The following is a 56,017-nucleotide window of genomic DNA, read 5'->3' as shown; positions in this document are numbered from 1 at the left end:
GCCTTCCATCCTTCTGAGGTCGGTCAAATGAGTACCCAGCTTGCTGGGGGTAAAGGGAAGATGACTGGGGAAGGCACTGGCAAACCACCCCGTAAACAAAGTCTGCCTAGAAAACTTCGGGATGTGACGTCACCCCATGGGTAAGAATGACCCGGTGCTTGACAGGGGACCTTTACCTTTTTAAACCAGCTACAGAGTTGGGCCTGGATATAGGACTCTCTAGAACTGCATTTTATTGACTCAGGACTCTCGCACAAACCCTTAGCTGGAAAATCCCCAAAGTCATCATTCTTACTCCAGTTTTTAAAAAACGCAAAAGGCTACATTTCTTAATCCTTTTATATAAAACCTGCTTGCCAAATCTTTTTTTAAAAGGCAGAGTTTTTCTGTGTATGCCCAGTAAAGGCCACATCCGTAAACCATGCAAACGTTTCTTTTTAAAAAAATGCAGGATGAAGAATAATCCAACAGATGCTTTCAGTTTCTAAGTGCAGGCACTGAACCCATTCACCCACACCGGCAAGGGTGGTGGGCTGCTTCTCTCAACAAAGTCCATCTGGTAACGTTCGCCTTCACTGGATGATACCGTCCTGCTGTCCGTTTTGGGCTGCCTGGCTGGGGTCTACAGCCATGGAAGGAGCAGGGGTGTTGCTCTGCAGGAAGCGACGGAAGTCCTTAATCATGGGGCGAAGGATCTGGATGAGGGCGCTCAGAGCAGCCTGTGTCCCTTCCATGGCCTGGGCCTGGCGCTCCTGTGCGCATGCCTGCACTTCTTGAGAGCGGCGGATCATCTGCAGCAGGTCATTCTGCTGCTCCAGATGCTGGGCGATCTCCTTCACGTGCAGGTTGGTCACCCGCTGCTCCTGCAGGAGCTTTGCTGAGTTGAGGGCAATTCTGCTCTTCAGCTCCTGAGGCTTCATGGAGACCTCGGCTTGCTGGGTCATCATCTCCAAGGGCGATTCGGCAGTGACCGTGGTGGGGGTCTCTGACGTGCAGTACTCCACAACGCCGTCCTCCAGACTGTGGTAGGTTGTCTCTGCTGGAACTAGAAAGGAAGAGAGTGGGAGAAAGAAAGGGAAAGAGGTCAGAGTCTTCAACTGGGTCTGAGCTCAACTGGGTGGCTAGTTGCCTGAGCAGTCAGAAATTGGATGCTGATGGCCCTGAAGCATTTGTTCATCACTTACTTCACTGTCTTATACCTGTAATCCACTTTCTGTAGTAGTTATAGTACACCTTTGCCTTAGTTTGTGGTTCACGTCATTCTCTAATTCTGTTATGCTAGTCCTGTGGCATTTTATTTTTTATTTCTTGGATTTCTGCCTCACCCTCCCTAGTAAAACCGGGCACAGGGCGAGTTACAACATCAAAACAATAAACAGTCAATAAATCTAAACGTCATTAAAACTATACATCTTCAACCTAAAAAGCACAACAACATTCAATGGCATTAAAAATACAAGCTCGCCACTAAGCAGATATAGGCCAGCCCATGTATTTTTCACTGACTGTCTTATGCTGTCCAGCTACATTGCTTCATATTCTGTAATCCACCTCAAGTCTTAGCATGAAAGGTAGACTATAAAAAAAGTAAAATAAAATATACCCTCTAAAGAGTACAGGGCAGTAGGAGAAATGACAGAAAAATAGGGAGTCTTCAAATTGCAGTTCTGGCATTCACGGACACTCCCCCTCTCCAATTTTATACTGACAGTGACACCGTAAGGTAGCTTAGGCTGCAAGAGAGTGCGTATATGTGACTGGCCCAAAGTCATTCAGTGAGCTTCATGGCTGAGAGGGGATTTGAACCTGGGTCTCCCTGATCCTAGCCTGATACCACCACTATACTTTGCAACTTACAACATTACAGCTGTCCTTTTGCCCAAATCTGTGTGTCTTAGGACAGTTTTCTGTCAAGCTACTCGCCTAAAATAAATTTGCCCTGAGCAAGTAGATTTATTCTGAAACAGCTATTTTTAACAGGGTAGGTGACACACACCTTCTGCAAACTAAACATTAAATCAATTCTGCTGTAAGACAAATGGGGGTACTTGTAAGCACAAAAATACTTAATAGTTGCATAAACAGTAAAGAACCAATTTTTCTTGAGTTGGACCATTGCATGGGACCTACTTTCATAACTGGTGAAAATAACTGAAAAGTTTTGAAGCTGTTGAACACATGAATCTGCCTTATACTGAATCAGACCCTCAGTCCATCAAAGTCAGTATTGTCTACTCAGACCGGCAGCAGTTCTCCAGGGTTTCAGGTCTTTCACATCACCTACTTGCCAAGTCCCTTTAACTGGAGATGCCAGGGATTGAACCTGGGACCTTCTGCATGTCAAGCAGATGCTCTACGAACTGAGCCACAGCCCCTCCCTCTGTGTTGGGGGGCTGGGAGGGGAGGACAAAGCATTGTACAATAGTGTTTTTATATGCAAAATGTACCAATACATTGAGAAATGCACATTTTTGTTACTTTAAATAATTTTTTTAAAAAAATGTTAGGCACGGCACAAGTGTTAGCATCGCTTTCCTTATGTTCCTTCCAGAGGAAATGGTAGTTAGAGCACTCTAAAAGACAGAAGTGAGGAAGGGGGCATAATGTTGAAGCAGGCAACCCTTATAACAAGATCTGCAGAGCTGATGCTACATAGTTTTGCGTGGTTCAAACAATACTGTATGTTTGCTGCACTGGGTCAGCAAAGTAATGTGTGATACAGAACTCTATCAGTAAACTCTGTACTGGACAAGCACATTTTCATCAGTAATCTTTATCAGTTCACTCCTCCCAGATGCTTCTAAATCCTCAGAACCTGAAATGCATTTCCAGGAATAAAAACAAGACAGAGAAAAATGGAAACAGTTTTCTGGAGGGTGACAGGATGATTGGGTTAGGCTGCAACAACTTAGGAGAGCTCAGAGGGAGACACAGAAACCTGCGTGGTCCACAAGTGTTCTGATGCATCCTGACCTTCTATATATTTATTCTTTTGTTTTTATCATAGGACAGGAACACAACATCTCCTGCCTGTAGACAATCAATCAACCAAAGATAATAGAAGGCAGTTGTAAAACCATGGAGTAAATATACACAATGGTTAGTCAGCTCTTCAAAATCAGTTTACAAGTTCAGGCCAAAGGAACAGCTGCAATACAGTGCAATCTTATTTGGACTTATTCCAGTTTAAACTAATTTATTCTGATGCACTGAGATTTGGAGCAGCTCATAGTTAGTCTGTGACAGCAAATGTAGGAAGTAATGTTACTGTCGGGATAATTTTGAACCTTATGTAAAATTTGATACTATCCAATTAGAACTCAGTTGCTATGACAGTTTCCTCTTACAGTATACTGTAGGTATTAACTTGATAAATCTAGTACCGTTATGTTCTCTATTATTGCTTTTGGTGATGGTTACTGTGCTTATTTTGTATAGATCAGACCTTTGCAACGACAAAGCAGAGTGGACGTCTTGCATTTCATGGTCTTTTCATCCCATTATTCGCCAGCTTTCCCCCTTAAGAAACATAAGAAAGGCCGTGCTGGATCAGACCAAGGTCCATCAAGTCCAGTAGTCTATTCACACAGCGTCCGACCAGGTGCCTCTCGGAAGCCCACAAGCAAGGCGACTGCAGCATTATCCTGCCTATGTTCCACAGCAACTAATGTAATAGGCAGGTTCCTCTGATCCTGGAGGGAACAGGTATGCATCGTGACTAGTATTCATTTTGTCTAGTAGCCATGGATAGCTCTGTCCTCCATAAACATGCCCATTCCCCTCTTCAAGCCTTCCAAGTTGGCAGCCATCACCACATCCTGGGGCTGGGAGTTCAACAATTTAACTATGCATTGATTGTGTGAACAATATTTCTGTTTTGAATCTCTCCCGCTCCAGCAGATTACCCCGCATTCTAGTATTATGAGAGAGGGAGAAAAGCTTCTCCCGGTCCACTCTCTCCATACCATGCATAATTTTATAGACCTCTATCATGTCTCCTCTTAAACGCCTTCTTTCCAAGTTAAACAGCCTGAAGCGTTTTAACTGCTCCTCATAGGGCAGTTGCTCTAGCCCCTTCATCATTTTGGTTGCTCTTTTCTGAACCTTCTCAAGCTCTACAATATCCTTTTTTCAGTGTGGTGACCAGAACTGTACACAGTATTCCAATTGTGGGCTCACCCCTTTGTGTCTATGTATCTGTGGTCTACTGAGGATCTTCAGGCACCACGAAAACTCATGCTGGAATAAACTCATCCTTAAGGCGCCACAAATCTTTTGTTTATTTTTGCTGCAACAGACCAAAAATAGTTTCCCTCCTCTAAAGTAAATAAGAGAATGACCTTCTCTGGATGGACAAGAAAGGGAGAAACAAACCTATCAAGAACAATTCTGCAGTTTCCTTCCTTGTCAGATTTTGAACACAGTGCTTCAAGTAGTCAGTTAGCAGACAAACAGCATAATCCTATGTAGTTGCTCCATTCTAAGCCTACTGAAATCAGTGGGTTTAAACTAGAATAGTGGTACTCTGATGAGCCCTGTGGTGCAGTACTGCAGTCAAAAGCTCTGCGAACAACCTGAGTTCGATCCCGATGGAATTCGGTTTCAGGTAGTCAGCTCAAGGTTGATTCCGCCTTCCATCCTTCTGAGGTCGGTAAAATGAGTACCCAGCTTGCAGGGGTAACGTGTAGACAACTGGGGAAGGCAATGGCAAACCACCCTGTAAACATAGTCTGCCTAGTAAAAACGTTGGGATGTGACATCACCCCATAGTACTCACTCCATGGCTCGTGGACAGCCACATTTGCACTTACTGTCAACCTGAAGAGCCACAACTATAACCTTTAAAATTACCAGACTACTTCTAAGCATTTAGGGTGGTCTCTCCCTACCACAGTTGAGCCTTAGCCAGCCCATGTGTATCTGGAGTGAGGGAAAGGGTTTGCAAGTCAGAATTATGACACAAAACACTGTGCAAGCTTTCAAGCTCTCCGAAACGCTTTATTAGGATGGATGTTTTAAAAAATTCACATGAACACACATGAAGCTGCCTCATACAGAATAGGACCATCGGACCATCGAAAACAGAATTGTCAGATGGGCAGCAGCACTCCAGGGTATTAGGAAGAAGTCTTTCATGTTATCTTTTAACCATGGTCAAGAAAAGCTGCAGCCACCTATTTATTGAATATTACTCATGCCAAATACAGATGGACTTAAAAATATTGTCGGTCAGAGCTTTCACGGTCAGAGTTCATTGGTTCTTGTAGGTTATCCGGGCTGTGTGACCGTGGTCTTGGTATTTTCTTTCCTGACGTTTCGCCAGCAGCTGTGGCAGGCATCTTCAGAGGAGTAACACTGAAGGACAGTGTCGAACACTGTCCTTCAGTGTTACTCCTCTGAAGATGCCTGCCACAGCTGCTGGCGAAACGTCAGGAAAGAAAATACCAAGACTACGGTCACAGGAAAGAAAATACCAATCACGGTCACACAGCCCGGATAACCTACAAGAACCAACAGATGGACTTTTTCCAGAGCCCGCTCTGACGCCCTAACTTTTGCCGTTTTAGATGGAAGGTTTCAACATCGGCCCATGGAGCAATGGTGTTGCCCCTGTTTGGCCAATGCAGTCGAATCAATCACACATGTAGTGCTGCACTTTGAATTCTATGATGAAATCAGAACAAATTCTATTTCCCCTCTGCTTTCTCATTTTAAGCATCTGAACTTTTTTCTGGGGTGTAGCCCTGGTCTAACTACTGCTTGAGGATAGGGAGGCTGCCATATCCCATGCAATGACAAAATTCTGCTTTTTAGCCATTAAGAAGAGAAACGCACTCACAAGTAAGGAGGTGGATTAATGGTCTTATATACACAGTACTAACTTATATTGTAGCTGAGGTTTGCATAATTCATTTATGACAGCTATATAGTTATCCTTAGCTTATTTATTCAATCAGGGTTTTAGTTTTTAATTTTATACAGTTTTTCTCTTTTTTTTAATAACAAGTGTAATTTGTATATGCTGGTTTTTGACTGTAACATTAAAGACTGATAGATGTTTGAACCGGAGAAGCCAGTGATAGAAGCTGGGACCTTCTGCATGCCAAGCAGATGCTCTGCCATTGAGCCACTGCCCTTCTGCTGCTTCTTTATGCTGAAAGTTGAATTCCAGTGTTGCAGGAGACTGCATGGTTAGAACCTATCTCTGTGCTGAGTGGGAACCACCAGCCAACCACAACCCCCACCAGCCATTGGCCTTAGCCTCTTTCCTGAAGCGAGGAGCAGGTGCCATGCTGAGGAAGGCAGCTCAGAAGAGCCACTGGGGGCACGGTAAAGAGCCACATGTGACTCCCCAATAGGCTTGTGAAGTGCCCACTTCAAGTGGGCAATCTCCTGGGGAAGGGCCCCCCTTGCGTCGGCAGAAAATACAGTGGGGCGCGGAAATGATACTGGGCTACGTGCCGATATCAGCCAACACTCTAGAAGCTCTATGGTAATACCGTAGAGTTTCTAGAGGATCAGTTGCCATGCTGACATCACGTCCAGTTGGCACATAGCCAGACATCATTTCCACCCCTTACTCTGCCCCCAAAGCTCCCAAGGATGCTGAGTCACCACCTGGCAACCCTACTACCAAACCACTGAGCATCACCGGACTAGAGTAAGGAAGCTAACATGGAATTGTACAGATACACAACTCCTTATCAGTCTTGTTTTTCCACAGGAGAGAATTTAGCAGTCCTCCTCTGTCTCCCATGACCCACTCTTACCCCCATACTTGGGACTGAGGGTATTTCTGCATTTCTGCGCAGACATTCCCCTCCTCCCCTGGTTTGGCTATCAGGAGCCAAATATACATGACCAACCAGGAAAACATTCACAAACGGAATCAACCCAATTAATTCCTGTTACAAAACGAGCAAAGGTTCTAGAAACATTGGAGTATTTTCGTAGGCATTGAGGAGGTAGAAAAGAATCCACAAAGCCAAGATTACAGACATACAGAGTTGCCAAGGGAACAGACAATAGCACGGCCAGATACCCACAACACTGCCAGCACATACCACACAACATAGTGCCAGCAGCAGATAAGTGTGGGGAATACGAATTAAGGAAGAAATCTGGCAACACAGGCCGGCCACCAGAATATGACATGCAGCAAAGAAATTTCCTGGTTCCAGAATCACTGATCACGAAATCCTTAAACATAACAGAACTTGTCCTCCAAGATTTCCTGAATAACACTTTACGCAGAGCCAGGAGATTCCATACCACTCAACTTCCTCTTCTCAGGAACACAGATCCCATACACTTCCTTAGAAGTTACTCATCTTTCAGTACCTTATCCCAACCATAATTCATGTTGAAGAAATCAACTTCTGCAAAAGCGGGATAAAAATAAAGCAAACAGAATTATCTCCCTCACTGTTATCAGATAAATGGCAGAAGGGCAAGTGTGTCTCTTGCCACAAAACCGAGAGTCTTGTGGCACAGATTTATCACGGTTTTCATGGACTTTGAGCTTACTTTGTTAAATGTACACACTCTTTGTGTGTCTGACAAAGTATGCGCCAGCCCATGCTTATGTCACAATAAATCTGCTCACCTGGGCTGTCACAAGACTCCATGTGAGTGCGCATTAGTTTCAGATAAAAACGTCAACTCTGCTAATCTCGCTGGCAGCAAATGGAGAATTAGCACAACATAATTGCTCCCCCTCAAGCTGAACGCTTCTGAACTAGCCAAAAGTGCTATGGCTGTATAAACGACTCACTTACTCTGGGTAAGAGTGACAGTAGTGGCTGCGGCCGTGATTGGAATTTCAGACCCATCTGCAGCAGTGCAGTCTCCAGCAGGCAGGCTTATAATGGTGGCTTCTCCCAGCAGGTTACAAATTCGTTGCTGCATGGGGGTGAGGATAACCGGAGCAGCAGTTGCGCCAGTCGGCTCCTCCGTATCCTGGCCCTCACCAGTTCCATCGTGCCCATCGCCACCTCCTTCCACCGCAGCTCGGACTTGGGCCACCTTGCGGCGCACCTCCGTCTTGAGGTCTGACCACTTCTTCTTGACCTCGTGCAGCTCCCGGCGGCAGGTGGCCACGGCATTCACGCGCCGTAGGATGTTGTGCCAGGCAGTCGCCTTGGCAGCCAGTGACACGCCCGCGTTGAAGTGGTTGATGAGCAGGTGCTTGCTCCGCTCTAGTTCCTCCACAATGATCTCCACCTCCCGCTCAGAGAAGTTCATCTTCCGCTTTTTAGCCGGTGGTGCTGGGGGAGAGGACATTGCCATGGGGTACCCAAGGCAAGCTGGGAAGTTGGGAGCTCAAGGTCACGTCCAGAGACAAACCAGGATGACGAGGCCTGGGGAAATAGTGGGGAACCAAATAGGAACCAAGCAGCAATGGAACGGCGCAAGCTGAAGAATGCTGGAAAAGGATGGGAGATGAAGTTAGGCCCATTGACCAAGGCAGGGATCCTTATTGAGGGGCAACGTGGGCGAGATTAAAGTTCAACAGGGTCTTGGTAAAAAATAGGAAACAGAAGCTTTGGCATGTATTTATAGAGATCTGTAGGCACAAAGTAGTAGATTGAAACCACAGAATATACGGGCTAGTTTGATCAAAGGCAAACATCTTGGTTGATGGCAGACAGGCACCAGGTGTAAGCTTTAACATGGCTAATTTGTGGAAGTTTTGTACTTGGTTGAGGTGGAGTCAGGTCAGATGGATTTCATACAGGGAAAGGGGAGGGAGATGGGGGCAGGTAACCCAGGGAAGCACACAGGATGAGTGGGCACTCAGTAACTATTGAAGGGGCAAGAAAGGTGAATAAGAAGTCTATAGGATAAATGGTTGGTGGGGGGGGCAAGAAAGAGATGTGCCATGCAAATACAGGCCACACAAAAGTGCAAAGTACACCGACTCTACACATACATCTTTGGGAATACGCTCGATTTAACCCAGCGGGGCTTATTGCCATATAAACTCGCATAAGGTCGCAGGGTGAGGCGGGTTAATGTTCTCAAAAGGGTAATCGGGTTAGGGAAGGGTCCTGGGGGACAAAAAAGAAACCATAAAAAAGAACATCAGGGAAGGGGAGGCTCTTGAGCATCAAAAGGGATCCATCAACAGTAAATGGGGGGGGGAGGGGTGGCAATGAAGAAAATATGAGGGGGGGGGAAGGGAATGGACAACATAAATGCAGAAAAATAGAGGAAGCAAAGAAAACTCAAGATGGTTTGTAATTGGGGAGGGGGGAGAACCCAGAAAGACGTTGTTGAGAGGGACCTAATAGAAATGGAAAAGGAAGTGGGAGAGGGGAGGTCAAAGAAGACTGAGGGAGAGCTATGAGGGGTGGGGGGGCTAAGAAGGCCTAGAGAAGAAGCTGAAGGGAATCCAGGCAGGGCCTGAAGCCTCGAGGCCCACAGGGAAGGCCCCCTCCCCGGGACACAAGCAGCCTCCAGTGGGACCGACGCCCAAAGGATCTCTGTGGCCCCCTCAGGGATCTCTCAGGGGCCTGCCTCCTCCCCCCCCCGCCCCTTAAGACAGATACAGTTACGCAAATTGCGTACCACGGCCACCCGGCGGAACCCGCGCCAAAGAGAGCCTCTAGTTTGCGGCAGTGGCGTAATGGCTTCTAGAATCGGCCTTTCTCGCCTCTCTCCCCGCATTGGGCCGCGCTTCTGCCTATCAGGAATCCCTTCCCTTCCTCTGCTCCGCTTCCATTGGCTGCTAGTTGGACGTACCCGGGTCATCACGTCGCGTTGTTTTGAGAGTTCGCGCCGGTTGGCCCAGCTCCTTGCCTCTGGTTTTCACCCGCCTCGTGAAGCGTTCTCTCACGCATTGGGTGCCGTGCTTGTCTGTCAAGCTTCAAACGCCTAAGCCCGCCTCCCTGTCATATTTCTTTCAAGTCCCGCCTCCCAACTCATTTCGACGTGTGCTATTGGCTGCCTCCCTTATCTGTTCCATCCGCCAATACATAACCTTTCCTTTGACAAACACAAATCTTTTTCCAATTGATTAACGGCATCCGCCTTTCCCTTACTCTTATTGGCTTAGGGAAACCTGAAAGGCTCCGAAATACTACCGACAACTCCCCCTCCCCTTCCGTTTTTGCAGCACAGCGCAAAATATCAAAGTCCGGCTTGTTGGTGCGGCGTAGGCGGAGAGATGGAGTCACGTGTCCTATGACATCCTCGCTCCCCCCCTCCAACCCTCCCCTTATTAAAATCCCTCCCATCTTGACGATTTGAAACGACTACTGCTAAAAGTTAAAAAAGAAAGTGCCAAAGCAGGATTACAGCTGAACATCAAGAAAACAAAAGTAATGACTACAGGAGAATTACACAACTTTAAGGTTGACAATGAGGAAACTGAAATTGTTCAAGGCTTTTTATTGCTTGGCTCCATCATCAACCAAAAGGGAGACTGCAGCTAATAAATCAGAAGGAGATTGAGACTGGGAAGGGCACCCATGAAGGAGCTAGAAAAGATTTTGAAGTGTAAGGATGTGTCACTGGCCACCAAGACTAGATTAATTCGTGCCATCGTATTCCCTATTGCTATGTATGGGTGTGAAAGGAGGACAGTGAAGAAAGCTGATAGGAAGAAAGTAGATTCCTTTGAAATGTGGTGTTGGAGGAGAGTGTCACGGATACCGTGGACTGCCAAAAAAACAAATCGGTGGGTTCTAGATCAAATCAAGCCTGAACTGACCCTAGAAGCTAAAATGACTAAACTGAGGCTATCGTATTTTGGTCACGTCATGAGACGACAAGAATCACTGGAAAAGACAGTCATGCTAGGAAAAGTTGAGGGCAGCAGGAAAAGGGGAAGACCCAACAAGAGATGGACTGACTCTTTTTTCTTTTGTTCGTCTTATTATAAAAATAATAAAAATTTATATTAAAAAAAAAAGAGATGGATTGACTCAATAAAGGAAGCCACAGCCTTCAATTTGCAAGATCTGAGCAAGGCTGTCAAAAGATAGGACATTTTGGAGGACTTTCATTCATAGGGTCGCCATGAGTCAGAAGCGACTTGACGGCAATTAACACACACACACACACACCCCTTGACAAGACAAGGCTGTCAAAAGACAGGACATTTTGGAGGACTTTCATTCATAGGGTCGCCATGAGTCGGAAGCGACTTGACGGCAATTCTCTCTCTCTCTCTCTCTCTCTCTCTCTCTCTCTCTCTCTCTCTCTCTCTCTCTCACACACACACACACACACACACACACACACACACACACACACACACACACCCTTGACAAGACAAGCTCCTGTTCTTTGTCCCGCCTACACATCCTTTCTTCCCATTGGGTGGGAGGGTGCGGGTCACGTGCTAGGGTTTGGCCAGTGGGTGACGTCGGCGCGAGCCTCCCCGCTGGCCAATCCGCGAGCGGCGCGCGCACGCATACACACGCACGCACAGAGCCGGGGTGGGCGGAAGCTCAGCCCGCTTCCGGTAGGAAAGGGACGCCATTTACCGGCGAGCGGCTCTCTGAGGCGGCGATGCCGGCCGGCGCACGGCGGTCGCTGGCTTCCCCGGTAGTGAGCGGGGTGCTCTGTCAGTGCGGCGGCGATGCGGCCGCCTCGGCGTCCAGGGCCGCTGGACACCTGCCGGCGAGCGAGGCGGGCGGCGGCGGCGCCTCGCTTTCTTCCCCCTCATGCGGCCCGGAAGGCGAGCGGCGCCTCCACAGCCTTTTCCTCCTGCTCGACGTCAACCGCGACGGCGCCCTTTGCATCCACGACTTGGCTGTGGGGCTGGGGCGGCTCGGCCTCCACCGCTCCGAGAGGGACTTGCGGGTGAGCCGGTCGGGGGTGAGCGGGGGGGGGGGAGGAGGGCCGCCGGGCGTGGGAGCGCTCGGGTAGGGTTGGGGTTTGCCCATCTGAAACATGTCTTTTTTTAAAGACTTAGGAAGACTTTAACATGCTTTTTTTTTAAGTCTTTAAAGCAGTGGTTCCCAGCCTTTTTTTGACCAGGGACCACTAGGACTTTTTTGTTCGGTGCAGGGACCCCAAGGTTCAAAATAAAAATTCAGAGAATTTGAAAATAAACTTGAATCATAACTGTTAAACTTAGAATAATATTTGAATATATATATTTTATAATAGAGAACTTTTAATTGAAAATATTAATTTATTATGGGTTTATAACTTTGTTTCGCGGACCTTAATTTAGTTCTCGCGGACCCCTGGTTGGGAACCAGAGCTGTAAAGCCTTCTTTGTCATCTTTGGCCTTTGATTTTTTTTTTTATCAATCGCACCATCTATAACTTCGTTAAAGTCGCCCATTAACAGTGTTTGTGCTTCAGGATATTGCAATAGGATTGCATGTAGATGTTTGTAGAATTGTGCTTTACCTTCATTTGGTGCATAGATCCCTACCACCAATGTTTCCTGGCCCGACATTTTAGCTTTTATTATAAGTATTCTGCCTTCTCCATCTTTATATACAAGTTCTGGTGCAAATGAGGCCGGTGCATAAATGACTACTCCTTCAGTGTTACTCCTCTGAAGATGCCTGCCACAGCTGCTGGCGAAACGTCAGGAAAGAAAATACCAAGACCACGGTCACACAGCCCGGATAACCTACAAGAACCAAGGAACTCTGACCGTGAAAGCCTTCGACAATGTTTTGACTACTCCTTTAGTTTTTGTATTTGATGAGGAGATAAAAGTTTGTCCCAATGAATTCCTTTCAAGATTTTTTTTATCTTTCCTGGAAATATGATTTTCTTAAACATTTTTTTTAATTAAACATTTTTTTTAACCCCGAAGCTCACTGGGTGATATCAAGGACAGGGTCTCTCATCTCACCCCTACCCACCCCGCAGGGTTGTTGTGAGCGTAAAAGAGGCAGCAGGGAAGCTATGTAAGCTTCTCAGGAGAAGGACAGGGAAATGTAGCTGTAATTATCGCTTCAAAGTGTCTTTTGTACTGTTCGGTGGCTTGTGATTAAAATAGGCGGTGCTTGCCACAGTGTCTGTCAGCCCTACCCACCTCGCAGGGTTGTTGTGAGGGTAAAAGAGGCAGGGGGGAAGCTATGTAAGCTTCTCAGGAGAAGAACATTGAAAATGTAGCTGTAATTATCGCTTCAAAGTGTCAGGTGAACAGTTTGGTGCCTTGCGATTAAAATAAGCAGGAGGCGCTTGCCCCGTGGGTGCATGATGTGGCACTGAGCCTGACAGGCACTGAGCCTCAAGGCCATCTACAGAGAGTTCCCGATCCAGAGGGGAATTTGGATCCAAGTTACTGATCGCTGGATCTTTGAACGAAAACACGGGAAGCTTAGGTTCCCTTCTCGCCATCATTGTCAATCTGAGTCTTGGCTGAAGCTACAGACTGAAGGTGTGAGCGATTGTGGCTGAATGACTCATGACTGAATAGGGAACATATCAGGTTAGGGAGAAAGATAATGTTGGAACGCATGGTAGTGATAAGTAGGGCATGGGATGATCAGGCTTCTTTCTTGGGACACAAAATGCTTCCTGATTTTGATGTGGTTTTCTGTAAAGGAAGCTGGGCGAGAGAGGCTACATTACTGGGGTGTAAGTCTCCAGGGATTCAGTGGGGCTTGCTCTAGGTTATTCTAGGTGGGCTTTCTTGGGAGAAAGCTCCGCTGAGTTTGCTGTGAGACTTACTTATAAGTAAATGGGCAGACAGTTGCAGCCAAGGTTCTACGTAGCTCCCAGGATATGGTTGGAAAGCATGAGATGTAGCCTCCTTGCTGAAGCAAAGTGTATCTGCATCTAGTCAATGTCTGGGTGGAACAGCTGGGAAATCCCATCCAAGCTGCTTTCAGTTTTGTACCTCTGAGTATATAGGAGATTTCTTCAAATTCATAGCTACGTTTCTTTTCTCAAAGACTTCAGGGTAAAGTGTGTTATAGTAGTCCAGTCCCGAGATTACTGTAGCATGAATTAGAATAATAGAGTTGGAAGGGACCACCAGGGTCATCTAGTCCAACCCCCTGCACAATGCAGGAAATTCACAACTACCTCCCCCCCCAGTGACCCCTACTCCATGCCCAGAAGATGGCCAAGATGCCCTTCCTCTCATCATCTGCTTAAGGTCATAGAATCAGCATTGCTGACAGATGGCCATCTAGCCTCTTCTTAAAAACCTCCAGGGAACGAGAGCTCACCACTTCCCGAGGAAGCCTGTTCCACTGAGGAACCGCTCTAACGGTTAGAAAATTCTTCCTAATATCTAGATGGAAACTCTTTTGATTTAATTTCAACCTGTTGGTTCTGGTCCGACCTTCTGGGGCAACAGAAAACAACTCGGCACCCTCCTCTATATGACAGCCCTTCAAGTACTTGAAGATGGTTATCATATCCCCTCTCAGTCTTCTCTTCAGGCTAAACATACCCAGCTCCTTCAACCTTTCCTCATAGGACTTGGTCACTAGACCATTCACCATCTTTGTTGCCCCTCCTCAGGACACGTTTCAGCTTGTCTACATCTTTCTTAAATTGTGGTGCCCAAAACTGAACACAGCACTCTAGGTATGGCTAGGTAGGCAGAGTCCAAAGAAGGGGACTGTATTCATGCCAAATGAAGTTGGTAGATGGCTCTCTTTGCGACCTGGTTTACCTGCTTTTCCAGTAAAATCAGAGAGGTGTTTTTTGTATCTTCAGTTACCCATTTCTTTTCTGTTTTATTGCTGTTTAGAGCACAGCATTAAACTCCAACTTAATCCCTAATTATTTTCTGTATTTGACATCATCATCTACACTGTTTAGCAGACAAAGCCTAATCCTGCTTTGCCCGTTCCTTTGTTTCCTATTTTCAATCTCTTCAGTCACGCAGTCCATTTATAGCATTCTTATTTGTTTGCAGAAGACTCATGTGATCTCTTCATAGGACTTTTAGGTGTGTCAGTCCATGGCAATGGCATCATGTTCATATATTGCTATCAGTGTCCAGCATTACTTGTTCACTGTTCTAAGGAGGCTTGCCAAAAGCCAGTTCAAGGATGAATCCTCTTTGAGGCAGTGGGTGGGCACAGTCCCCTCTCTGTGACGTGGTGCGGTTGGAATTTGACATGGGTAAAGCTCTTCTAGCGACTTCTGCATAAGAGCATACTTTATGTTTTCTGTAGAGAAACTATGGTGTGATAAGCATGATTGGTGTTAAGCAATTTCTGTGGGGAGTGAATGATAAGCGATTTCTGTGGGGAGTGAATGATATGCATCATCTATAGAGTAGGGGTTTTTTTTGTGAGGAATATGTAACATCTCTTTCCATATGAAAATTACATTCAGGTCTGATTTGTCATCCCTGCCAAATAAGAGTTATATCATTTGTCACTCTACTAAAATATTTCTTTGCCATAAATAGTTTGACTGCCTGACATGTGTCTTATAATCTGCATTAAGTCAAAATAACATCTTTGTGCTCTGGTGGGTGCTGTAATTGCACAATTTGTATTTATTTGGAACATTTTGAGCCCATCTTTCTCAGTATAGCATTCTTGACTACTATTATCCTTACACGATTAACTTTGTTGAAATCCTACCTTTGTTGCATATACTATATGAACATATCAATATCTAATTCTGAAATAGGTGATAGTGTGGATTAAAAATGCACATAATAAGGCCACTGACAGACGTTGGGTATTGTGCTACAAACCAGGTAGACGCCCCAGTTTTGCACGAAAACATGAAATGTAAAAAAATATACATGAGTGGTTAGCCCCCCAATTCGTAGAAGCAATGTCTGCTTCTTTTAGAAAAAAAAATGCCACTTAGATCTTGTGAGATGACATTGTGAGATTTTGCTAGGTGACCTGTAACCTACATTGCATAGAATTCCAAGTCTCATTTAGAGTTGTGAAGGGAGAAGAGAGACTTACAGCCCATTCCTGACTTCTGAGGATGTAAGTTTTCAGGAGGCCAGGAAGGGGCTCTGCCGGCATTGGGGGCCCCCGTGCCGGCATCCGGGCTACTTATGCCGCCGTTTTTTAAATACTTTTCATTGTTGTGAGATATAGAAATGAAATGTTTGTGCTTCAGAAAAAATAAATAAAAGGTTAGTATGGAGTGCTGGATTAAATTTGGTTTTGCCAAATATTCTGGTGTTTTGCTTTGACATCTAACCTCTGGGGTGCTGCCCAGAATTGTATTCTGAATATGTGCATGTCTTTGCTGTTCATACTGTTGGGATAAATGCATAATTTGTAGAAAGTTGTAAAAAAAACACCTGCATTTGCACTGTGGCCTATTAAAATGCTTTCAAATGTAGTTCAAGATCAGATTAGTTGATTAATATGAGTAATATTTACTTTGGCCAGAAAACTCCTTTGCATTACAAATGCCAATTTTTTTTGCTTTCTCTTTCAAATATCAAATGCTGGTGTAAAAAGATCAAATGTGACATAAAAAGAGGCTCAAAGGTAGCCTCTTGTAAAAATATTGTGTGTTTCTGCTGTCTGTAACCTTGTCTACCATGAACCCGTTGACTCTTACTAAACTTGTCCTAGCATGAGTCTGTCTGTCGACTTGACCTCAGTACTTTCCTGGTGTGGCATTTCTTCCATCTGCACTTGTGCTGAATCCTCATCTGCTCTTTAATCTCTTCTCTTGTAGACTCTGGAAGCTCTCCTGTCATTCGTCTTCTCGTGTGTCTCAGCTGTCACATTCCAGCATGTGAGCTGCGTTTCTTGCCTTCTCGTGCATATAAAGAAGTATGGCCAGCTCTCTCCCTCCATAAGCTACAGGGGCTGGTATCTGTTTGCTGATCTGGTTCAAAAATTGGCAACTGTGTTAATGTCTCACAGAAGTTTGATGTCATTTTATCTTGTATGTCACTTTTGTGCACTACTAGCTCATGGTAGCGTCCGATGAGATGCTTTGTGAGTTGTGTTACAGCTTCATTGCTTACATTTTTAAACACAGCCTTTGATTTCTCTTTATTTGAGTATTATCTGTCTTTCTTTGACATATTTGGGTTGCCTTATAATAAACTGCTGCTTACATGTGTGAGTAGTTGAAAGTTGTGGATGAGTCTCATCCATAGAAATTAAAAACAGCCTAAGATTTCATGACAGTTCAGACTGAACCGTCTGCTTTGAATTATGTCATGAGCTACGTAGAAGCTCACTAATTTTGGCTGATGGGAGCCAGGCATTATTTCTAGTTGACATAGACTCCACCTGTGTCTCATGCAAAGGATTTAGGGAGGGGCTGGGTCAGCTTCTGACTTTGTCAGGATACTTGGAGGCAGAAAGAGAAGTTATTGCTGCTTCTGAGGTCTCCAAATCCTGGCACAAAGTTAAAGAGATCTTCCTGTCCTTTTGGTGCACAGTGAACTTGGGAGGGGCAGCCTCCCCTACCCCCCGCTCAGCATGAAGGGAGAAGTCATATTCTTTTAAACTTGAGAGGGGTGGAATCCCTGCTGTAGAATTATGTTAACCATGAAACACAACAACATAATAAGCATTGCAGTGAAGGGGGTGTCAGGGGACCTTGCTCACCATCAGCCCATTCTCTTACGTCACCTGTAGCTGCCAACTATTGGAATCAGGAGGAGAGAGGGTTCCCAGTACATTGCTCCTCCTTCTCTCACCAGTTTTCCCCTCTTACAGCCTGTGGAGGCCGAGAACCTTCCTCAGAGAGCCAGCGTGGTAGTTTGAAGCGGTGGACTCTGATCTGGAGAGCTGGGTTTGATTCCCCGCTCCTCTACAAGAGCAGCGGAGGCTAATCTGGTGAACTGGATTTGTTTCCCCACTTCTCCACATGAAGCCAGCTGGGTGACCTTGGGCTAGTCACACTCTCTCAGACTCACCTACCTCACAGGGTGTCTGTTGTGGGGAGGGGAAGGGGATTGTAAGCCAGTTTGATTCTTCCTTAAGTGGTAGAGAAAGTCGGCATATAAAAACCAACTCTTCTTCTCGTAGTTCACCCAACAGGCCTTATGTGGCTCCTGCCATCCCCATCCTCTTGCAGGGATCTCTCTGGGAGGCAGGTTGCTATCACCGAGACCGGAGCCACCACCATTCAGTTGTTGCCACTGCTCCGTAATGGGGAGGCTTCTATGGCAGCTGCCCAAACTCGTCCCATGGTGGCCTCTTGATGAGTCTGGGAGCCTCTTTGCCTCTGGACAATTGTGTTGTGTGGAATTCATGATCTGTTACACTGATCTAGCTTGATATTTTTTCACTTTGTAAATTTTATATATTTCAGATTTTGCAATAAAACAGATTTTCTGCTTGTATTCCTTTATGTCTTTTTTCTTAAATTATTACCACTACTTTACCAGTGTAAGCATACACTGGAAATGTTTCTTGGAAAACACAGCTTCGTGACACAAGGTGTGAAAGCTGATGTTTCAGCATCCTCTGCTGTTGTATCCTCTGTTCCTACACAGTTGCTTGGCTCTGCCCCAATAGTTGAGGAACTGCTGCTGTCATGTGCAAAGGACTTTGGCGGTCAGGCCATTGCAGGATAGCTGAATTCTAAATACCAGGCAGAGCAGCCCTGTAGTGATTGCATAGCTTGCCACATCTTCCACAGGTATGTTAGAAATTCTACAAGGCAATTGGGTGGATATGGATAATTCCCCATTTCCCCCTTCAAGTTCACATTTCCAGAACAGGCCTCTGTAATGAGTTGCTGGATACGCTGCAACTCAGATATGAAGAATGCCATTTCCTTTGTCATCTTGCCAGCTGATGGGAGGTGTTGCCGTAGAGCTAAGAAAAGCATGGTGGCACATGGCCCAGAACTTCTAGTACCCATTTGAGAAGGAGGAGTGAATAGGGGGTAGATGAGGACTTTACTCTGTCCCATATTCCCTGTGGTGCTTTTGCCAGTTTGTCTGGCGTTGGTTACATAACTGGAGCCATGACTGGAGCCATGGTAATGTGATCCTTTGGCTATTGTTTGAATGCCTTATGCAGTATTTCTGAAAGTGTCCAGACTATTAGATGGATGATATTCCCGAGTCTGCTCCCTTACATCCTTTTAAATGGAGATGTCAGGGATTGAACTGGTGACCTCTATATCTGATGTACCAACTTCTTCATACATTCACCTTCCTGGTGTTCATAATCTGCTGTTTAGTTCAGAAAAGACCAGATCACAAGGTTACACCGCAGCACAATATAAACAATAGAATTTAAATGTACATAGCCATATAAAACCCAGCAATAAAAAGAGAAAGCAAGCACACTGTACTGACCTCAAGGTCGCATCTAACGTAGAAGCTACATTGCTGGCTGCTAAAAAAAAGTTGGCCGTTCTGCAAAAAGGGGACTATTGTACTTTTTATTATCTTCATTGTACTCTGTTTTCTTCTATGTAAACTATATTTTTGTAGACTGGAGTCCCCACTGGGGAGAAAATCAGTGTAAAAACGCCAAAATAAAAATTGAGTGTTATACCAAAGCCATTGTTTAATAAACTTTCTGGTTGCATTGGTTAGTCTTCTATGAAACACATTGGTATCATGGTACCAGCACTGCCAGTTGGTACCTTATGCCTGCTCTGGAGAGGGGAAATATGTGACAAACACCCCCCTGTATGGGGCAGAGAGTTTACCAGTGACACCAGAATTCATAGCAACTCTGCTGCAAGCCACCATGCTGATTGATGTGCCCATGCTCCCCCTTATTTTTTTGTTGCCATCAAGTCACAGCTGACTTATGGTGACCCCATGGGGTTTTCAAGGCAAGACATTCAGAGGTGGTTTGCCATTGCCTGCCTTTCCTCCCCCTTATACTGTGCAGCTGTTGCCCTTACACAGACTATACCAAGAAAAAAGGAACAAAGGAAACACAGTGCCCTACTGGAAGCCGACTGGCGTGACCAAGAGAAGCCCTGGAATGAATAAGCTGCAGGGAGCTCTTCAGATGTGGGTTCAAGTCCACTCCTGCTACAAAGCTCCTTTTTGTCAGGTGCACACATAGGAAGGAACACATCCACTCCACTCACAGCATTTGCTTGCTTATGTAGCTCATTTGGAAGAGTCAACCTGATAGAACCACCAAGGGATCTCAGACACAAGGATTCAGGTTTTGTGCAATGTGAGACTTTCCAGCACCAGGCTTTTGCCAGGTAACAAAAATGGGGCAGACACTGGGGCAGCAGCAAAGGAGTACACAACTGTATAGTCAAATCAGCTGAGATTTTGCCCCATCAAACACAACTGCATGAGATAGAATATTTGTGATTTGCTTCCACACATGCCTGTCATTGTGCCCAGCAAGGTCTCATGCGCCATCCCCTTACTGCATCCAGGTGTTCACTATTGCCATCTATTCCCATCCCCCTGAGCAATCTTTCTGCCTTGTTTGTGGGCTGCTCCCCAACTTCCTGGCTTATTAGATGTCGTCAATGATCTGATGAAGTATGCAGCCTGTGGACTTCTCAGGCCCACTCTTCCTAATTAGTCTCATGTAGCTTTCATCGGAAATCTCAGAACTAAATATTAAATGGCAGCTTTACTGGTATTTCTCTTTCATGGCACCACTGGTTCAACCTAAAGTTTAATATAATTTGAGTGCAACCCAGTGTCACACATGACTTCCTGTATAACAGGAAGCAGTCTGTCATCAACATGGAAAACATGTTAGTTAGCCACTGAGTGCTGCCCTCTTCAGCATCCTGTCTCAATGTGGCAATAATCTTTTGTCTGGGCTGTACCACTTCAAGAGGAAGCTCACGTACTGAAAGTTTTTCTATACATGAATAATTCCTTGAACATAACAAGCTAGTATGTCTCTGATCTCGGGTTTTCTCTGTGAACAGAAGCTTTTTATCTAAGGTAATTTACGTAGTTTAACCATTAAGATTTTCAAACCAAGGTCAATATGTGGAACTGTTTTAGTCTGTACCAACTGGGCAGGAATGCAAGAAGCTTGAGTGATTCATGTTTCTGGAGCTTGGATATTTCACTGCAGGGTGGGTGCATGACTCCTTGCTTTAGATGTTATACCAGAATTGCAAGTTGACTACGCTACTTTCATTGATGTTTGTTCATAAATTTATGTTTTGGACATATTTATCCTACCTTTCTCCCACGAGGGATCCAAAACTGCTCTTAAAAACCACTCATTTCCTTAGATGCCAACTATTGAATGATGGCTAGAATAGATGCTGACAAGGCAATATACTAAACAAACTTGAGGATTTATAACCAATGGAGCAGATAATAATTTGGCACTAGCAGCATTTCCTGTTTAGCCACTTGAGCTTTGTATGTGGTTGCCTGCTTCTCAAGGCATTTTTAATGATGTACCCAAGTTTTTTTCTTTCCAGACTACACTCATGAGTAGTAAGCTGGATTTGGGGCAGCTAGTATTGCCTTAATAAATATAACTTGCCCAAATCGATGAGCTTTATACCCCCCTTACTGTTCCTGAGAGCAATTCTGTGGAGAATTAATTCAAAGGAATGAAATGGGTGGAAGTTTTCTCCTGCACACATCCTTCTCCCAATATTTATTCACAGGCAAAATAACATTTTGAGAAGTACTCTTGTTCTAAAAATAAGAATTTGCCGCTACCTGCTGATTTTGGAACAAGAAGTATTTCCAGTCAAAAGGAGGGCTGGATGTTGTGAAGCTGTAAGCACAATATCATTAACATTGTGAATACTCTGTGTGTGTGTGTGTGTGGGGGGGGAATGCGCCTGTGCCAGAAACCTCCAGTGTATTTTATTTCATTTATACTTTGCCTTTCTCCTCAATGGGGACCCAAAGTGGTTCTCAATGTTTTCTTCTCCATTTTATCCTCTATCAGGTAGGTTATGCTGAGCCAGCCCTAGGTCACCCAACAAGCACCCATGGCAGAGTGGAGATTTAAACCTGGGGCTCCCAGATCCTAGTCAGGCACTCTAATCACGGCACCACACTGGCTTTCACTGGGTTTGCTTGTATCTGAATGAGCCTGAGGGATCTTTGGGCTTACACTCATTTGCCTCCCCTCACACATGGCCAGTAAGCTGGGTGATTTTGGTGTGGTAGCAAGTCATGATTAGCCATTATGTTTGAACCAGAAAACTAATTTGTGTTTGCCTTGCAAACCAAGGTTCTAAACGGTGGTTGATTCCCAACTTGGAATCTTAGGTTGCAGGGAGGATCCAGACAACAGACAAACTGTGGCTTAATTCTCTGGCTGTGTGTGATGATAGGAAGGAATATACAGACTGGATTACCACACTACATCTGAACAAAGCCAGTTCAATATTCAGTTTTGGGAACATCTGTTTGTTAAAGCTACAGGTGCTTTTCTTATCCTGGGGTGTTAACCCAATGTATTTACTTAGATTTCAGATTTCTTTCAAATCTGAGCTTTCCTCGGGTTTCTAGAAAGATCTATCTTGTCTGACCTGGCCCCAATCTCTAGGTTTAAGTATCCACAGAAGGGGCCATGTTGAGAATGAGATATGATGATGATGATAATGATGATGATAGTAATTTCAGTGCATTGCCCCCTGTGAGTTCTGATCTTTTGATTTCATGTATCCATGAAAGGAGCCAGATTTGGGGGTCAAATCTGAGCAGGGATGTTGCTTAGCAAGTGGACGAGTGAATTTTAAAGACCATCTGACATTTGTTCTTTCCAAATTTGTCTAAATGTAGAGGTCTGCCTCCTTCATACACAGGGCGTAGATTATTGCTGGAATGAACCTGGGGATCCTCGGGCTTCTGCACTGCCCCCTCCCTAAATGCAGCAGCCTAATTTAATTCTTACACTTTCCCATTCTTTTAAAGTTTTTGGCTCAGATATAGCAGACTCCTGCAAAAGCAGTACTCTAGTCCTTAATTTGGCAGACTGCATGAGAAAGCTTGAAAAGAGTATGCAAGCTCATGGATCCTTTGTGCTTGTCTGCAATATAGAATGTGGTTTGTTATTGCGTAGTGTCTGAACGTTGCCAGTGAACTGGGTATTTTCATGGCAGCCAAATCATTAGTAGTCTTTGTCCTCTTCTAAAAGAGCCAGTGCATTGTCGTAGTTACAGTGTTGGACAAGGACTGGGGCAACCCAGTTTCAAATCCACACCTGTCATGAAACTGTGTGTGTGTGTAAAGTGCCGTCAAGTTGCAGCCGACTTATGGCGACCCCTTTTTAGGGTTTTTATGGCAAGAGACTAACAGAGGCGGTTTGCCAGTGCGTTCCTCTGCATAGCAACCCTGGACTTCCTTGGTGGTCTCCCATCCCAATACTAACCAGGGCTGACCCTGCTTAGCTTCTGAGATCTGATGAGATCAGGCTAGCCTGGTCCATCCAGGTCAGGGTGTCATGTAACTACTGGGTAACCTTTGGCCAGTCTTCCTCTTTCAGCTTCACCTACCAAACAGGGCTGAGGTAAAATTAAAGCAGAAGAGGGGAACATCCATGTTTTGAGCAGCTTGAGGAAGGATGAGATATAAAACTGTGCTAAGTGAATAAACACAGCCTCCCTTGTAGTCATGTCAGATGGGCTGGAGCCATCCTTCCCTGTATTTTATTTTTAAACAGGTAAGCATTTCTTACTGTGTGTCTTACACTGAATTCCCTGCACTGGCACGAAGGCCTTGTGTACTTTAAAAAAAAAATCTGCAATGATTAGTTTGTCTCTGATTCTAGAGGCATAGCAAGGAGCAAATTCCATTTATTTTTTGTGAAATGTGAAACGTGTAATCTTGCAAGTAGTTTGGTGTGACCAAAGTGATACAGCTTTATGCAGAAGGGGCCAGGAAGCAATAGTGTGGCATTGTGTGATGTCTTATCTGCTGCCAGCAACTCCTCTTCTTCTTGGCTCAGCCTTCTAGGAGAGCTTTGAGATGTGATGAGTCACTGCAGAAGTCATTTGGGGAAATAGTATTGCTTGCTCTCCTTTTGGGTTCTTTGAGAATGAATGTGAACTATCTGGTAAGCAATCATTTCTTAATTCTTTGCCACTTCTTTGCTGTGGGCTCTTGAGAATGTTAACTTTCTGAAATATGTTTTTCTTTTAAACTACCATAAGCACATTTATTTTTATTTATACCTCACGTTTCTTCCCATTGTGGACTCCAAGCAGCTTACATTATTCTCCTCTCCTCCATTTTATCCTCGCAACCTGTGAGGTAGGTTAGGATGAGAGAGTGTGACTGGCCCAGGGTCACCCAGCAAGCTTCCATGGCACAAATGGGGATTCGGACCCAGGTCTCCTGGATGATAGTCTGACACTTTTAACCACTACATCACACTGGGTTGTCTATCTCTATTTTCTTTTAGCGCCGGCCTAATACTCTTATAGCATCAACATATCACAAAGCAGAGATGCAAAATTTTGAGAAAATTTCAAGTGATGGGGGATATTTTTTTTGGGGGGGGATGACATTTTGGGGGAAATTGAAATATATGCAATACTTATTTTCCTACCAAACCTAAATGTATTTTGCTGCTTTAACAACACAAAATGCATCATTTATAATTTAGCAGATAAAATTGTATTAACTGACATACTTATGGAGTTTGAAAATATTAAAACCTTGGATTTCTGTAAACAAAACTGCAAATACACCCAATGCTAAAGTGAGGCAGCTGCAAACTGCTGCACCCTACGCTGTCTTAGCACATTTCACAAGAAAACCATGATTTTTTTCAGTGCACCCCGACATTTCTCTATTGTTCTGATGGAAAAAAGATTTTAAAGGTGTTCGGACTTTTTCGTGCTATACATTTCGTCTTTAAAAGCATTTAACTCATTTCAAAATAAAATTAAAAAATAGGAGTTTTCCCCCCAATGCTCCCCCACTTTTTCTATCAGAAGAAATTTGGAGGGGGGAAGTTCTGAGGGGGCTGGTCCCCCCTCCCCTGGAGTGTTGAGTCTTCAGTACAAAGCACTGTAGTGAACTGAGTATTGTTGTGGTCCCTTCTCAGGGGCATATAGTCTACACTAGTCAGATAAGAGCAATGGAAGAGAGATGTTTTGGAACTGGAAGGTGTGGCTAGGGTTATTCAGGGAATGTGTGTTCCTGGAATGGTGTGTTTTCAGAATCAAATGTTAGCTGGCGTCAGTTGGACAGCAACAGGCCATGTGTGGGTACAATTTTAGTACTTTGAACCTCAAAGTCCCTTGTCTTTCTCCCTGTGCTCCAAGTCCTGATTTGAGTGCACCACCAAAGCAGGGCAAGGGTGGCTGTGGAGTCAAATCTGGCACTGCTGTATATTGAACCCCTTGTTACCCCTCTAATATTCTCTTCTTTTCACCTTGCGTATTGGAGAAGGGGGCCTGTAAGCGCAGTGGAAGATGGAGCATCCTTCCTCAGGTTGCATACCTCTTGGTGCAAAAGGGACATGGGACACACAGGGCTGTTGCTAGGCTGTTGTGCTTTTGGGGGGCAGTTGTGCATGGAAGAAAGCTGAAGTAAGCTTGGTGCAAAAAAGTAAGGATTGAGAGGAAGGAGCTTACTCATAGCCTTTATGCTTGCTCGTCTGAACATTGCGCCTTCAGCAGTGCTAAAAGGAAGGTATGGCAATTTACCCTACTCAGAAAGATTTTGCTCATGTAATATGAAGAAAATCGATACGCTTGCTTGCATGATGCTGGAGTGCCCCCATTTCAAACGCCAACGTGACCAATGGATCACTCCTATTTTAATGAAACTACCTGCCACTGCAATAGGTGATAAAATAGTCCCCTTTTTGCTGGCGGAGAGATATCCAAGTATAACACTGGCAGTGGCCAAGTATCTCTCTGCCACATTTTCCTTAAAGAAATAGAAAAAAACTCAGTAACTGCTCAATGAGAGCCAGCGTGGTCTAGTGGTTAAGAGCAGTGGTTTGGAGCAGTGGACTCTGACCTGGAGAACCGGGTTTGATTCCCCACTCCTCCACATGAGCGGTGGAGGCTAATCTGGTGAACTGGACTTGTTTCCCCACTCCTACACACAAAGCCAGCTGGGTGACCTTGGGCAAGTTACAGTTCTATTAAGAGTTCTCTCAGCCCCACCTACCTCACAGGGTGTCTGTTGTGGGAAGGGGAAGGGAAGTTGATTGTAAGCTAATTTGAGTCTCCCTTAAGTGGTAAAGAAAGTCGGCATATAAAAGCCAACTCTTCTTCTTCAAGACCAGTGGGTCATGGGAGCTGGGAAGGAAAGGAAAGAGCTTACTCATAACCCTCAAAGTCGCTCTGAACACAGATCAAGCATGCAGTGAAACAAATTTCAATCTTTAATTTTTGGGTGACTCTACTGAAACATGCATGCTTTTGCCCCTCCCCTTCTGTCCTCTTTAATGCAAGATTGGGGCCAAGCGGGGCATTCAGTGCCGTGTTCAGGCATAGTCCTACCAAGAACTTTCAGTTATAATTATTATTTCCTTTTTACCTGATGAACACATATGCCTGGTCCGTATGAATAGATTAGCAGTTCAACAGTGTCTCAGACTTATTGATGGATATGTGGGTCATTGTAATAAGACAAAGGTAAAGCATAGATACTATGATTTGAGTGTTATCACAAAATGCAGTTAGTAATAGTATTATATTAGACTTTTATATTATAAGATAGAATATATAATGAACTCGTATGTTTTAAGTTCACCATTTGCAAAGAACGTTTCGGTATATTATGTTGTGTTGTGTGTGATATGGTGTTGTGTATTGTATGTTTAGTTTGTATTTTATAGATTTGAAAATAAAAATTTGATTAAAAAAAAACTGTCTCAAACAGAATCTCATAAAATGCTAAATGTGATCCCGAAGCCCCTTGTCATTATACCATACAAGCTTTATAAGCGTTTCATTTTTTATAGTGTAGTGTCAGCACTAGAACTGAATTTTTTCGTTGCTTTTCCCGTAATATGAAGTGTAAGCATCACATGATATTAAGGAAGGGAAAATTCTCAGGATGGCTGTGGAGTGAATAACTGGCCTGCTTTGTAAGCCGAATGTTCAAAGTAATTCATTCATTGCTCTCTGATGACACAGTCAGTTTGGAATTTTTAGACAACCTGCTCTTGATTTGTTCCTATAATTGGGCAACCTCTTTCCTTGTCGACAAAACTTATTGAGTTTGCTACTCAGGATGGGGCTGTACAGGCTCTGTTGCTGCATTCTTATTTCTCAGTCTCTTGCGATTTCCTCTGGTTGTAACTTGCTCATATATGTATTTGGATTTTGTCCTGCCTCCATTTCAAAGGCTCACAGCAACTGATGGGATTCAGTTTAGAGTATCCTGTATGCTTGCATGAAACCCCCCACCCCCCAAGAATCTTTTGTAGCTAGACTTGATAACTGTATTCAAAACAAAGTTACAGTTCCACTGTTAAATCTCTACGATACAGAATTTGTCATTGCTTCAAAATGTTCTGTCTAATTTATGCATCACATAAAGTTTACTTTCATATGGCATTTCTGCACCCATAGGTTTGAAATGTAAGCCAGTAGTTTTTTCCTCCATAGTCCATGAGAAGATCTGAGCTCAAATTTCCACTTCAGTTTCAGATACCATTGTCTTAAATTAAATATGAGGATCTCATGGGCAGTTCAGGCACTTGCTGGTTGTTAATCCACCAACTCTCAACCAAAGTCCCAAACGAAAAGTTATCTTACCAGTTCCAGGCTCCAGACAATACAGCTGGGAGCAAATTCCAAATATTTGTCTTGTATTACCGTCATGAAACGTGAAGCGATTGTGAACACTGTATTCTGCAGTTTAGCCTTGGGGAAGACAGTGCAGAAAGGTCCTTTATGCCTCCTGTGCTTGGGAATAAAGATGCAGAGCTGACTGGATCTTATTTCTGCTACCCTGGAACCAGGTGTTTATACCTGGATCTCTCCCAAAGCATGTAGAGAGTGGGTGGGTGGCCTAATTTGAAGTGCTTATCTCGTTGTTTCTTCCCTGGAAGGCTGGGGCATGTTGGGGTTAACCCCCCCCCCACAGACACACCTACAGGTCATGCCACACCCTTTTGAGTTAATCTTGTTAGCTGTCTTTCTTTTCAAGTTTTGATGTGTCAAGACAATATGTTGCAGGTTAATGGCAAAGTCTGGGAGTAGTTTGTCACAAGGTTATGCATTAAGCAAGTGGCAAAGTTGTGGCTTTGCTAATAGACAAAGCAGACGTTTAGCAGTGTGTGATTAGGCCTGAGAAAAGCAAGTATGTCAGCCGACAAAAGCCATCTGCTTCATTAATGAAGAACAATGATCCAGCTGGTTGTATAGTGTGGGTAATGGCTCAAGAAAGAAAGGGAATTCCTTGATCTGTTTCAGGGAGTCGTATATGGGCTGAGGCTTAGATTCTGACTGCCTGAGCATCTTTTGAATGGTGTCCCATCCAGCCTGCCTCCCTGTCTGCCTTTTTAAGAGCTGCTCTCTTCCATTGATAGCCAGGTGATTCAACCTCATCGTAAAGGTTACAGTCGGCACTCCTTGGCAGGACCGTCTGGCTGCCTGCTAGAAATTGTCCAGTCACACACGTTCCTGATTGGCTTGAGATTGCTGGTTTGAATAATGAACCTGTTAGTGTTGGCAGCGGTGATTGGTCGGGCACTGCTGCAGTGAGAATGCAGGCTGGATGCTCAGGGCTTGTATTCCTTTTGATGTGCATTGGGTGAGCTCGGAAGCACAGGTCAATCGGTGCAGCTGCCTAGACTGAAAGGATCCATCTTCTTAGCTATCTCAGAGCCGTGCCTTTTGCCTTTTTTCTCCCCCTGTTTGGGATTCCTGTAAATTGCCAGCACCTCGGCTTCATGCTAGGGGAGACTCTTTTGTGCTTTTGCCACTGGCTGTTGGAGTGAACTGCTTGTGAGGCCAGACACGACAGCACTAGCAGCAATTCCAAAGGCAGGAAACGTCTGCAGCAGCATGAGCCTCTGACGTTGCTGCCTTTGAAGCTTTTACTGCAATATTCAACAGAGCAGTCGCATCTTCCTGAACCACTGACTTCAGGGGTTTCCTTTCCAGGTCCTGAGCAGAAAGTGATGCTGCAGTCGCTTTGGCATTTTCTTTCCCATCTTTTTTCGAGGGCTGTATGCCAAGGCCCCGCTGAAGCAAAAGAGAATGAGGCCAAGGACTCTCCAGTTCCCAGCTCTGGGGGACAGGGGCCAAAGGTGTTGGGGAAGTCACCCAAGGAGGCTGACCCCTCCGAAAGGAGACCCACTATTCTGCTTGTGGTTGGACCTGCAGGACATTTCCAACAGGTAATGTGGCTTCTAAATCCCGCTCAAGTAAGGGTGACCTATACTAGCCAGAACAGGAGTAGGATCTGTCTGCATTTTTTAGTAATGCCTTTACTTTACAAAGGTTGTGTCGCTGAGGAGGCGGGGCACTTGGCCTGTGCCCTGATAGAGATTTAACTGTAAGGGGCACTTGGGGTGGAGGGGGGAATAGGTAGCTCCCTCAAAGTGTGATCTGTTTTAGTATTCCACTTTGCCAATAGACTGCGTCCTTGGAGATCCAAGCTCCTGTTAGCACTGAAAGAAGGGTCTGAGTAGAGGGAGATCCTGTTAGCACTGAAAGAAGTGTCTGAACAGAAGAAAAAAATGTATAATGCCGTACAAGAGACATGTTGGATGGGTTTTCCTGGCTCTGGGGACTGGCTGTGGTGAAAATTAAAGCAAATTAGCTCCTGCAGCAAGGGAGGAACCTATAGATTCCTGCCGCACAATAAATGGGGTCTGACATTTCTAGCTGTGTTAGATGCGGTAAGTGAATATAGTACTACAGATATAGCAGTGAGCCTTAAGTAGTTGATGTAATACTGCTTGAGTACAGTAACCTGGGATTGATTTCAAGTGGTCAGCTGGATGCAAATATGGACTTTTGAAATGTTCAGCTGTTTCCTCATGCCATAGAGTTTTATTTGCTTTGTGTGTGTAGCGTGATAAGGCATGATAACAGAGACTTTTCTGAGAGCACCGCCTTGCAGGTGTGAGTAGAGAGCTACGTGTCTTACAGTGGAAGAGGTAATAATTAAAGCAATATTGGCCCCAATTAACAATTCAAGCTGGGGGCTTGCAGATAATTTTCCCATTTGGGAAAATGACAGAAAAAATTGCATGCAGCTGACAATTAGAGGGTGCTTTCAAGCATTTGATGACGGACTTGTGTTTTGCGTTCCTGGTTTGAAATAAGAATTGTTGATTCTTGAGGCACAGTTTGAGATGGCTAAGTTTATGGCAATATTCATCACTCAGAAAAATACATGCAGGCATGGTCTACATATGCAGCAAGAAGAGGCAGTAGACTTCTAAAGTGGATGCGCAGACAGCATCATACTACGAGAGGCGAATGCTGGTTTTGCTTCACAGCAGAAAAAACTTCCTACAAGTAGAAAACTAGTAACCCAAACTGCTTCTTGTCATACAACACTTCTCCCTGTGCTATGGAGATTTTTAGTGGGGAAACTTAAAGGCATCCTCTCCCCGCAGCCTGAGGCGGTATCGTCCACTCAACTGCTTCAGGATTTTAGCACTTCATTGTGCTGCCTGTATAGATGTGTCCTCAGTCTTTCCATTTTGGTGCCTGTGAATGTATAAAAGCCAAATAGGTGAGGGGCTGTGGCTCTGTGGTAGAGCATCTGCTTGGCATGCAAAAGGTCCCAGGTTCAGTCTCCATCTACTGCCTCTTCTTGCTGCATATGTAGACCATGCCTGTAAGTATTTTTTCTGAGTGATGAATATTGCCACAAACTTAGCCATCTCAAATGGTGTCTCATGAACCAACAATTATTATTTCAAACCAGGAACACAAAAAGCATCTCCAGTTAAAAGGACTAGGCAAGTAGGTAATGTGAAAGACCCCTGCCCGAGACCTTAGAGAGCCACTGCCGGTCTGAGGAGACAATACTGACTTTGATGGACCAAGAGTCTGATTCAGTATAAGGCAGTATAACACATAATTCATGTGTTCATGTGTCTAGTAACAGACTCTTCCATCCGTGAGCATTGCAGGCCAGCTATCTGTGTCTGAAGTTATGGTTCAAATTTCAGCAAGAGGGCAGAAAGCAGATGGTAATAGTGGTTTCTAATCCTGGGTGTACCCTTGACAACATGAGTTAAATTTCTCAATTCTTGCTCATCTCCCGTCAATATGATAGTCTTGCATTTTCAAAAGTTGGGTAAATCCCTGCTTTCCGGTTGAGGCTTCCAATAGACAGAGCCCTGACATTTTCCCTTCACAATTTCCTGGCAGAGTTCCAGCATCTTCATTCTGGCTCTAGCTTAGAAACTTTCTCAATTTGCTGTTGAAGTTGTGAGCATTCACGATTCTCACTGCTTTCTAACCAATACAGAGGTTACCCAGTTTTAACTTGCATTTTAAATAGATCACGATGGGTCTCAGGCTTTTTTTCTATTGCATTTTAAATAGTGTCAGGATTCTAGTGAACCTGGGACTCTTATAGAAGTATTTTAGAGGGAGGGTACACTTGCATGGTTCAGCCTTCCTGAAGATTACCGTAGATCTGCTTACACCTTCTTGAAAGTGTCAAACTCAGAATAATTTAGCAGGAAGCATTTGAAGGAACATCCCGATAGTGTGATTGGGGACATACATGCAAGGCGATATATCAAAAATGCTAAATACAAGCGTATATCTATATCTACTATATCGAAATACTTTCCCTTGGCTTCTTTCTTCCTCTTTCCTAAAATTCCTCCCACCCACTCTCCCTTTTCTTCCTTTGTCTGTCACTTTTATATTGCAAGCCTGTGGGTAGAACCTTGTGATTAAATATATATATACATATACTGTAACAAAGTACATCACCTTCTCTCTAAATAAAGTACCTAGCATGTGGCTCCTGGTCCCCTGGATACAGAAGATCTCTAGTTATATTGGCTACCGAGCTGGCATTTGTTGAGGTACTGAATGTTTTCAGCTTCTGCATGGGGACAAGAATATTTTAGTTGGGCATACAAGAGGAACGCCCTGACCTGGATGGCCCAGGCTAGCCTGATCTCGTCAGATCTCAGAAGCTAAGTAGGGTCGGCCCTGGTTAGTATTTGGATGGGAGACCACCAAGGAATACCAGGGTTACTGTGCAGAGGAAGGCACTGGCAAACCACCTCTGTTAGTCTCTTGCCACGAAAACCCCAAAAGGGGTCGCTATAAGTCGGCTGCGACTTGAAGGCACTTTACACACATACATACAAGAGGAGCAGTAATGGAAAAAGCCCAGGATGAATATTTCTTGGGGACATTGCAATGAGGATTCTTCTTTCATCAGTGATGCTCAAACTTTTCTAGGTGGAATTTCTTGCATGCGTTATTCATTCCTCTAGAGTGGAGGAGAGTGGTTTTTGTATTTGCAAAGCTGATATATTGCTGTTGTTTTGGGTATTTGCAAGAACTTCGGTCAAGATGGAGAAACCTGAATTGTTTCAGGTGGAAGAAGTAAAGTTTGGCCTAAGTAGGGATGAAATGGGTTCTGTTCCTGTTTTGCCAATCTATGTCTCCCAACACCCATTGTCTGTTCTCTTGTGATGTGATAAATGGCTCTTTAAAAGCTGATATTGCGATGCTGTAGAAAGTGATGAAGGGCCCCGTGGCGCAGAGTGTTAAGCTGCAGTACTGCAGTCAAAAGCTCTGCTCACGACCTGAGTTCGATCCCAACGGAAGTTAGTTTCAGGTAGCCGGCTCAAGGTTGACTCAGCCTTCCATCCTTCCGAGGTTGGTGAAATGAGTACCCAGCTTGCTGGGGGTAAAGGGAAGATGACTGGGGAAGGCACTGGCAAACCACCCCGTAAACAAAGTCTGCCTTGGAAATGTCGGGATGTGACGTCACCTCATGGGTCAGGAATGACCCGGTGCTTGCACAGGGGACCTTTACCTTTACCTTTAGAAAGTGATGATGACACAGGGATAAATAAACAAAGGACAGTTAAGTAAAGCAAGTCCCTCAGTCCAGTAATAAATGGTTTTGTTTTCCTCATGGTTGGGCAGGGTATCTAGCAGGGATGACGTGGTGGGGGGGAGATTACTGGAACAAAACTCTTTTTCTTCCTTGTATTTAAAATGTTGATAGAAATGATATATTGGCACAACTATTGTGTTCAGTCAATCACATTTCTCCTTGTCACCCCCAACTTCTGTTTTGGCGGTCATAGAGGTTAATTCTGGAGTTCAGCTGCTTTCTTTATAAAAGACTTTTACCCACCCCAAAATCTTGATTGAGTTGCCCTTTGTCAGCTATAGTATTAAATGGTTTATTTTGTTTCTGCATAGTATGTTTTCCCCTTCTCTGTTCTACCTTGTGGCAAATGCCCCCTACAGTAATGACTTGTCCTCCCGAATAATTAAGCATAAACCAGCCCTGACCTGGATGGCCCAGGCTAGCCTGATCTCGTCAGATCTCAGAAGCTAAGCAGGGTCGGCCATGGTTAGTATTTGGATGGGAGACCACCAAGGAATACCAGGGTTGCTGTGCAGAGGAAGGCACTGGCAAACCACCTCTGTTAGTCTCCTGCCATGAAAACCCCAAAAGGGGTCGCCATAAGTCGGCTGCGACTTGAAGGCACTTTACACACACACAGTTTTCAGGATTCACAGTGTGAAAAGCAACAGCTAGTTGAGACCTTTTCATCAGTGTAATAATAGAAAGCTTGCTGGTTTACCAGAGGTTCTCTGCATGTTGTAGATGCTTCCTGGCACACTAGGAAAAAACCCTCTTCCTGAGTATTTGTAAATTGGTTTCATTTTAAACTTTCTATTTAATCTTCCATTGCAGGGCAAAATATTATTCTACTCTATTATTCTATTATATTTCTAGAAATTGGGTAGCGGATTGTACATGGAGGGGGTGGATCCCACAGATCCACTGCGTTACTGGCAATGCTTTCTTCTGGTGCAGAGAGCCTTCTGCTTCTCAAGGGCCTCTTGTGCCAGTGGAAGACTCCTTGCCCTGGAGGCAAGGGTTACCATTGATGAAAGAGACCTGCGGGACCCAACCCAGTGGTTCATTTCAGTGTGCCGTACAAAGGAACACCACTGTAAATATCCGAACTTCTTGGTCACGGCACCAAAGCTCTTGTACTCTCTCTTCTGAATTCACTCTCCTCTACTTAAAGACAGATGGATTCACATTTTAGCTGTATCTGAAGAAATGAGCTTTGGCTCACGAAAGCTCATACCCTACCAGAAAATATTTTTGTTAGTCTTTAAGGTGCTACTGGACTCTTGCCCTTTTCTCTCTCCAGGGAGAGACACCTGTCTCCTTCTGTTGCTGTCTTCCGCCAACAGGTGAAGACTTTTTTGTTTGTTTGTTTGTTTGTTTCATTTGGCATTCCCTCCAAGATCCCTCCTTCCTAATCAAAGTTTTAATTGCTGTTGTTATGTTTTCTATGTATTTTAACTCTGTTTTTAATTTGTTTTGATGATGTGTGTTGGGGGGGTTTGATTTTAATGGTTTTAAAATGTGGTTTTATCAAGTAAGTTTCAAATTATTACCTGCCTTGGTGGCCCTTGCAAGGGCAGAAAGTGGGATACAAGATTTGTAAACAAATAATAATAAATAAATAATGTACTGAAGTTTATTCTGCACTGTTATGAATGCCACAGTATTTTTTTTTCTTCAGGATTACTTTATCCTGTGGGATATTTGTTTTGTGAAGTATCTCTAGGGCAAGAATTAGTAGACGTGAATTAAATTCTGAGGATTGCTGGGGATGAAGGGCTTTGTTGTATTGCTTAGCGTGAGTGGACACAACATTGCATTCTGATGTGGCAATTCAGGGACAAAGGTCCTCTAAAACTGCGATGCTTGAAAATGTTAGAATTGCAATCATTCTCTCTATATATAGTTAGATAGATAGATAGATAGATAGATAGAGAGAGAGAGAGAGAGAGAGAGAGAGAGATGACAGAAGGCATTAATATTAATAATAATATAATATTCTCCCTAAGAACCAGTTGCTTAGAAGTCATAGACTAACTTCGTGCTTGGTGTTCATGGGTGGCTTTTTGAAGTCATTGGATAAGTGCATGCCCATGGTGGGGGGAGGTACATTTGAACTGTTTATCTGGCTCTTTCTGAAGGCTGTCTTAAGAAATGGAAACCTAGAATCTCTGCTGAAAAATCTTCAGTGAGCATGTGTTGTGCACACCACACTCCAGTGCAAATTTTCCACCTGTATGCTGACACACAGCCCTTTCGCACAACTCTCTCACCAGCACTGAATATTAGTTGAAAGGAAACGGTCTTGAAATGAAACAGGAGGGTGCAAGCCAGTGGGTATGAGCCAGGTGCTGCTTTGGTACCTGTTGCTTAAAGAAGCAGCACAGCTGGTCAGAACTGCAGAATAACAATTCTGGTTCTGTCTGGAATGTTTATATATCTAGTCACCATTCTGAGGCATAGATTTCATTTATTGTAGCTGTGATGGTATCCAATGAGAATACTTATATGTGCAAAAGCAGCTACGCCACTGGAAAGAATATCAGTGAAAAGCATTTACAGAGTGAGTAGTGTTTTATTAACACTGCATTACCAAAAAACAGCATTAAATCCCGTATTTGTGTTTCACACCCTTTTGAAGCAGAGCTGAAGTTGAGTGTTTTGCCAAAGAATGTTGGTGTGTGTGTTGGGGGGAGCATTAGTACTATTCCTTTTCCAACAGTCAAATAGAATGAATGTAGATTGTAAATTCCAAATACTTTGATTTGTCTCCCGACTGATGAGTATGCACCACTACTGCAGGAGCTAGGTGGCTCTTTTCTGGCTTTTTCCAGGTTTTGATCTATGCCAAGTAGAGGTGAATTTTAAATGTCTATCTCCAGATTACATCTGTTCACTTGGAGTTGGCAGCTTAATATGAGAGAGAGGGGGGGAGGATCCTGTTTTCTATGGGGACAGACGTCAGAGAGGGGGTTAAGCCTGGTTAGGTAACAGAAATAAAAGGGCACAGTTTGTAAGATGGTAATTAAAAAAGGATCTAAGTGGTCAAACAGGAAAATGGGATAAATGTGTGCCGAAAATGTGACATTTTAGTTCGGTGTAACCCTGAAAATTGGGGCAAATGTGTGAGCCTTTTATCACATGATATTTGTGTAAAACTCAGAGCTTAACACTAGAAAGGAAGGTAGGGTGGAATTAGCTGATCTAATTAAGGGGTTGGAGCGCTTTTCCTATGAGGAAAGCTAAAGAGGCTAGAACTTTTCAATTTAGAAAAGAGATAGCCGAGAGGGGATATGTTAGAGGTTTATAAAATTATGTATGGGATGGAGAAAGTGAATAGAGAGAACTTTTTTCTCCTTCTTACCATAATACTAGCATTTGGGAGCACCCAACGAAGTTGATGGGCAATAGATTCAGGACAGATAAAAGGAAGTACTTCTTCTCAATGAGTATTTGAACTGTGGAATTCACTGCTCAGTGACTTTGAGCATAGGTGGCTATAAAAGGAGATCAGACAGATTAATAGAGGAGAGGTCCATCATTGGCTATGGTGGCTAAAGGGAACCTCTATATACAGAGGATGCAGACCTCTGGATTACTAGGGCTAAGAGGCAACATCGGGGAGGAGGTAGCCTCTCAACCCTGTTTATTGGTCCTCCAGGGTGACTGGTTGCTGTGTGAAATAGGTTGCTGGACTAGATGGGCCACTGGTCTGATCCGGCAGGGCTGCTCTTGTATTCTTATGTAATCTTTTGATATTTATCACTTCGGTCATGTGAATAGAAGAAGAAGAGTTGGTTTTTATATGCCGACTTTCTCTACCACTTAAGGAAGAATCAAACCGGCTTACAATCACCTTCCCCTCCACACAACAGACACCCTGTGTGGTAGGTGGGGGTGAGAGAGTGTGACTAGCCCAAGGTCACCCAGCTGGCTTTACTTGGAGGAATGGGTAAACAAATCCAGTTCACCATATTAGTTTTCGCCACTCATGTGGAGGAGTGGGGAATCAAACCCGGTTCTCCAGATCAGTCCACCGCTCTTAACCACTACACTACGCTGGCTCTCCCCCCAATAAAATAGTCCCCCCCCAATAAAAGATAGAGTGTTCCTGGTCCAGGTAACATTTATGCTGTTAACTTGCATGAATACCGTAGGAAAAATACATCTTCAGACTCATGTTGGGGACAAAATACTGTTTAAATGCGCTAAGGCCTTACAGTCAGATAAAGGAATAAATACCCACACCAGATTGCAACAGGGTGCTGTTGTACAGCAGCTGAACTACTGTTCTGAACAGAAGGTAGGGAAAATGACATGGCACGTTTTGTGCTGGCAAAATCATGTTTGCTTTGGAAACTTGGACTTGATTTTGATGTGTCCATCCAGTCCGCTTACCTTTCTTTATTTGCCCTTCCTATCCTCCCTCCCTTCTCCTTCAGGACTTTGAATCCATCTTCCAGGCCAGCAAATAGCAGTCCCATGACTAGTTGGAAGAGTTCTGTGCTGAGTCTGTGCGCAATCATGACCACATCTGGCTTGGCTCTCCCACCACACCCAGCTGTGACAGTGTTGAAGCCTGTAGCCTGCTTTAAGTATTGGCCAGAGATGCTGAGGCACTCTCCTCAAATGTATTTAATGCTTATTTTCTTTGTGGGAGAATTGTCTAACAGAGAAGACACGTTTTAAAAGCAGATGTACAGGTGTTTGAAAAGTTTATTCCTGTTTTCATCTATAACTGAACTGTGTTCTGTATGAGCACATAAGGTGTGGGGAGATAATTAAACTTTGTACAACTTTGCCACTGTGAAGTTGATTCACTGTGTTGTGTATGTGCTTCTTGTCTTGTTTTATGGTTCTTTTATGGGGTGGCAAACATTGTCAAATACATTACCAGTTCTAGTGAGTGCTACCTCCGAGGGCTTATTCGGGTTTATTCCAATGCAGCTCCACATTGGAAACTGTGCTTGTGTGGGACAGCTATGGAAACTTCTATAACTTTCTGAGGGTAAGGCATTCTCCTTGTGCCTAAAGTTAATGTTTTTGCCTGCCTCTTCTTACCCTGAGCTTCTCTGCTCAGTCTTCTCTTTGACAACATAGTATTGCTTTCAACCCACAATAAGGGTGAGTCATAAATACCAAAGCCATGTCTCCTGAAAGTCTTGTTTTATAAGTCGTCTACCCCCCACCCCCCAAAAAAGCATTTGATTTTCTGAGGAACCACACTCCCTTTCAAATCAGCTGTGGCCTTAGGGGCTAGAAACTTGTTAATTTAAAAACAAACATGAGAAAATTGGGTGTTTCTGGTTTCTTTGGCTGTTTCACTTATTTCAGAAGCACGCCGGGCAGAAAGGCCTAAGAAAAGAAGCTAAATGGAGTATGGGCCTCAAAAAGACCACGGGAAGCAGAAAGATATGGAACAAATGAGGGTTGGGGTTTGAGAGTGGCCTAAAGGGATGCAGGGAAAAGAAAGACAGATGTAGGGAAAAGAAAGCCAGTTGTTTTCTGTTGCCCCAGAAGGTCAGACCAGAACTAATGGGTTGAAATTAAATCCAAAGAGTTTCTGTCTAGACATCAGAAAGAATTTTCCAACAGTTAGAGTGGTTCCTCAGTGGAACAGGCTTCCTCAATAGGGGGTGAGCTCTTCCCTGGAGGGTTTTAAGCAGAGGCTAGATGGCCATCTGTCAGCAATGCTGAGTCTATGACCTTAGGGAGATCATGAGAGGGAGGGCATCTTGGCTATCTTCGGGGCATGGAGTAGGGGTCACTGGGGGTGTGGGGTGTGTGAGGTAGTTATGAATTTCCTGCATTGTGCAGGGGGTTGGACTAGATGTCCCTGGTGGTCCCTTCCAACTCTACGATTCTGTGATTCTATATAGGGGAGCTGCCCATTGCAAAGGTGAGCAATCGTGTAGTGACGAGAAATGTTAGTGTTTTATTTGCTAGAGCTAGTGTTTTATTTATAGGAACACACACACCCCACACACACAAAGAAAAAGCCCTGGGAAGCATTCCATCATCCAAGTCCCAGTTTGCAACTTGAAGTGGTATAACACAGATGCAGGTTACCCATCTTGGTGAGAATTAGACCACCAGTTTACTTCCATGTAGGATTGAGGCAAAGTACAGCCCTATAATATGGAAGGGGCAGTGAAACCGGCTAGTAATCTCATAGTTTAACTTTCCTTTTTTTGTTGGAATATTCTTTCCAACAGTATTTCTGGTGTAGCCCTGGAGACCGCTTGAGGGAAACAGAAATACTAAGTAGCAACCTGCATCATCAAAAAACACGCAGAAGCTGAATTTTGCCCGTATGCCTCTGCAGCACCTGGAAGAAGCAGTCAGGCATTTCCATCAGTCTGGCCAAAGAGTACTTAGCGTGGTGTGCTGGAGGTACCTGTGCAAACCTGCCTGCCCGCCCCAGCAGGAACTGTTTCAGAAGCACTTAGACCCCATTCCAGGGCTCATTTCTTGCCCTCATTACCCGTACCCAGGATGTTGTGAGCCAGTCCCCGGTCTGTTTGTGAGGCTAAGACAACTAGTGAGCGACTAGTACCTGCCTCTCTATGCTTGCTATGGAAATATCCCATGTATTGAAGTGAATGGACGCAAAAGGAGAATTGCCAGGTTCATGTGAGCTGGGCCAGAGTCTGCAGTTCTAGAGTTGGTACGAACAGGCTTGTGTGAAATGCTCATTTGTTGGTGGCATTCCAGTTTCTCCTCAAGTGCAGAGTCTCCTGACCCAGCAGCTGAGTATTAAATTACACATTTGCTTTGCAAAGTATGTTTGTATGTCACTGGGCACAGTGAGGTGCATGGTGGAGGGGCTGTGGCTCAGTGGTAGAGCCTCTGCTTGGCATGCAGAAGGTCCCAGGTTCAATCCCCGGCATCTCCAGTTAAAGGGAACAGGCAAGTAGGTGATGTGAAAGACCTCTCTATCTGAGACCCTGGAGAGATGCTGCCGGTGTGAGTAGACAATACTGACTTTGATGGACCAAGGGTCTGATTCAGTATAAGACAGCTTCATGTGTTCATGGTGCCTGCCTGTGGTGTACTTGAATGCAAAATGTTTGCAGCTGCTCCATTTCGCCTGGCAATTCTTTTCACTTCCTCTTACAGTAGAAAAGGACAGTCTGTCCATGAGGGGCGAAGGTGAAATAGATCACTGTTCATACCCACATCCTCTTGAATGGATCTTTTGAACATTGCCTCAGCACTGAGGCACAGGCTCTGAAGCTGTGGCACATAGATAATTGAGTTGACATGAGCCCTGTTTTGTCTTAAATCATGTTCCAGCTCTGTTCAGCTGGAGGGTAAATGTCTCTTGCCTCTCCTCCCCACCCACATGTATTTAATGGAAAGGACTGCTAAGGTATGCAGAGGGCAGCCTGAGCTGCTTAAGTGCCTTTCAGATAGGACTTACACCCTTGTGTACTCAGTCCCTGGTGAATCTACCGTGGATCTGTCCTCTCCTTATAATTGCAGGGCTTTTCGCACCCTCTTGAACTGGATGTTGGAGCTGCTGCGTGGAGCAGCTCCGAAGTCTTGGGAGAGTATGTGGAGGGTTTACCCGGCACATGACGACAGCGAAAGTGACGTAGGCTTTTACGAAAGCCCAGAGTTGAGCAATCCAGCCTCCGCTCACATGCTCTTGGCCAAGAATCCAGGGCTTCATTGGCTGTCTGGGCAGGGCTTGAGCTAAGAAGGCTTTCCTTTTAAGCAAAAGGGCAGGGCTCCGGCAGCCAATGAAAGCCGGTCGGGGACAGCTCATAGACATGTGTCATGAGACTTCCCGGCATTTCCTCCCAGCCTGCTGAAGGGAGCGAGTGAAGGGAGCCGGCAAACTGAATGAGCAGCTGAGAGGTTGAAAATGCTCTGCCTGTGCCTTTACGTGCCGGCGTTTGGCGAGTCCCAGGCAGAATTTGAGTACTTTGAATCAAAAGGGCTTCCTGCTGAACTCAAGTCCATCTTCAGACTGAGCCTCTTTGTTCCTTCCCAGGAATTCTCTACCTATCGCCAATGGAAGCAGGTACGGATGGAGACTCGGCTTTCCAAGTAATATTGTTGGGTTCTTCCGATCTGTTCTTTCAGTGTATAATCCCACCTTCTTTCAAGAAGTTTAGGATGGCATGCTTTGTCTCCCCTCTCCTTTTCAATCTTCACAGTAACCTTGCGAGGTAGGTTAAACTGTGTGTTGGGCCCACCCACACACAGTGAGTTTCATGACTGAGGAAAGATTTGGACTTAGACCTCCTTGTTGTAAGGCCAACACCATGTGCTGTACAAACTGGCTCTCTGTTCTGGAGCTGGGCTGCTGCCTTGGTAGCTTCCATTGTGTGTGTGTGTGTGTGTTTGTGTTAAGTGCCGTCAAGTCGCTTCCGACTCATGGCGACCCTATGAGTCAAAGTCCTTCAAAATGTCCTATCTTTGACAGCCTTGCTCAGATCTTGCAAACTGAAGGCTGTGGCTTCCTTTATTGCTGTTCCATTACTGCTGTTAATTTCTATATTGGTTTTTTTTTGCTCTTCTCCAAATTCTTATTTTCTTCATGGGATTCCGAAGTAGGTTATGTTGAAAAGTAATTGTATGCCCACTCTGAGAGCTTCCTGGCTGGGTAGAGGTTAACAATGGGTTTCTCACGCTCAATCCCATTTCTTTCCATGGCTTCACACTGCCCCCCCCCCCCAATTTTCCAAAGGGCGTAGGTTTTCTCATTTCTGATAATTGCAGATCATGTCCCTTTGTCTTCAGTGGTTCTATCTATAGTCAGAAAGTTGTGGAGAATCCCCAGTTCCCTATCCGTTTCATGTGGATTAGGATGAGCAAAGTCCTTCTGCAGTACCTTGGGGAAATAATTGGGGGGGGGGAGACAGACTAAAGGTATAAAAAGTGTACTGGGTAGCATTGTTGAGGGAAAGGGACTGTGAGGAGTAGAAGGATACCCACCGATTTTCCCTTTGGCAAGCATAGGCTGGAATGGAAATGCGAGTGGGAGCAAGCGTTTGTCAGAGAGCTGTCTTCACGGGGTGTTGCTTAAGGAATTATTTGACCACGGTTGTCTGTTAGAACACAGCAGAGACCCAGCTGCTTGGAGGTCTAATCTGAAGATCAGAAAAATCACAGGTTTGCCTGCACGGCTTCAGATCAATGCAACCCGTCTGCCACATATCGCAGCTAATCTCCATTTTTGGCTTCTTGCCTGGGACTGCATGAGCAGGACTGTCAAGCGCCTGGCAGGCATGGTTGGGCATGACCGAGCTGCATTGAGCTTGTTGAGTCAGTTTCTAGAAGTCAGGGCTAAAGTGTGAACTACATGAGTTGTGGCACATGTGTTCCAATCTTACAGCACCATCAGTTGCAATAATCTACAGAACTCCTAGCCACAAGTTTTCTTGGCAACCACAAAAGCTGCCCTTGTGGTCCTACGGAAAAGAAGAAGAAGAGTTGGTTTTTATATGCCTACTTTCTCTACTACTTAAGGGAGAATCAAACCGGCTTACAATCACCTTCCCTTCCCCTCCCCACAACAGACACCCTGTGAGGTAGGTAGGGCTGAGAGAGCTGTGACTAGCCCAAGGTCACCCAGCTGGCCTTATGTGTAGGAGAGGGAAAACCAACCTGGTTCACCAGATTAGTGTTTGCTGCTCATGTGGAGGAGTGGGGAATCAAACCTGGTTCTCCAGATTAGAGTCCACAGCTCCAAACCGCTGCTCTTAACCACTACACTGCGCTGGCTTGCAAGAGTGCAAGCATGAAACCTTGAGGGTTGTTAGTAGTTGACAGTGGGTCTTCATTTCATCCATGCAGTGGCACCTGTTTCTTTCAGCCATCCAATTTGCAATTTAAATGTTAGGTGCTTTTCCTGAGATAATTGGAGTTTGTGCTACTAGGATCATTTTGATTTGGGTATCTTTCTACAGCTCGGCAACCAGTACCTCCTGCACAGGAATGGGTGCGCAATAATCCACACACATCTGCTGGTTGTTGGAATAATTGGAATAACTGGCTGTTGCAATAATTTAAATCATACCCAAATCCAAAACATAGATTATGCAAGACTGAAATTGGCCTGTTCTACTCAACCAAAGTGGTGTGCAAACCAGTCTACTTAACAGAGATTCTTCAGGTAGTCATTAAACTGATTACTCATTTGTTTTCAGGGAAGGTAAAGAATAAACACTACTTCACTTGTAGAGATTTACAGTGCAACCCTAACATGCTTACTCAGAAATGAGTCCCACTGAGCTCAGTGGGGCTTACTCCATTGTAAGCGCTGTCAGGATTGCAGCCAAATTATCAAGACCAGAGAACTGTCCGCAGATGTCCATCTGATTCTTTCTTTTTGCTGTAGTACCGGGTTTTGTGTACTGCTCTTTAAACTAATATCTTGTCATTATCCAAGTAGCTACGTGGGAAGAGGGTCTGCATTTGTAGAACTGTGCGTTAGAACTTGGTTATGAGGGAGGACTTACAGGAACTTAGAGGGCTATAAGCTAGGAAATAAATGCTGCCTGAGTTTTTGAAGCAGAGTTGTAAAAATGATGTGTTCTGCTTGGTCAGAGCTAATCAATGTGTGGGCTTTCTGTGCATGTAGGAAGTGCGGGCCATGATGCAAGGCTAGTGATGTAAAATTAGAGGCCGTTTGCATCACAAGCAGGAAAGAATTCAGCAGCTAATTTGACTGTGCAAGTAGACATTTCACCATGTCGTCTCTCTCCCCTTCACCCCATGCCGCCACAGTGTGCCTTCTGGAGGAGTCCTGCATTTTCTAGCTTTTTCAGGACTTTTTTTTCAGGAATTGCAAAATCTGCGGCTCTCCCAAGGGGATATTTGAGAGAGCGAAATCCTGAATCAGCTGGTTGACAGTTATCTGCTGACATGCCAGAGGTTTCTTTCTATCTTTAGCACATGAATGGCAGCCTCTCCTGTCTCCTGGTTTTTTGTTTTTTTTTACAACCGTCATATGACTCCAGATTAGAGGCACCTTGGACATATGAAAGGTCATTGGAGATGATAACTGGGCACCCGTGTTAAGGTTAAATTAGGAAAGGTATTAAATTATACTAAGGTCTAAGTTTAGCGTTAGGCAGAACCGGGGGAAAAGGAAAGCATACTCCTGTATGTATAGGTACAGGAATGGTCCTTCACAGGGTTCCCATGCAATGTGATATATGTTACATGACCTTAATATATAGAAAGCATATTGCCACTGAAAAAAGCACACTCACATGTGTGTTTTATTTTATGGCCTTCCAAGAGAAAATAGATTTTGGCAGGACCTGTAACTTCACCAGCATCTACCCCAGGCACGTTCTGATCTGATAACTCCAGCTAAGGGAGACCACATATGAATATATGAACCTGCCTTATACTGAATCAGACCCTTGGTCCATCAAAGTCAGTACTGTCTGCTCTGACTTGCAGCGGCTCTCCCGGGTCTCAAGCAGAGGTCTTTCACATCACCTACCTGCCCAGTCCCTTTAACTGGAGATGCCGGGTTTGAACCTGGGATCTTCTGCATGCCAAGCAGATACTCTACCACTGAGCCACTGCCCCTCCCTAAGATCTGAACTCACCCAGCCCAAACACATGAAGCTGCCTTATACTGAATTAGACCCTTGGTCCATCAAAGTCAGTATTGTCTACTCAGACTGGCAGCAGCTCTCCAGGGTCTCAGGCTGAGGTCTTTTCACATCACCTACTGCCTGGTCCTTTTAACTGGAGATGCCAGGGATTGAACCTGGGACCTTCTGCTTGTCAAGCAAATGGTCTACCACTGAGCCACAGCCCCTCATGTGAATCAAAGTCTTGTGATCTGTGGGGATTAGCAGGCAGGCAAGTGAAGCCTGGTTAAGGAGTAACTTGGTCCTTGCTGGGTGACTTACATCATTAATTGTGCTGAACAAATATCCTCATAGATATGCAAAAGCCACAGCCACCTATTGGCCAAGGTCTGAGGCACTCTTTTCTGCTTAAGGAAGCTAAGTGGAATGTTACAGGTGAAGTTTCCTACTTTTCTGGCTGTTGCTCCAAAATATACATATTCCCCCAAGATCTTGCACAAGTGTCTAACTGCAGGGTGACCAAACCAGTTCATCCTTGAGTTGCCATTATCTTTGGAAGTCACCCTGAATGTTAGTTTTGCAAGCAAGACTTCTCTGGCTGCAGTTAGTTTTCCCCAGAAATTGCTGGTCTAAAAATAGGCATGAGTGTATGAAGCAACTGAATTGCTCTGATATCTATGAGTCTCTTCTGTATTTATTTAGCAAGAGTTGTGTGTGTGTGTGTGTGTGTATAGTCGATATGTGTAAGTGTACGTACATGCATGTATACATACGTAGTCAAGGAAGAAGGACTTGTAAACTTTACTTGCGCTTGGCAGGCAGTTGCTATTTCGAATAGCTCATGAGGCTCGGCTTTCTGATCTACAGAGACCACGTTGTGCCCTTTTCGCATTCCACTGTTTGAAGAAGAGTTGGAAGGGACCATACAGACCATCTAGTCCAACCCCCTGCTCAATGCAGGATCAGCCTAGAGCAGGGGTGGGGAACCTCAGGCCCGGGGGCCTTATGCGGCCCCCGAGGACATTTTTTGTGGCCCTCGGGAGCTCCGGGAACCCTGCCGCGGAGGCGGGGCGCAGGGTGGCCCTCCCCGAGGGTGTTCCTGGGGCCACGGCTTACAGCGCTCTTGTAGCACCCTTTGGACCTCCTCTCACTGACTGTTGGTTGTTGGTCGGTGAGAAGGGAGGGGGAGGGACTCTTCCCCCAAGGCTGCCCCCTACAGCTGCGGCGTGCAGGAACGCTGCAGCACATTGTAAGCCCCTCTCACTGCCTGTCGACTGTTGAGCAGCGGGAGGGGGGGAGAGGCCGGCGGCAGAGCATGCATGCGGGAGACGATTGGGCTTGAGGGGGGCTTTTATGGACTCTGGGGGGGAGTGCACGGAGACTGGGGCCCGGTTGCTTGGTGCTCCGTGCACCGCCGGGTGTGTGTGGGGGAGGTGGGGTGGCTGGGCCCCGGTCACGCAGGCCGGCATGCGTGGGTGTGTGTGGGGGGGGGAGGGAGGCTTTTCTCTCTTCCTCTTTTTCTGTCACTCTTTCTCCTTTCTCTCCTTCTCTTCCTCCCTCTTTTTCTGTCTCTTTCTTTGTCTCCCTCTGTTTTTTTCTTTTCCTCCGTCCTTTTCTTTCTTTCTTCCCCTCTCTCCATTTCTTTCTCCCTTTCTCTCTCTTTCTCCCTCCCTCCCTTTTCCTCTTTCTCTGTTTTCCTTCCTCCCTTCCTCCCTTGCCAATCGGCTGTGGGCTGCGCCCCTCTGGCGCCTCGTTTTCTGGGGCCCACCGCTGGCTGCCCTCCCACCTGGGAGGGGGGAGTGGGGGCGCCCTGCAGGCCTTCTCTGGGTGGCCTCCCCTGGGGTTGCCAACCTCCAGGTGGTGGCTGGAGACCTGGCAACCCTAGCCTCTTCCCCCCCCCCACCGGGAGATCTACACCTGGTATGGCCCCCGAAAGATGTTATAAATGTGCGAATGGCCTTTGGCAGGAAAAAGGTTCCCCACCTCTGGCCTAGAGCATCCCTGACAAGTGTTTGTCCAGCCTCTGCTTAAAGACTGCCAGTGAGGGGGAGCTCACCACCTCCCTAGGCAGCCGATTCCACTGTCGAACAACTCTTACTGTAAAAAATTTTTCCCTAATATCCAGCCAGTACCTTTCCGCCCTCAATTTAAACCCATTATTGCGAGTCCTAGGAAGTTTTACAGGGCAGGAATGATACTGTGTGTGTGTATGAGCAATTTGTGGCATACTGCCCCAGCACCATTTTGAAAGGTACTGGTTTCTTGTGGTGTCTGCTTTTTTCCTAAAAAAAAAAAAAAAATACTCCTGTGAGGGAGTATGCTGGAGTCTTCAATATTAATCACCCCAGTGGTTATTTGTGAAACCCTGCAGAAGCAGCTTTTTGGGGTATCTAGGGCACTGTGAGCAAGTTACCCTCAAACACGTGTGGTTGCAACTGTCTTTACAAATCTTGAAAAGAAAAAAGAACTTCAGGGGATATTAATTCCCCCCCCACACACACACACACATACAAGAAAACAACAAAGCTTATTTTAATTTCCTCTTTGTTTTTAACAGAAAATTGTAAAAGCTGGAGATAAGGACCTGGATGGGCAGCTGGACTTTGAGGAGTTCGTTCACTACCTCCAAGACCACGAGAAGAAACTGAGGCTGGTTTTCAAGAGTCTTGATAAGAAGAACGATGGTGAGTGGGTGCTGATAGCTCCTGGGAGCCAAGACTTGGACTTCTCATTCTGGGAGCCGGAGCCTCATGTGTCATGTCTTTTCTTTTTGCAGGCCGCATCGATGCCCAGGAGATTGTGCAGTCCCTTCGGGATCTGGGAGTCAAGATCTCCGAACAGCAGGCAGAAAAAATTCTCAAGAGGTGAGCATCCCAACCGCTTGCACCGTTTCCACTCCAGGGAACACAGTGTACAGCACGACCTTAGGTTACCTTCTCTTTCCCGTCTCCGTTTTCCATGAAACTTCTGCTGTGGGGCCTTTTCCTCGTAGCAACTAGCGTTAGAGTAGTGATCACAAAGCAGGTGAGTAGGCACCCACCCCTTTTCCCGGAATTGCAGGACAGTTTAAAGTGAGGACACAGCTCAGGCAGAATTCCTAAGAGCATGTGATGCCAAAAGCAAATACAGCCTTCCACCACCTGAGATGGCAGTGTGGAGACGGCAGTCTGCAGAAAGGGTGTGCTCCGCTCTGGCGGGGGGTGGGGGTTTGTGCTTGTGACTTTCCTCCTGCTGACTGGACTGAGAGGATGCTGGTCTGAATATTGTGACAGCTGAGCAGGGATCTCTGCCAGGAAAGGGCCGGTTCGTAATCTTGCCAGCCAGCTTGGTGCAGAGGTTAAGAGCGGTGGTTTGGAGCGGCGGACTCTGATCGGGAGAACCGGGTTTGATTCCCCACTCCTCCACATGAGCGGCGGAGGCTACTCGGTGAACTGGATTTGTTTCCGCACACCTGCGCGTGAAGCCTGCTAGGTGACCTTGGGCTAGTCACACTCTCTCAGCCTCACCTACCTCACAGGGGAAGGGAAGATGATTGTAAGCCGATTTGATTCTTCCTTAAGTGGTAGAGAAAGTCGGCATATAAAAACCAACTCTTCTTCTTCTTCTTCTGGATCTCTGTTCTTAGAGCGGAGTGTGCTTTACTAATACAGGAGTGGTGGCTTAAATGAATGACTGTCCTAAAGCGTGTCTTCCGGTGCTCCCCACTTTCATGTGCGTGCTTCTTAACACCTTGAAAATGCTTTCCACTGTGTGCATGTGGCACTAACTCTTAACTCACTTGTTTGTATCCTTTTACCTCCCCCACCCCCCGTTCTCATCCTCCCCTCTGTCTCTGCCTACCTGTCTGTCTATCAGAATAAGGACGGGGCACTTCTGGGGTCCTGTCACATAGTAAGTACCGGTTTGTGTGTTCTTGCCTGCTTCCTTGTCCTCTGTGTGCCAGTGTTTTGTGGTAATACGCAGTAACTCCTTAGCGAGACTTGTTAGCTGAGCATTAAAAATCTGATGGAAGGTCTCATTTACTATGGCTGCTTTATAGTGCTTTCCTTGAGCCCTCAAAGGGTTTCACCTCCATGAGGTTAGTATCTGTTACAACAACTTTGCAGGGTAGGCCATGCATCTCCAAATTAGTTTTTTTTTTTTTTGGTGGTGGGGAGTGGAGGCTTGCCCATAGTTATATATTGGGCTGAGATGGAACCTTCCCCACGCTCATAGCTGCAGTTAAAAGCCAGCTCTTCAGATGGGATTCTTATCCAGGTCCTAGTTACATCTAATTGGAAAGAATCCCTCAAGTTAGATTTCTCTTCCCTCTTGCTCTCACAAGGCGGGTCCCACGTGCGTACTAGTCTTCCACAGAAGAAGTCATGCAATCCAGAGAATCAAGAATTACGTAGAGAACAAGCATTAATTTGTCTGTACAATAAACAGATCCAGCTTGGACCATGCCCTATAAAAGAAGGCATGCAAGCACATACCAGTCATTACGTAGCCTGTTAGAAAAATTTCCTTTGCTTGGCCCCAAACATGGTCATCAGTCGATTCCTGAGCAACAATGATCTATGGAATTTTATTTCGTACAGAGATTTTATTTGGCCATGTCATTCCCCAAATACATCAGGAGTCTAGTTCTTGCAGTCATGGGTGACTCAGTGACCACAGATATGCCCATCTCTCCCTGGGCTTCCATCAAAACATATGCTCCTACAGCTGCATGAGACACTTCCAGAATGTTATGCCTTTGTACAGTAGAGCTTGCTCGGCTTGTAGTTTCGTGTCCTCTGGGACCCTCTCCACCTAATGCTTTGTTGTGTGATTCTGTTTGGTGTTGAGAACATGGTCTGAATCAACTGCAGAGTGAGGATGAAGCTCTGATTCATTTTTGCCTTGTCCAATTGATTCTTGCAGCATGGATAAGAACGGGACGATGACGATAGACTGGAACGAGTGGCGCGACTATCATTTGTTGCATCCTGTGGAGAACATCCCCGAGATCATCTTGTACTGGAAGCACTCAACGGTAAGATATGTGATGTGTGATAAAGTTTATTGTTTGTGGCTGAAGGCCATCCCAATCTATTATACAAATCATTAAAATAACTTTAAAATAACATTGAAATAACTTCAAAACAGTCTGACCCCCAAGAAGCTAGTAATTAAATATGTTAAATTCCCTGATTAAAAACAGCTTTAGCTCGAATTTTCTTGGCTGCTAAAGCAAAGAGTGAAACTTTGTAAGAAACATCAGGATTGGCATCTGATAGGAGAAAGAGCAGCTGATCTGGAAAAAGATTTAGGCCCTTTAGGAATGCTCCGAGAAATTTAGATCTAGGCTCTGTGTAAAGAAGACAGAATAAGGTGTAATGAGTTAGGTCCTCTGGAGCGACTCCACAAATACATAGGCGAGAGGCCCATGGTGTCTGTGAGTAACGTCCAGCTATCCAAGCCATTAGCATGGTTTGAAACCGGAGGGAGATAAAAGCTATTCTGAGGTTATGGAAGGGGATACTACTCGACAGTAAGACATTAAAATGTCTCCTGCACAACGACTGTGAAATCCTTGGTTGAACTACTGTTATCCTCTGCCATCAGTTCCTCTGAGAACAAACTGCCTTCTAGTTCTTGTTCCTTCCTGCTTCTGTGAGTTTTGGTTGTTTTTTTGTGTGTGTGTGCCTCCAGGGTCTAGTTTTTTAAAATGTCTGGCCCAGGTGAAAATTAGTGTTCTTATGGAAGTGGAAAGCCTGTGAACTGCTTCACTGGGTCTCTCAAAGTATGCTAATGACTGGCTCCTGCCAAATCTGGAAACCGATACAAGCCGCCTGTGATATATTCGGCATTTAAATGCTGCGTAGCAAGATCAAATCAGCCTGTGAACTCCAGTACTCTCCCCATTTTTTTCCTCTTGGTTAGTCATTTTGAACAGGCAAGCTAGGCAGCTGGCTAATGACCGGCACTGTGAACCAGAACTGCTACAATGCAGAGGGCCTCTGTGAAGAATGTCAGACTTATGAGCGATCCTCACAGGCATAGGGGAACAATACGGCTGCTCTTGCACAAATGTGATGTGGGTCTTCAGTAGCGAAGCTGAGCTAATTGCTTCCCTGTTCTTAGATCTTTCCTCTCGGAGCACGGTCACAGGTGACCAGACCTCTTGAGGAAGTCACAGTGCTCTTTTTTTAATAATCCTGCTCAAGGAAGTGGTTTTATTTGTGCGTTATCGCCTTGCAGATTTTTGACGTGGGAGAGAACTTGACAGTACCGGATGAGTTCACCGTGGAAGAGAGGCAGACGGGGATGTGGTGGCGGCACCTGGTTGCAGGTGGAGGTGCGGGAGCCGTGTCTCGAACCTGTACTGCTCCCTTGGACCGCCTGAAAGTGCTCATGCAGGTAGGTTGAAAACTCAGAAGGAGACACTACAGTGTTGCTTGCTGCACGGCCCAGAAGAGCTGTTCTCACAACACAAGCCCTGAAATGGGCCGAGGCCCTGGGCTGTGCAGCGTTGGCAGAACAAGCGTTCCCTTAGAGGTGGCTTTGAGGGTTTTAGCTGGACAGGATGACCTGTGACTTGCTGGCTGTTTTCCCTGTTCTGCGCTCAAAGGGCAGAGAGGCAGAGCCTCTGCTAGAAAGCACATTCTGAAACGAAGAATTTGGACTTTGCATAGCAGGGGTCAGGACCGCCCTGACCCCGTTTTTCATGATCAGTTCTGTTTTGGTGCCAGAGTCCAGCCCCCGTTTCCTCCCCCTCCCCTCCTTGCTGTTCATGAGATTACTGAATTGGATGATAAGCAAGACCCTATGAAAAGGCTGCCTCTTTCTCTTGGAATTGTGGGGCAGTAGGGAACCTTGCTGTTAAGCTTGCATGACAGGGTCCAATTTGAAATCCCTTCTCCCTTTCAGGTCCATGCTTCTCGCAACAACAACATGTGCATTGTCGGTGGCTTCACCCAGATGATCAGAGAGGGCGGCCCGAGGTCACTTTGGCGAGGGAACGGTATCAACGTCTTGAAGATCGCTCCAGAATCTGCCATTAAATTCATGGCCTATGAACAGGTAAAGCCCAGGGAGCACAAGTGGGTGTGTTGTGTGCCTATGGGAGTGGAAATTGGTGGAGTTTATGATCCACCAGTGAGAATAATGTGGGAGGGAGAAAGAGGTGAGTGGATGCAGGCAGTTGCATGTGGCTCTGTCAAAAATAATGCCTCGCTGTTCTCTTGTTTCTGTAGATCAAGCGCTTAATTGGTACTGACCAGGAGGTGCTGAGGATTCACGAGAGACTCGTAGCTGGTTCACTGGCAGGAGCCATCGCACAGAGCAGCATCTACCCCATGGAGGTGAGCCGCTGAGGTCACTTTTGGCTGTTATGCCCAGACAGCCATCAAGAGTCGTTATTCCTTCCTCTCTTGGGTCCGACTCAAGCTGATTTCAAACGTTCAGAAGCCGTTCTCCCCACAGTGGCTGCATCCTTTGTGGCGCACCAGTTGGAATTTCCTCTAGCAATGTGCTCTTCCTTAGTACCACTCGGGAAAATCTTCTCCTCTTTCATGGCCTCTGCGCGGTTGGGCTTGGCACCTACATAAAGCACATTTGGGGTCTTCTAGGATGGTAGCAAAGGAACGGATTCTCCTGCTCCCCCCTTTAGAATAGAGAGCTGAGCACACCCAAGGGGAGGGGTGTGCGCCTTCCATTTCTTTTGACCTTGTGGATTTGCCTGGGAGTGGAGTTGCAGGACTATTGCAGTGCTTAGCCAAGGAGTCCTTTCCCCCCTCTTAGTTCCACTTCAGCTAGCCAGCACCCCCCTTTAATCCAACTGCTCTGTGGATTCTTCATGCTTCTTTTCTTCCAACGGGTCAGGTCCTGAAGACTCGGATGGCTCTGCGCAAGACAGGGCAGTACCTGGGGATGCTGGACTGTGCCAAGAACATTATGGCCAAGGAAGGAATGGCTGCTTTCTACAAAGGCTACGTCCCCAATATGCTTGGGATCATTCCGTACGCTGGCATTGACCTGGCGGTGTATGAGGTAAGAGGACCCAGCAGAAGTTTGGGGGTGGGGGGGACATTGCAAAGAAAGTTGGATTTTAGTTGGGCATCTACTGAGTCACGGTTTCATTCCCCTGTAAAGCTGTTAGAATCATAGATATTGTAAGGGAAGGGGCTGTGGCTCAGTGGTAGAGCCTCTGCTTGGCATGCAGAAGGTCCCAGGTTCCATCCCCGGCATCTCCAGTTAAAGGGACTAGGCAAGTAGGTGATGTGAAAGACCTCTCTATCTGAGACCCTGGAGAGCCGCTGCCAGTCTGAGTGGACAATACTGACTTTGATGGACCAAGGGTCTGATTCAGTATAAGGCAGCTTCATGTGTTCATGTGTAAGCAAAGGTTGCTTTTTTTAACCTGTCAAATAAATGATCCAGGAGGGTTTCTTCACAGTGTGTGACCCCATCCTGTCCATTCCCGCTAACGTTTGGCTTGTTTGTGATTTTCCCCCCAGACATTAAAAAACACCTGGTTGCAACGTTACGCTGTAAACAGCGCTGACCCGGGGGTGTTCGTTCTGTTGGCCTGTGGCACCATGTCAAGCACCTGTGGGCAGCTGGCCAGTTATCCTCTGGCCCTAGTACGGACACGCATGCAAGCTCAAGGTAAGAGCATTTGAGAGAATCGTAACTTTTGGTGAGCGAAGTCTGTCGCAATCAGTCGATCTTTCCCCGAATATAAGAGGATGGAGGCCGCCTAGCGTTGCTTCCATGTAGGTGTGCCCCTCCCCCATCTCATTCATTGTAGTTTTTATGCTCTCCTTTGGGCTCAGTTTGCCACATCGTGAGCCCCCAACCTTGGGGCTACAGATTTCCTCTGGTTGTTTTAGAGTCCCCGTAAGCCCTGTTCAGTAACAGCCTTTCTGCCCAGCCTGGCAAACTGAGTTTGGCCACTGCTGTTACAGTTGGGTTTTCCCAACTGTAGGAACTGTGGGAGGGGCTGTGGCTCAGTGGTAGAGCTTCTGCTTGGCATAGAGAAGGTCCCAGAGGCTCAATCCCCGGCATCTCCAGTTAAAGGGACTAGGCGAGTAGGTGATGTGAAAGACCTCTCTACCTGAGACCCTGAAGAGACGCTGCCAGTCTGAGTAGACAATACTGACTTTGATGGAGCAAGGGTCTGATTCAGTATAAGGCAGCTTCATGTGTGTTCCTTGGCTTCCGAATCTGTGCGCCCTGGTTCACTGGCTATCTGCCACTTGGCTCACGATGACTCATAGACATATAATCCCAAGGCTCTTCAGGCTCTTGACAGCTGTTTGACGCCTTCTCTTTCTAGCTTCGATTGAAGGAGCGCCACAGGTGACGATGAGCGGACTCTTCAAGCACATCCTGAAGACGGAGGGAGCTTTTGGCCTGTACAGAGGGCTGGCCCCCAACTTTATGAAGGTGATACCGGCCGTGAGCATCAGCTACGTGGTCTATGAGAACCTGAAGATGACTCTGGGTGTGCAGTCCCGATGACAAGGGGGCGCCGGTGCCCACAGAACTCTTTTAGAAAAAAACCCCAATAATCTTGGGGGGCCGCAGCCCCTAAGGTGTATGGCCGTTTCATTCTGTGAATGTGTTGATCGACACTAAGCTGATTGAGCCAAGCTATGAAGATCCTGGGTTGTGCGTGTCCAGGAATGGTTAGGGAGGGGCTCGGGCCTTTTTCGCTGTTACGCTACCGCAAGTGCTATGTGTTTGTTTCTCTCCATCATCAGCTGGGATTCCCTGCTTGCAAGGGACCAAACTGCGGGCACCCAAGGGGAGTGCCTGGAGCTGGCAGCGTAGTGCTGGCCCAGCTCTGAGCGCAGTGGAGGAAGGCCTCCGAGAGCATCCCCTCCGCTTCCGAACCTCTTCTCTCTATTCGGAGCTGGGGGAACGGAGCGCCTTCTGACTTGCTTGAAAGAGCTTCTTCCTGTTGAGTTGTTAACTCGTCCTACCCGTTGTTTTAAATCTCTCGCCTTGGGTAGGAATGGCTGCTGGGCCAGAAACATTAGTTGTTTACGTTACATTCCTTTTTGGGGGGGGGGGTAGGAACAATTCACGTTCTACTTCAGCGACTCTGACATGGCAATGTACTTTAAAACTATGGCTCGAGGGGGAAAAAAAAAAAATCCTGGCGAACCGAAACTGAAAATCTTTATTTTTGTAGAGCTGATGGAGCGCACAAGTCTCCAAATGCTATCAAGAGGCACTTATTAAGGAGAAGCGCCCCCTTGCGGCCTGCATGTGTCTGTGCCTGCATGCCAGATAGGCTTGGACCATTCAGGGGTTTGGATCCGGGGACACTTAGAAGGCAGCCGGGCAGCCCGGCGCCGCGAACGGCTTCCGTGACTGGCCAGGCGAACCCGCTTCTCTTGACCCATCTCTGGCATCTAAGCACATCACGGGCAGGGAGAAAGGGGACCACCGTTTCCCCGTTCCACGTTTTGCACGGCAACTTGACCGAGGTGCTTGCCTGGTCTTGTGGGCAGCAGCTCCCTCCCCCTTCTCAAGACCCTGAGCTTTGGCTGCTGTGTAACTCTTTTTAGGTCTTCATTGTCTAGTCCTGGACTTGGCACTTGGTGGCAGGGGACAGGATGGGCTTCAACCTGGTGTAGCTTTGCATAAGGCCAGGGACTGGGTGTCCTGATGGTGAGAAGGAAAAAAGATTTCACTGGGGATTGGAGAAGGGGTGCTTTTTTCCCACCCCCTCTTCCTGACAGATTCATTTCGTAGAAGGAAGGGAAGGCAATGATCCGTGTCTGTCTCTGACTGACTGCCCCACGGGCTCCTCGAGCCTGAATGCTCAGGCTGATCTGGAGGCCGGGCAGATCCTCTTCCACTTTCTTGATTGGGGGGTGGGGGCAACAGGGCCAGCATCACATTCCATTGTTGTTGTTTTTTAACTGCATCGAGCATATTTATTTTGTATTTATTTAAAACACGAGAATTATTGTTGAACTATTTTTATAGACATGTCTGTAGTTGTGTTGTCCTTCATATTCTGTACCTTTTTTTTAGAGTTTCTGTATTTATGTTCTTAAAGCTGTTTTGCACTTGTCGACATCACTTTACTGAATAGGTGATGAGGGAGACCCCCTCCCCCAACAGGTCACCGGTGCTCAGTTCCTTCTCCGAATTGTGCTCTGGGTCTTGCATGTCGGGCTGGTGGTGGATCTCGGTCAGCCGAGAGAAATTCCTTGTAGCAAAAAGCCTTAGGCGAGAAAGCAAGTGGAGGGGGGGGGGGAAGGCAGAACTTAATGTAGGTAGCAGATTGTTTTTCCTGGAATGAGGGGTTGGGAAGGTCTGTTTCGAGGTTTACCTTACCCTGGATCCGTTTCACCTTTTTGGCTTCCTAATTAGGACCATTGGTGGGTTGAAGAACTGAAAACAAAGTCCATGTGTATGATTTTGTTTGTTTGTTTGGCAATGGCTAATATTGAAAAGGGCTGATTGGACAGGGTGGGGGAGGTGAGAAATATCTCAGGGATGACAAAACCACAAGATGCCCATTTCCCGACGAGCAGGGAGGAACTTTTGCTCTTGGAGCGGATCTGCTGCCTTGGGAGGCTGCTGGGCGAGATGCCCCACCAGACAAGGACACCTTCAGGTGCAGGGGAATGTCCTGTGGATG

The 56,017-nt window shown here is 45.7% G+C and overlaps 2 protein-coding genes across 4 annotated transcripts; one reads left to right on the top strand and one right to left on the bottom strand.

Annotated features, from left to right (window-relative positions):
* Nucleotides 1-556: 556 nt before the first annotated feature.
* Nucleotides 557-9,609, bottom strand: NAIF1 (nuclear apoptosis inducing factor 1). Its single transcript, XM_056860689.1, has 3 exons — nucleotides 9,571-9,609; nucleotides 7,779-8,360; nucleotides 557-1,045 (listed from the first exon to the last, which is right to left on the bottom strand). Exons 2-3 carry the CDS (start codon nucleotides 8,287-8,289, stop codon nucleotides 573-575), a joined length of 984 nt encoding a protein of 327 aa, XP_056716667.1. The 5' UTR covers nucleotides 8,290-8,360; nucleotides 9,571-9,609; the 3' UTR covers nucleotides 557-572.
* A 1,908-nt stretch (nucleotides 9,610-11,517) lies between these two features.
* SLC25A25 (solute carrier family 25 member 25) lies at nucleotides 11,518-53,894 on the top strand. Of its 3 annotated transcripts, none has more exons than XM_056860271.1 (11): nucleotides 11,518-11,811; nucleotides 46,946-47,072; nucleotides 47,165-47,252; nucleotides 48,244-48,279; nucleotides 49,294-49,405; nucleotides 50,614-50,772; nucleotides 51,283-51,435; nucleotides 51,609-51,716; nucleotides 52,237-52,404; nucleotides 52,872-53,022; nucleotides 53,693-53,894. In XM_056860271.1, exons 1-11 carry the CDS (start codon nucleotides 11,518-11,520, stop codon nucleotides 53,875-53,877), a joined length of 1,581 nt encoding a protein of 526 aa, XP_056716249.1. In that variant the 3' UTR covers nucleotides 53,878-53,894. The 3 variants fall into 3 exon arrangements, with proteins under 3 accessions (XP_056716249.1, XP_056716250.1, XP_056716251.1); XM_056860272.1 differs by lacking the exon at nucleotides 11,518-11,811 and adding an exon at nucleotides 40,692-40,853; XM_056860273.1 differs by lacking the exons at nucleotides 11,518-11,811; nucleotides 48,244-48,279 and adding an exon at nucleotides 40,692-40,853.
* The last annotated feature ends 2,123 nt before the right edge of the window (nucleotides 53,895-56,017 follow it).

This window comes from Euleptes europaea, chromosome 14 (genome assembly GCF_029931775.1).
Source record: "Euleptes europaea isolate rEulEur1 chromosome 14, rEulEur1.hap1, whole genome shotgun sequence".
NCBI lineage: Eukaryota > Metazoa > Chordata > Lepidosauria > Squamata > Sphaerodactylidae > Euleptes > Euleptes europaea.
This window is presented reverse-complemented; position numbering and strand designations above follow the sequence as displayed.

What these genes read in the sequence shown, in the direction of transcription:
- NAIF1 (XM_056860689.1), bottom strand. Translation starts at nt 8,289, where the DNA reads ATGGCAATGTCCTCTCCCCCAGCACCACCGGCTAAAAAGCGGAAGATG. An exon ending in TACTGTCACTCTTACCCAGA is followed by an intron (nt 1,046 to 7,778) that starts GTAAGTGAGTCG and finishes CTTCCTTTCTAG; the next exon opens with TTCCAGCAGAGACAACCTAC.
- SLC25A25 (XM_056860271.1), top strand. Translation starts at nt 11,518, where the DNA reads ATGCCGGCCGGCGCACGGCGGTCGCTGGCTTCCCCGGTAGTGAGCGGG. An exon ending in TGTACTGGAAGCACTCAACG is followed by an intron (nt 49,406 to 50,613) that starts GTAAGATATGTG and finishes ATCGCCTTGCAG; the next exon opens with ATTTTTGACGTGGGAGAGAA. An exon ending in GCCTGAAAGTGCTCATGCAG is followed by an intron (nt 50,773 to 51,282) that starts GTAGGTTGAAAA and finishes TCTCCCTTTCAG; the next exon opens with GTCCATGCTTCTCGCAACAA.